Source organism: Chanodichthys erythropterus, chromosome 13 (genome assembly GCF_024489055.1).
Source record: "Chanodichthys erythropterus isolate Z2021 chromosome 13, ASM2448905v1, whole genome shotgun sequence".
Classification (NCBI taxonomy): domain Eukaryota; kingdom Metazoa; phylum Chordata; class Actinopteri; order Cypriniformes; family Xenocyprididae; genus Chanodichthys; species Chanodichthys erythropterus.
The window spans coordinates 50949676-51017386 of NC_090233.1; the positions used below are offsets into that span (position 1 = coordinate 50949676).

At 33.3% G+C, this 67711-nt stretch overlaps 5 protein-coding genes across 9 annotated transcripts in view; 3 read left to right on the forward strand and 2 right to left on the reverse strand.

Moving 5' to 3' along the window:
- Positions 1-2390, forward strand: part of LOC137033768 (unconventional myosin-XIX) — a 27615-nt gene extending 25225 nt beyond the window's left edge. For both annotated transcript variants that reach the window (XM_067406040.1, XM_067406041.1), the window contains 3 exons: positions 650-735; positions 1062-1394; positions 2251-2390. In XM_067406040.1, coding sequence (XP_067262141.1) covers positions 650-735; positions 1062-1394; positions 2251-2364 — 533 coding nt within the window. In that variant the 3' untranslated portion in view covers positions 2365-2390. The remainder of the gene's footprint in view (positions 1-649; positions 736-1061; positions 1395-2250) is intronic.
- Positions 2391-6005: 3615 nt separating this feature from the next.
- Positions 6006-9702, reverse strand: znhit3 (zinc finger, HIT-type containing 3). Its single transcript, XM_067406043.1, has 5 exons — positions 9536-9702; positions 9364-9401; positions 6463-6531; positions 6291-6374; positions 6006-6219 (listed from the first exon to the last, which is right to left on the reverse strand). Exons 1-5 carry the CDS (start codon positions 9601-9603, stop codon positions 6023-6025), a joined length of 456 nt encoding a protein of 151 aa, XP_067262144.1. The 5' UTR covers positions 9604-9702; the 3' UTR covers positions 6006-6022.
- Positions 9703-9758: 56 nt separating this feature from the next.
- Positions 9759-15565, forward strand: c1qbp (complement component 1, q subcomponent binding protein). Of its 2 annotated transcripts, none has more exons than XM_067407485.1 (6): positions 9759-10085; positions 11982-12132; positions 12295-12382; positions 12584-12679; positions 12812-12955; positions 14763-15565. In XM_067407485.1, exons 1-6 carry the CDS (start codon positions 9854-9856, stop codon positions 14910-14912), a joined length of 861 nt encoding a protein of 286 aa, XP_067263586.1. In that variant the 5' UTR covers positions 9759-9853; the 3' UTR covers positions 14913-15565. The 2 variants fall into 2 exon arrangements, with proteins under 2 accessions (XP_067263586.1, XP_067263587.1); XM_067407486.1 differs by having other exon boundaries at positions 9760-10085; positions 12830-12955; positions 14763-15562.
- Positions 15566-16641: 1076 nt separating this feature from the next.
- rpain (RPA interacting protein) lies at positions 16642-23291 on the reverse strand. The gene is made up of 7 exons (XM_067407488.1): positions 23137-23291; positions 19050-19235; positions 18893-18965; positions 18677-18791; positions 18526-18589; positions 16998-17138; positions 16642-16877 (listed from the first exon to the last, which is right to left on the reverse strand). Exons 1-7 carry the CDS (start codon positions 23206-23208, stop codon positions 16848-16850), a joined length of 681 nt encoding a protein of 226 aa, XP_067263589.1. The 5' UTR covers positions 23209-23291; the 3' UTR covers positions 16642-16847.
- Positions 23292-24879: 1588 nt separating this feature from the next.
- On the forward strand, positions 24880-59812 carry LOC137034313 (carbohydrate-responsive element-binding protein-like). 3 transcript variants are annotated; one of them, XR_010896921.1, is made up of 17 exons: positions 24880-25493; positions 30279-30385; positions 31461-31543; positions 31644-31733; positions 32589-32627; positions 39080-39254; positions 40098-40178; positions 43661-43812; positions 47502-48180; positions 49669-49739; positions 50172-50394; positions 51084-51181; positions 51268-51387; positions 52609-52736; positions 52838-52961; positions 57040-57164; positions 58936-59076. XR_010896921.1 is itself a non-coding variant. In XM_067407119.1 (17 exons), exons 1-17 carry the CDS (start codon positions 25108-25110, stop codon positions 59058-59060), a joined length of 2799 nt encoding a protein of 932 aa, XP_067263220.1. In that variant the 5' UTR covers positions 24881-25107; the 3' UTR covers positions 59061-59812. The 3 variants fall into 3 exon arrangements, 2 of the variants coding, with proteins under 2 accessions (XP_067263220.1, XP_067263219.1); XM_067407119.1 differs by having other exon boundaries at positions 24881-25493; positions 51096-51181; positions 57035-57164; positions 58936-59812; XM_067407118.1 differs by having other exon boundaries at positions 24882-25493; positions 57035-57164; positions 58936-59809.
- Positions 59813-67711: the final 7899 nt, after the last annotated feature.

Sequence of the window (67711 nt, forward strand, 5' to 3'; positions counted from 1 at the left end):
CCTGCTTCACTGAGATCAGTAAAGCCAAAAGATAACTGTGTCACAGTATGATCTCGGGAAATAAGTGTGTCATGTGGTCAGACATCACCACACTAATGAATTATTAACTATTTAATTGAACTATTTAATTTATCTTTAAAACGTAATCAAAAAAGAGCAGCTCTGCGGATGAAGTTCACGTCCTCGTATCGTGAGACGGCAGACGCTAAAAACAGAGCATCACACATTCTTGAGTGTCTTAATAGACAAAACTGCCTATCAGTCACAAAGAGACAGATGCAGACTTCATATTTAAATAGCAGTCTTTTTATGGTTTAATATTTACAGACATTAGTTCATATCAGAAGTTGATTCATTCTACAGACCTACTTTTGATTTATTCATCCACAATTTGCCAAATTCTGTGACATTCCATGTTATGCAGTAAATTCCTTTTTTATGACTGGATTGCAAATTTTCCACATTGTGTCAGTCATATTGGGCCCTACAGTGAGTTTATAAATGTCATGCTTCGTTACAGTTAATCATTCAGCAGATGCTTTTACCTGAAGTGAGACAGAATGAATATTCTAGGATAAGTGGCTCTATCCAGTATTCATATAGTATTATTTAGTGTTTTAATCTTTCTTTACGTGTATCTTTATCACAGGTGTGAGATCCTGGCGGGTCCGAAGAAAAATTAAGAAATGGCACAAAGCTGCATCGGTCATACAAACCAAATGGAGGCGCTGGAGAGTAAGCATTGTGCTGATTTTTAATTTTATTAATAACAGTGTTTGGCAGGACACAACATACACACACAACAAGAAGTATATTATCAAAAATGGTGGTAATCAAATGATTGCATAAACATTTAACAATTTAATTAATCTTTTAAAATGTAATCAAATGAAGATTTAACAATTCTTTTTATTTTTTTGCAAATAAAGAATGCAAACTAAATGTCACATTACAGAAATAAAACACTGTTTCAGGCTGACTTCAAATGTAGATTGATTTAGCCAAAAATCCTTGGTTTGTGCCCTTTTTAATATATATATTTTTGCATTCCTTCTCGAAAGGCATGGATGGATGCATTAGCTGAGGCAGAACTGGATGATGCTGAGGATTTTATGGAGGAAGAATCATCTGTGTTGCCGAAGCTGGATCCTCTGCTGAGGGAAAGAGGCTCCGTGCAGCTCTCCAGCATCCAGGAGCCGGTCATGGTCAGATCGTGGCCCATCGGGCTGGCGATAGCCTCTGCTCCCTCCATCACTGTGTCTCTGACTGCCTCTGGTTTCCAGAGGATCATGTCCATGATGGCCTGTCTGAAGATCCCATTCAGACACGGTGAATACAAAGTAGAGACCAACCAGTTTGACCAGGGTGTGGCGTCTATCAGAGCTCAGCCACGGGTAAGAGACATTTACAATATACTAGTTAACTGAGATTACCGAAAACAATTTAATAATAGTTCTAGTTAACAGATATAGCTACAACAGCCATAAAGGGGCCAGGCACAAAGAAGCAAGCAAGAAGTAAAATCATCAGTAAAATATAACATTTTAATTCATATACTTTATTGTAGTTAGTGGCAATTACATTTTTTTTTTTTTCAGTTATAGCGCCATCAACAGGGACAATCCCACCACTTTTAGTTTTTTTTTTATGTGTCCTCAGAGTGTGCCCATAAATGTCAAATTTGGTGAAAATATCTAATTTTTGTTTAGGAGTTATAGACACACATATATGTATGAGTACATAAAAAAAAAATTACCCATGCTTGAATTTGATTGCTTTTTTTTTGCCACTTAATATCAAAATTTTGGCATTTAGGCTTTAACGTGCAGCCAACGTCCTATGTTTACGAATTTCCTACATTGGTTTTGTCGTTTTGAATATATTCGGGAATGTTGTTTTAACACTAAATCACAACTTGCACAAACCATAAAGTGAAACCTAGCACTCTGAACTCTGCAAGGATTCAGGAATCTAAGGAGATGTCTTCCATGAAAATAAGTCAACCGCATCAAAACTTATGAGCATATGAACATTTGATTTCACCATTAGGTGGCACTGTCTCGAAACTTCTCAGGCTCCTTCAGAGCATCCTGCTGATGACCCATACCGAGTTTCATAATTCGTTTAATGTGAGATTACAAAAACAAACATTTTCTATGGTATTTTGATTTTTATGCATGAATCTTAAAATGACCTGAAATATTGCTTTAATTGCTTTGTCTGATTAAGCAACCCTGTTTGTTTCGACAGGGGTCCATTAAGATGCATCTGCAGAGATCTCCACTGCTCTATGCTGACAGACACCCAGTGCACAACACAGATGTGGTGACAGGATTCAACCAGATCTTGCTGGAGAGAACCTGACATCACTGTTAAAAGCTTTCATGCAATCAATGCACCTTTGAAATACACTACATTAAGTGGTATTAAACATTTAGCTGCCTTATTGTTAGTGCAATTCAGTGTTTAGTTGTATTTACTCTCAGCATGAAGCACAAGTGCCTTTTAATTCTCCTGTAGAGTGTTTTATAACTATTTATACAACAGAGCTTCCATTTTATACTAGTATTTTGTGTTATGATTTAAATAATGTTTCTTGCACAGATTGAAAGTGATATTTATAGATAAGAATGTGCTGCTAATATATATCCCAAATTTGGGTATTTAATTTGATTTATATAAATATCAGTGTACAAACTGATAAAATAACAGGCTTTAAAGGGGCTATATGTAAGAATTTATGCATTAATCATTTTTCTTTTGATTGCCAATGTGTGAACAGCTTGTAATGAAACTAAAAAAATGAGACCTTCCCAGACTTCCTAGGTTGTCTGTGAAAGCCTGTAGACTGATTTTTATGTGAAGGATGTTTTTGCCGTTGACATGAAACGAATGCTTATACAATGTTCAGGATAAAATGCTGAAAGAGCCGTTCTGTACTGTAATGACAATGTGTCATACAAAGGACAGGTATTCATTCAAACTATAGTCTCACATAATCAGATCTATATAGTCTATAGCAGTGTTTCCCAACCTAAAATCCCCAGGCACACCACTATATGAAAAATTGCACAAAAATGCATTGCTTCAAATGGCATATAAAAACTAGATTACTTTAAAAGTAGTGATTGCATGTGAAACTTAAGTCAGGTAGGAAGTTAGGAACACAAGTCATAGATATAAGTCATATGATGTTGGTGATAAAACAAATTCAAACAAATGATCTTAGCACATTCTAAATGGAGGCGGGGTTGATTTGTGAGGTTTGACTGACAGTTTGAGGAGCCAATTGTGTTACGAGGTTTAGTCACTCAAACTTCTTTTAAATGCTTTTATTGGTTAAATATTTGTAAAACCCACATGCAGACATAAAGGATCACCAGTAGTAGCATTCATTTTATAAAACAATGACGAAATATAGAGATACAAGGTTTCAGCCTGACAGCGCGATGATATCTTGTTTGTAGCATTGATTTTTAGTTATTTTTGGTATGCACAAGCAGTAAGTCACTGGCTGCAGTTCACTTAACGGCCACAGGTGTCGCTAATGAGTTCTTTCTATAGCCCCTTGAAAGCAAGTTACAATTATATTAACAATTTAAAATAGAATATAATAACAGAGATAATTGAGAATATAGTATTGATAAACACTAATATTATTACAGGTTTTGTACACTTTGCTTGGTATCTTTTTCTATTTAACTTTATTCATTGCACAATGTAAGACATGAAACACTACATGATAAAATACTGGGAAAAGTTATAGTTTTGGCATTGCTGTTGATACTCTTACCAAAGCAATCTGAATTATTGTATTATTTGCACATGTTCTGTACTTCTCAGTTTTGTCAATTACTTTTTACCGCTTTAGACTGAAATGTATTTTCAGACACCGACTGTTCATGCACAACATTCCTCCTTAAATCAGGGCTACAAGGTGTTTTTGATTATGCAACATTTAATTGCATGTGCAAAAAGTGTATTTATGACCAAACATAATATTTCTGTAATTTCTAATCTCAGGGCATTACTCAACATATCGTTTTTGTTTGTGCTCAGGTACAACATGTGGTTCTACAAACTTTAAAATTGAAATAAAAATCATTAAAAAGATGTTCTGTTTTTGGTTTCTTTTTACACATTCTGTAGTTTTAAAAGGCATGATGGTGTGTAATTAATTACTGGCTGTAATATTGACAACACAAAGGCTCAGTAAGAAAACATTTTGCATTTTCAACAAGCATTTCTAAATACTAAATGCTACAAAGGCTGAGAACTGTTTTAGTTTATTTGCCAGACATGAGTCTAAATTATTCAGTTTCTGTTTAAGCCTCTGAAGAATGCCGTCATTACTCTAACGATAGATTGTATTCAAAAGAAGTTTGTTTAGTACATTATTACATCAACATTTGTGCACAAAACCCAAGCGCAGTCAGTGCTGGACTGAATCAATGTATGTGTTTCAGTCTGATAAAGGTCGTTTTTATGGTAATTGTGTAGATGCTGACTAAAAAGTATCATGGTAAAGGTACTTTTATTATACTAATTGGTCAGAGGGAGGAGAAACAAGAACAGTATAGTACCAGGGTTATTATAGTTGACTAAAACCACAAAAACAATTTCGTTACTTAAAAAAAATAAAATTAGCCACTAGCTAAAATAAGTTTTAATTTATTTAGTTTAATTTGATGTACTAAATAAACACACTGGAAGCCTGTTTCCACCACTGAATAATAATAATAATTAAAAAAAAAGGTAGTTGACTTTCTTGCAATTCTGATTTTTTTTCCCCTCAGAACTACGAAATATAAACTTAGAATTGCGAGAAAAGTCAGAATTACTAGATATAAACTCGTAATTGCGAGAAACAAAGTCAGAATTGCAAGATATAAACTTGTAATTGTGAAAAAAGTCAGAATTGAAAGAAAGTCTTAATTGTGAGAAAAAAAAGTCAGAATTGTGAGATATAAACTTGTATTTGTGAAAAAAAGTCAGAATTTAAAGTACATCGTAATTGCGAGAAAAAAATCTGAATTGCGAGAGAAACTCGTAATTGCGAGAAAAAGTCAGAATTTGCGAGAGATAAACGCGTAATTGCGAGAAAAGTCAGAATTGCAAGATAAAAAAAACTTGTAATTGCGAAAAAGTCATTATTGAAAGATAAACTATTATTGTGAGAAGAGTCAGAATTGCGAGAGATAAACTTGTAATTGCGAAAAGTTAGAATTGTGAGATATAAACTTGTATTTGTGAAAAAAAGTCAGAATTTAAAGTAAATCGCAATTGTGAGAAAGTCAGAATTGAAAAACTTGTAATTGCGAGAAAAAAAATCTGAATTACGAGAGAAACTCGTAATTGCGAGAAGAGTCAGAATTGCGAGAGATAAACTTGTAATTGCGAAAAAGTCATTATTGAAAGATAAACTCGTTATTGTGAGAAGAGTCAGAATTGTGAGATATAAACTTGTATTTGTGAAAAAAAGTCAGAATTTAAAGTAAATCGCAATTGTGAGAAAGTCAGAATTGAAAAACTTGTAATTGCGAGAAAAAAAATCTGAATTACGAGAGAAACTCGTAATTGCGAGAAGAGTCAGAATTGCAAGATAAAAAAACTTGTAATTGCGAAAAAGTCATTATTGAAAGATAAACTCGTTATTGTGAGAAGAGTCAGAATTGCGAGAGATAAACTTGTAATTGCGAAAAAGTCATACTTGAAAGATAAACTCGTAATTGCGAGGAAAAAAAGTCAGAATTGCGAGATGTAAACGAGAGCTATTTTAGTTTATTTGCCAGACATGAGTCTAAATTACTCAGTTGTTTCTGTTTAAACCTCTGAAGAACAGAGTTTTGTGAATGCCGTCATTACTCAAACGATAGATTGTTTGTATTCAAAAGATGCTTGTTTACTACATTATTACATCAACATTTGTGCACAAAACCCAAGCGCAGTCAGTGCTGGACTGATGCATGTGTTTCAGTCTGTGTTCATTAGGAATCTGTCCATATGTGGCAGTTCAATAAAATCAGTATTCGTCATCGTCGTCATTCTCTGTTTCTGTAGGTTCAATGATTTTTAAGCACTGATCAGCGAGCTCCACGAACAGCGGCTCCTGCATGGCGTCTTTCATGGCTTTGGCTTTATTTTCAGCCGAGTCCACCGACATCATTAACTGCCGGAGATGAGGATTCCTCAACAGACCCTTCAGCGCCTCCGAGTCTCCTGCGTGAATGAGAAACATCTGAAAAGCTGCTCTCACAGAAACACAATAGAAGATTGGCATCATTTCATACCGAGCTGCTGAAGTTTCTGTAATGGCACTTTGTCAGTGTGACTGTCTTCATCAAGCAGATCCTCAACAATCCACGGCTGTTCAGCTGAAATCAAATGAAATATGGCTGATATGCAACTAAGTTTGAAGGTGATGCTGGTATCCAATCTATAACATGCCAATCGTTTACTCACCGCTGCTCACTGTCACTGGTGTTTGACTGCTGGAGACCGGATCTGATTCTTTAGTTGGGTGACATGAATCTATGAGAGCGAGGAGAAATAAAGACTTACATAAGAGTTGTTGATGTTTTTTGACATTCAGTGTGTATAAGTAACTAATAATAACTGATGACAAACTTTGCTGTTGGCTTGACAAAGCCAGGTCTGAAAGTTTAAAATAACTTTGAAAAGCTTGAAGTTTAAAGGTTTTACTCTGAGAAAGTCAGAACATTTTTATTGTTATGCTGCCTTCACGTGCTCTGAATTATTGTAAATGAAAGTTTCCTAGGTAATTGCACATGAACACATGTGCAATTACCTCAAAACTTGAATGCAACGAGCTCATAATCACGATTTCAGAAGTGTGAATTTTCAAATTTCTGATCACGTGAATTAGTAGCTGCGTCTCATTTCGAGGGCTGCGTCCTCCGGAGGTCGCATTTGAAGGCTGCATAAGTCATCGAGGCGGTCTCATTTGAGAAAAAGTAACCATTAGATTGTAAAGTACGAAAGAAATCACAGTAGGGGAGAGTGGGGTAAGTTGACCCACCCCCTGTATCTTGGCAACTAAATTGAGCCAGTGTTTTATCTTACCCCACCATAAGGCAAAGAATTTAAGTTAAATCTGAAGTATAAACTGGTAATATTATATAAATGTAAGATTTATTTTTGAGTTTATTTGATAGGAACAGTGTACAAATCCTTCTTTGATACCAACCAGAGGATGTTTAATCATATATATCTTTCCACCTGTAGTCTCTAATGGCCGAACATGGTCGACATTGCAGAAAAACTACCAAGAACCTTTTGACTAAAATGTTTATTAGTTTCAGTGACATTTATTCATTCTTATGTAGTTTTATTTAATTTTACTCAACAAACTCTCTGTTTAGTCTGCTTATGGGAAGGTTTGATGTTCAACATATTGTTTTAGAAATGCAAACAATTAAATGGTATTGAAATTTCAACTTCATTTGGTTGGTTTTATGTTGTTTAAGTTAACTTTAAAAAAAGAAATAATATTTGAAGAAATATGAATATTTGTAAAAGGAAATTTGATTATTAAATTAGTTTTTCAAATAGGTACATTATCTTTAAAATTTCACATGGGTTTGATTCAGATTCAGTGAGATGGTCAGTTTACACCCACCTACTGACTCGGCTCAACTTACCCCTAACCTGGGGCAAATTGAGCCACAGGAACACTTTTTTTATAAGCCACATTTTTCGAAACCTCTGTCATAGATGTATTCTGACCAATTCAAATGATAGGAAACATTCTGAAATTACTTTAAATGCTTTCATTGTACTTCTGCCTCATTTTCCCTTATCTTGAGGACCACATAAGTAAAAAAAAAAAAAAAAAAAAAAGGCTCATCTTACCCCACTCTCCCCTCTTTTACAGTTCACAATGAAAAGCAATCAATTTTTTTAATGGTTAATTTTCTTAAATAAGACATGATGTATGCAGCCTTCAAATGTGACCTCCAGAGGACGCAGCCTTCGAAATGAGACACAGCAAGTGTTTTATCATGTTGTTATCATTAGCATGTTTGCTAAGATGATTTAACACATTGCTATCATTTTTAACATGTTGGTAACAAACATGTTGTTAACATGATCAGCATGTTGTTAGTATGTTGCTTGCATGATTAGCATGTTGCTAGCATGATAACGGTTGCTAATGACTTAACACATTGCTAGCATGAGTAGCATTTTGCTAACATGATTTAGCATGTTTTTAGCATTGTTTAGTATTAGCATTTTGTTAACATGTTTTAACATTTTGCTACATGATTTAAAACATTGCTAGCATTATTAGCATTACTCGCAATTACGAGAAATGTCAAAATTGCAAGATGTAAACTAGCAATTGCGAGAAAAACATCAAAATCGTGAGATATAAACTCACAATTACGAGAAAAATAGTCAAAATTGCGAGATGTAAACTAGCAATTACGAGAAAAACATCAAAATCACGAGATATAAACTCGCAATTATGAGAAAAAAGTCAAAATTGCGAGATGTAAACTAGCAATTGCGAGAAAAACATCAAAATCGCGAGATATAAACTCACAATTACGAGAAAAAAAGTCAAAATTGCGAGATGTAAACTAGCAATTGCGAGAAAAACATCAAAATCACGAGATATAAACTCGCAATTATGAGAAAAAAGTAAAAATTGCGAGATGTAAACTAGCAATTGCGAGAAAAACATCAAAATCGCGAGATATAAACTCACAATTACGAGAAAAAAAGTCAAAATTGCGAGATGTAAACTAGCAATTGCGAGAAAAACATCAAAATCACGAGATATAAACTCGCAATTATGAGAAAAAAGTAAAAATTGCGAGATGTAAACTAGCAATTGCGGGAAAAACATCAAAATCACGAGATATAAACTCGCAATTACGAGAAAAAGGTAAAAATTGCGAGATGTAAACTAGCAATTGCGAGAAAAACATCAAAATCACGAGATATAAACTCGCAATTACGAGAAAAAAAATCAAAATTGCGAGATGTAAACTAGCAATTGCAGGAAAAACATCAAAATCACGAGATGCATGTTGCTAGCATTGCATGTTGCTAGCATGAATAAGCATGTTGTTAAAGAAGAAATAGTAGATCAGTATGTCGACTTTGTCAAGCCAACATAATTTCTAACAAAAATTGCATATCTAGTAGTAGTAGTATTATGTTATTATCATTAATAATAATAATAATAATAATAATAATAATAATAATAAATTATCTAGTTTAATATATTTAAAATATATGAAATTAAAAATATTTAAAATAATGATAATCAAATTTGGATAAAGCATCTGCTATATATGTAAATGTAAATATTTATCAATAGAAAACTGGACTTACCATCATCTTTGTGTCTTTTAAAGCAACTCACTGAACAACTAGACGAGAAAGAAATTTGTTATTTATCAATTATTGTAGTATCCGAAAGCAAAAGTGAGCTGATAAAGTTATTGATGATATAAACTGGCATTTATTTACTGAATTTAAAGTCGAACATGAATAAACAACTTACTATCTGATTCTGCAGGCTGGACATCTGTATTTAGGAACATGCTCGCTGCAAACTCCACACAGCTGCATAACTGATATAGAAAATCGACAAGCTGTGAAATAAAACAAATTAGATGTCAAATATCTTGTAGTTTCTGCTGGAAACACGTGCTTCTGTTGTTGACAGCGTGAGAGCTTGGGACTTTTAATTCATTTCCGCGTCGCTGTAGCGAACACTTCCGGTGTAGAGTGCTGAGGTCACAGTGTCCTTCCCCACGTGTGTGTGTGTCAGTGTGATCAGGGATCAGCAGCGCGAGCACCTCCGAACCGAACCGCCGTCATGCTGAAGTCTGTGAGTCGCGCAGTTCAGCTCGCAGCCCGCCTGTCCAGCAGGAGCTCCGCGCCGTCCGCTCCCGCCATCAGACCCGCGCTACACCTCAGCAGAACCTTCACCAGATCCATCTGGAGCCTGAGCAACAGCGGACCGGCGTCAGGCTCCAGGCCGAGGCTGCTCACAGCGACACGGGCTCTGCCGACAGTGTCCTGCGGCTGCGGGAGTCTGCATACTGAGGGTAAACGCTCCTTCACAGACACACGAACTAAAAAGTACCACGGTAAAGGTAGTTTTTATGGTAACTGTATAGACGCTTACTGAAAAGTACCATGGTAAAGGTACTTTTACTATACTAAGTGGTCAGAGGGAGGAGAAACAAGAACATTATAGTGACAGGCTTATTATAGTTAACTAAAACCACCAAAATATATATTTATTTAAAAAACTTATTTGAAAGATTTGCCTTATTTTAATTTATTTAGTTTAATTTGATGTACTTAAATAAGCGATGGAAGCTTGTTTCCACAACTGAATAAAAATAAAAAATGTAATTGATTTTTATCTAAAAATTCTGACTTTTATTCTCAGAACTGTGAAATATAAACTCGCAATTGCAAGAAGAAAAAGACAGAATTGTGAGAAAAATGTCAGAATTTCGAGATGTAAACTCATAATTGCGAGAAAAGTCAAAACTGCAAGATGTAAATTAGCAATTGTGAGAAAAACGTTAGAATTTCGAGAGATAAACTCGCAATTATGAGAAAAAAGCCAGAATTTCGAGATATAAACTCGCAATTACAAGAAAAACGTCAGAATTTCAAGATATAAACTCGCAATTATGAGAAAAAAGCCAGAATTTCGAGATATAAACTCGCAATTACAAGAAAAACGTCAGAATTTCAAGATATAAACTCGCAATTACGAGAAAAAAGTCAAAATTGCGCGATATAAACTCGCAATTACGAGAAAAAAGTCAAAATTGCGCGATATAAACTCGCAATTACAAGAAAAACGTCAGAATTTCAAGATATAAACTCGCAATTACGAGAAAAAAGTCAAAATTGCGCGATATAAACTCGTAATTACAAGAAAAACGTCAGAATTTCAAGATATAAATTCGCAATTACGAGAAAAAAGCCAGAATTTCGAGATATAAACTCGCAATTACGAGAAAAAAGCCAGAATTTCGAGATATAAACTCGCAATTTCGAGAAAAACGTCAGAATTTCGAGATATAAATTCACAATTGTGAGAAAAACGTCAGAATTTCAAGATATAAATTCACAATTGTGAGAAAAACGTCAGAATTTCGAGATATAAATTCACAATTGTGAGAAAAACGTCAGAATTTCAAGATATAAATTCACAATTGTGAGAAAAACGTCAGAATTTCAAGATATAAATTCACAATTGTGAGAAAAACGTCAGAATTTCAAGATATAAATTCACAATTGTGAGAAAAACGTCAGAATTTCAAGATATAAATTCACAATTGTGAGAAAAACGTCAGAATTTCGAGATATAAATTCACAATTGTGAGAAAAACAAAAATTGCGAGATATAAACTCGCAATTACGAGAAAAAAGTCAGAATTTTGAGATATAAACTAGCAATTATGAGAAAAAAACTTTAGAATTTTGTGATATAAACTTGCAATTATTAGAAAAAAGTCAAAATTGTAAACTGACAATTGCAAGAAAAGTCAAATTTTTGTTAAAAAACTCGCAGAGGGGGAAAAAAGAAGTCAAAATTGCGAAATAAAGTCACAAAAAAAGTTTAATTTCTTTTATTTCGTGGCGGAAACAAGCTTACATAATAAACGCTATAAAAAACGCTTACAAAAACGAATAAAAATGTCAAAAAACAACTAAATTACTAACTAAAATTAAAATGCAAACAGAAAATAACACCTAATTCAAAACTTTCAATAAAAAGTTACCAGGTTAATTCCATGATATTAAACATGATGATGTCATATCCTGCAATATTTGCATGTGCGTCATCAGAGCATCACAACAGGTGAACTTGAGATTGAATAACGGATGAACAGCACGTCATCTTAACCAACCAAAGAGATCTCCTTCATTAGTAGTGGTGTTAGTAAAACAGTCATGCGTGTGTCTTCATTCTTCAGGCGATAAAGCGTTTGCAGAGTTTCTCACAGATGAAATCAAAGAAGAAAAGAAGATCCAGAAGAACACGAATCTTCCTAAAATGTCCGGCGGATGGGAGCTTGAACTGAACGGCACAGAAGCTAAACTCGTCCGCTCAGTGTCTGGAGAAAAGTAAGAACGTGTTTCATTCAGTCTCATTTAAATAATTCCTGCCCAAAATAAAGGGGCGGGGCCTGGTTAGTAGTGTGTTGAAACTGGTGGTTACGGTAAGGGGCGGGACATTTCCCAAACACACTTGAAGCGCTTAACCAATCACAACACACTGCTCCACAGAGTCACCATCACTTTCAATGTGAACAACAGCATCCCGCCACAGCTGGAGGAAGAGCCGGAGCAAACGCAGAAGAGTCAGGAGGAAGAGGTATCGTCGATTCACATTCATGCTGTAAAACACGCCAGGTTATGATGTAACATCATATGAAACTAGCTTAAACTGTGGAAGTTGTTTAGTGATGTCTTATTTTAGGCCCCCTTGTAAAAGAAGCACTGCTTTAAAGATGCTATATAATTGACTAGCTTTTACCTTGTCATGTGTTTAATACGTTTTTCCTGTGTTTTTTAGCCTGACATTGTCTCGACGCCCAACTTTGTGGTTGAGGTGATCAAACAGGGCACAAAGAATTCACTAGTGTTTGACTGTCATTTCCCCGAGGATGAGGTGGGTTTCATTCCTCTCGTTTTTGTGTTTTCTGCAGTTTGAGTTTATGTTAGTGTGACTGTGAAGGTCCATCTGTCACATGGAGCGTGCACAATGTTTTCTCATTCATCTCACTGGATTTCATATCCAAAGCTTTTTGTCCCTGAGCAGACCGGCCATGGTGAGGGTGAGGAGGAGAGCGACATCTTCGCCATCCGTGAGGTCAGTTTCCAGCCGGAGGGAGACGCGGACTGGAAGGAAACCAGTTACACGCTCAACACAGACTCCCTGGACTGGGTTAGTCGAGTCACCTTCATTTCTACAGCGCTTCATACACTACAGAATGTTTCAATGCAGCTTCACAGTGATAAACAGGAAAAGAAGAGTTAATGCTGCAAAGTTCGTCACAAATACAGTTTCAGCTGTATATCAGCTCTAGATTGTCCTTATTCAGCTCAATAACAGTTACAAAAGTTCATCCATTATGAAACACTTCTGTCATTTTCTTTCACACCGCTAGAGGGCGCATGATGTATTTGTGTTGTCTAGCAGTCGACACAGAGTTGTGTGTGAAGAAGGCCAAACAAACTCTTTTGACAGTGATGAAATAGTGCGTTGGTGTTCATTCCACTTTTCAAGCAGCACTGGTTCCGGAAATATTTTTTTTCCCATTAATTTTTCCTTTAGGGATTTAAAAAAGTCTTTGTTAAAGAGTTATAAGCCATGAACCAAACCAATCAGCCTCAAGGAGAATCACAACACTACAAACTTTGATTTGAAGCAAAACAGTTTTTGAAAATACAAAGGTAAAAGACTGTGTTCTTAATGTCTTTAACGAGGTAAAGAACTACAGTCCCGTGAAGCATTGTGAACGGAATACATGTCAAAATTTTATGAATAAATAAAAGTACACTTAAATCAGATCGCAATATAGACTAGTGTCTGTGAATATGAAACCGCAAAAACACTATTGAAATATGAATCCTGCATGTTCTGTGTGAATTAATCACATTTTTTCTTCCATGTTTTAATTTTAACAGTAAAGCTCAGTTGTGCAACACTGTTTGACAAAAAAGTTTAATGTCATATGATTAAAAGATAAAATAAATTAATGTTTTATGCCTTTATTTGATTGCCAGAAAAATTTAAATACACAACACAGATTTCTGAAAAAAACTAAACATTTAATTGAAATTAATAAAAAAAAAAAAAAAAAAATTAAATTAAAAAAGTAAATGTAGCTGTTTAAAAAAAAAAAAAACAATTAATTAGACATGTTTTTTGTTTTTTTGGCGCGGTTTGGTTTTTTTGGTTAAAATGTAATCCAGAAAACTTAAAACAGAATTTTGTAAAAATAAAATGGAATTTGAGGAAGAAAAAAAATAAATAAAAATTTCATAGGGCCCAAAAAAATAACATTTTTGATAAACTTTTAACAAATTGTTGTTAATTTGAAATGAAAGTTTATTTCATAGGGTCATATATATATATATTAGTTTATTGCAAAATATGCATACAAACATTTAATTGAAAGTATTTTAAGAGCTTGGAGAGATCGACTCAATTACATTGGAGACAATTACATCAAGGACAATTGGAGTAATTATATACAGCATCCTGGGTAATGTAGTTTTTCACCAGGAATTCACTATTATTTTGAAAATAAGCTGAAATAATGTGGGCTGACAGCTTCAACAGAAGCAAATATTATCGATTAACAACCTCGGAGCTCACAATAGGTCTATAAACCTTTTTAAGGGTTTATAAGTTGTCATTTAACATTTCCCTATGGAGAAAATATTTTTTTTCCGGAACACGACTGTTGTGATCTATTGAATGGTTTTTGAAGTGCATAAAATACAACACATGGCATTTTATTTTTAATCTGTTCAAAAAACAATCTAAAAACAGGATAAATTCATAGCTACATGCAGTGTCATTATTCAGTTAGTCTTTGTTTATAAGTGCACAAAACCATGTGTGTTTGAAATGATAGAAACAGATGAGAATGTTTGTCCAATGCACTGAACAAGCTCTTGCCTTGCTGTGGCAGTAACAAACTCCATTGAAAATATAAACACAGCTGTGACCTCTGACCCTTTAGGCCCTGTATGACCATCTGATGGACTTCCTGGCTGACCGCGGCGTCGACAACGCGTTTGCGGACGAGCTGATCGAATTGAGCACGGCTCTGGAGCATCAGGAGTACATCAAGTTCCTAGAGGAGCTCAGCACTTTCGTCAAATGCAAATAATCTGTGCGCTGTTTGTACGGTCGAGATTTATCCCAAACTTTGAGATACTTCTGGTTCTGATGTGATGACAGAATGAAGATGAAGGCAGAACAGTTTTGTATTTAATTTTATATCATTTTTTCAAGTTATGTGCACACCGGTTCAAATGTCAGATGGCTTTACAGGTCAAGAATGTGAAGTAAACATTGATGAGAAATAAAACTGAGGAAATATTGAGCCGTTTGTCCTGATTTACCATCAGTATAATAGAGTTGCTAAAAGGCAAAAATGGTATTCTCCATAATGTAATTGTATATCTCAAATTAATGACTTCCTGAAGAGTGACATTTACATTTAGCAGATGCTTTTATCCAAAGTAACTTACAAAAGAAAATGAGTAATTCATCAAAAAAAGCCAATATTTGTTTATTTACAATGCCAGGTTTATTAGACAAGAAGATTAGGAGAAATTGTCATGAAACAGGTGTAACTTCCTCTTTGATTAAACTCTGAAAGATGCGAGATGGTTTTGTGAATGGTTTGGAAACAGTCATTATTTTTCATGCTTTATGGTGCAGAAATAATAGACTTCACCTTTGACACGCCAGTAATGGTAGAAATGTTTTATAAACTTGTTCTATTTGCATGTGTAACAGGATTAATCTCACAAAAACCTGTTCTTATTTCACCCACAAAATAAAAAAAAATTGTTTTACATGAAGAACATTAAGATTATTAGGACATTTTGCATTATGAAACTCCCTTTTGTAATGCAAAATAAGTAAAAATGTAAAGTAGCTGAATAGATTAATATTATTCTCAATGAAGATTCGCATTACTTTGATTGTATTTTTTAATCTTAATCAGCATAAAAGCAAAAAACAACTATAAAATACTACATCAAATACCATCATTAGATACGTGTCATTTATTAAAAGCAATTTTAACAAAAATTGAAGTGCTTAACTGAATAAATAAATTTAAATATTTATCTAAAATACGCTTTATTGCATGCATAATGATCATTTATTTCTTCTGATTTATGGGGTGAAATGACATGGAAATGCTCGTAACCAGCTATGTAAGATATAGGGTACGTTTACACGACAACGTACTAAAAACGGAAAACTTTTTCCTTTGCGGTTACAGACGACAATGTCAAAATGACCCATGGAAACAACAAGTCTCTGTATTCTGCTGCCAGGCCAGTAGATGGCAATGTCACTTTGTAAAGAAACACTGTATGTGTATAGACTGAACATCACCGCTTTCACAAATTCGTGTTTTTGTGGTTTACATGGAGATGATAACGCTATCATTCTCAAAAACTTGCACTCTGAATGCCGTTTTCAAAAGTTGGCGTTTTCAGGCCCCCAAAATGCTGTTCTGTAAATGAATGGCCAAAATGCATATAAAAAGTTTTCCAATTTTAGTTGAAAATGGTGTCATGTAAATGCAACCAACTTATGGCTAAATATACAGCTGTAGTGCATTTAAGGGGCTGTTCACACTGCTTTCAGCTAAAACATATACATTATAAAGGCATGAAAACAGGTTTCAAAGTCCACATTTTTGAAAACAATACCATTATCATCTCTGTGATTTCTGTACATGTGTTATGTGTTCAGTCTACATAGTATTTTTTTACAAAATGACATCGCCATCTACTGGCCTGGCAGCAGAATACAGCGATTTTAGTTGCTTTTCAGGATCCAAGAGAACAGGGATTGTTTCGACAATGTTGTGGTCTGTACGTGAACAACACAAAGGAAAAACTTTTCCATTTTTACCCTAAAACACACTCAATAACCAGTAATAACTCAGTTTAACCAGCAGTTCTGTGTTTTAACATTATGAATAAAAGAAGTGAATGATAAGTTAAAAATAATTCTTTATTTCACAGAAATAAAATATTCACAACATTTAAAAACATCCATCAGACTGTGGATGAACCGCTCACAGGACGACAGACAGATAGTCACACACCTGAGAAGAACGAAAGCAGATCACATGAACAACATCTTTCAGGTGTTAAATGAATATTTAATTATCAAGATGCAGAAACTAACTCTGATCACAGGAGATGATTGTAAGCCATATAAATACCTTGCAGCTGATCATGAGGTTTGGGGATCCGTCAGTGTTAAAGGCCATAGAGAAGGTGGGGTTGTGAAGACAATCCTCCATGTGCTCCGTCACGCATCTTTCTAGAAGATTCTGTAAAACCTCTGATGTAACGTTCCTACCCTGTGGAGACATGAGAGCAGACGCTCAAAATAAACCGCTTTAGTGCAATGGACAGGTTACAAGATTATCAGTCCATTCCTCTAACTTAAGTTGATTAATATTCAAATATTCACTATATTCTACTCCATCCAGACCAATCGAATAATGGATTTATGGTAACACTTTATAATAAAGTTTTATGTTAATTAGTGCTGAACATGAACAAACAATGAACAATACGTCAACAGTATTTATTAAATTTTAGTTAATTTAGTAATACACTTTTAATATTAAGAGTTGTATGTGTTAATGCACAGTGAGCTAACACTGATAAAGATTATCTGTAACACTTTATTAACATTATTTAACTACATAAGTTAAAATGAACAATACTTCTACAGCATTTATTAATCTTAGTTCATGATAATATCAACATTTACTGATACATTATTAAAACAAATGATTGCATTTAACATTAGTTAATGCACTGTGATCTAACATGAACTAATGTTAACAATGATGAATAAATACTGTAACAAATGCTCTGCTCATTGTTAGTTAATGTTAGTCAATATATTAACTGATGTTAACAAATGAACCTTATTGGAAAGTGTTACTGGATTTATTATACCAAGTGTCCATATTTCTACAGTCAGGAAAAAGCTGATGTAAGATTTACATTGAAACAATTTTCACTCAGAAACTGCTAGTAAATTTCAAAAATTTTCAAAACACTGCTTCATGAAGCTTCGAAGCTTTACAAATCTGTTGTTTCGAATCAGTGGTTCGAAGCGTGAATCAACCTACCAAAATCACGCCCCCCAGTGGTAAACTATTGAAATTTCGAAACACTTATGATGTAACTAAGCCTCATTTACTGAAATCACGTGACTTTGGAATTACGGATCCCTGATTTGTAACAAAAGATTCGTAAAAATGATTCATGAAGATTTGAAATCACTTATCACTAGATATTGTCAAAGACGTTATTTTGTTCTTTTGGCACACAAAAAGTATTCTCATCGCTTCATAACATTAAGTTTGAACCACTGTAGTCACATGAACAGATTTAAATATGTCCTTAGTAGCTTTCTGGACATTGATAGTGTTAATTGTCTTGCTGGAAACGCAGGCCTCACTGAGCCATCGGATTTCAACAAAAATATCTTAATTTTTGTTCCGAAGATGAACGAAGGTCTTACGGGTGTGGAACGACATGAGGGTGAGTAATAAATGACAGATTTTTTTGGGTGAACTAACCCTTTAACCTAAAAATCCATCAACAGACTTTCATTGACAACCTAGGACTAATTTTTTAGTTTCATTACAAACTGTTCACACATTGACAATAAAAAAAGTGAATAATGCATGAAAATTCTTTCATATAGCCCCTTAAAAGTGTACTTACAATCGTGTTGACGTAAAGGCCACATGGACATGATGTAAAATGGCTGTTCACTGTCAAATTATTCCTGCATAGAGAGAGAGAGAAACACCATTACATGTATTTTTAAGAAAGAAGGGTTTCACAGGAAAGATGGTTAGTGGCAAACACTTACGCATGACATATAGGGCATATGATCTGTCCACCCTGCTCCATTCCCTCCAACACTGAATTTAAATACTGTTCTTCATAGCGCACGCTGCTGTTATATTCCTCTAGAATCGAGAGCTCTGTAGGAGGAGACACATTGAAACAATCTTAAATGTTATAACACAATCCCCACACCTTTTAACCAATGCATTTCCATCACACGATGAAAGAAAAAGATAACCTTGCGCAATGAGCTCCTGCTGAATTTCCTCAAACGCTGAAAGTTCATCAAACTCTTGCTGCGCAGTGTAAACCTGAATAAAAGCACGTCTCAATCACAATCTGAATCTGAATGAATCACATATTCATCAAATGATGCAACGGTCCACAATACACACATCTCTGATCCCGTTCCCGTTCCACAGCGATGGGAGACCGTGATTGGATGTCTGTAAGGCGCTCCACTCCTCCTCCATCACCTCCTGAACGAGCAGCGAGCGTTTGGATCCACCCGAATCGTCTCCCATCTGTCTGAACTTCTCCAGTAACCGCGACCTGCTGTTCTTCAGCCGCTCCACACAGCGCTGGGGATACAGGGAACATCATCATATGATCATTTTAATAGTTTCTAAGCATGTCTCTAGAGAACAGTGGTGACCGCTCATGGGCATAAATTAAAAATGGATTATAATATTTGTGATTAAATTTGATTGCTGGTTTTCCCCTGTACTTTGCATGGAAAATATATTATTTTAATATAAATGTAGAAATTTAAATACATTCAGATCAACTAATCTTGACATTCTAATTCTATATAATATTTCTTAGTTTCAGTGTTTACTTTATTTTACCTTTTGTGATACAAATGTATCCATAGCCAGGGTTGGGCAAGAATACATCAAAATGTATTTTAAAATAAAATATCAAATACTTTAATTTTAAGCGTATCAAAATAAACTACAAAATACAGCAGCCACACCATGTATCAAAATAAATAACTGTATTTTTGTATTTTAAAAATACTAAAAAAATACTTTTACAAGGGAGCGTGAAATTTCTTTGCAAACCTTCTATCAATTTGCTTATCTGATCTACACCTTCACCATTACACTGACTCAGTTGATTAAGTAAACAATGTCTGATAGCAACAGCATTTCTCATGCAATAAATCTGACGTATGAAACCAGAACCCTGAGGATTTTTGGGGTCTTGGAGAAGTTTTGAAATGCCCTGACATTTGTGCTTTTTTTAATTGTTCATAAACATATTAATGACACAAGTGTCATTACACTGTATTCAGCACAAACTAGGCTACAATAATATGTGAGGAACATGTATGTACATGTTTGTGTTTTTGAAGGAATACATTTTATGCGTGGTTATTGAAAAAACAAAAAACTTAAGTCACTGAAATAAAGCCAAAAAATATATATTAAATCTTTGTTCCGAAGACTTCTGGGTATTTGAGGTTGTAGACTAGAGTTTTTGCTTCAAAATTATGTACAAATTATCCTGCCTACTCGTTCATTTACAACAATAGTTTTTGTAAGACACTTTTTGTCAAGAAACACAGTATGCATGGAGGCGTGCCATCATGAATAATGGGTCATTTACACCTGAGAAGACAAAATAATTGCATAATGAGGTGTAATGACTTGCATAATAATGAGGCCTTTCAGTCAGGTAGGCTGTGAAAAAACCATCTGTGATCATGTCTCAAGCTCATCATGGTGTATATGAAACATACAGAAAAAACAGCAATACTGTGAAATATTACTACACTTTAAAATAATGGCCTTCTATTATATACTTTAAAATGTAATGCATTTCTGTGATGCAAAGTGTCTGAATATTTGTGCTACATCTATGGCATTTCATATAGGCTTTTAGCTTAAAAGCATGCACATTTGGAGAAATATTGATGGATTCTCATATGTTTATATCAATTTTCTATATAGAGGAGTAATATTTATTCAATATTTATTGTCATCACTGTGAGCGCTGGAAACTGTGTTTTCAATTTATACTTGCAGCCGGAGGGCACTCCGTGCACCTTTAGTCCACAAATGCCTCCTAAAGAAGAATAAGCCATGTGACATTATAGGAACTAACAGAGGCTACCAGAGATCGCTATAATATGCAGATAAACACTTTTCAAGACAATAAATACACGATTAAGACGATGAATGCATGTATTGCCTCAGAATTTGCGTCTGAATAGCGCTCCCTCCGTGGGCGTGACCACATTAGCAGATAATGAGCTGAATCACGCACTTGACATGGCTCTATTTGCATACAGATTACATAAAAACAGAATGTTTGTTTTCAATTTGACTTACATGATTTAAAACCTGACATTTCAACGTTTTTTTAGACATAAGTCTAATTTTTTTTTTATTAGTATTCATTAAGTTACAGTTCATTTTCTGAGAATTATCAGATTGGACTTCGTTCAGAGGGAGAGGAGAAATCACGCATCATGCTAGTTTTCTTTATTTTACAAAAAGCACAACATTTTGTTTTTACTCTGAGTGTACACAAATAAAAGAAGATATTCAACAGATTAAAATGGTGTATAACTCTTAATTGTATGTGCAACATTGACAGTATTTTGAGTCTCTTTCACACTGGTAAGAAAAAAACCGAGGTGGTATCGCTGGCATGACCGCCGACCCGAGGGAGGCACAATATGTACAGTAGGATTTCTAGATTAAAATATCGAAAAACCACTAGAACAATGTTATTTATTTTGTTGACTTGTGTACTTGCATTATCTCAAATGTTTCAAAGAATGTTAAAATACAGAAAATATAATAACATAAGCAATTTTAACCAGGACACGGGCTGTGTCAGTGCGTCGCCTATCAATGACATCATACCTGTGTTTACCATCGGTTTTTGGTTTTATTTTGTAGAGACCATGAAAACACCAAAGACGCTTTAATATATTATATGTTTTATTAGACAGACGAGGAACTGTTTGGATTCATTCATCATTCTTTTCCACCGGCTGTAGACGTGAAGACAACATCCCATGATTCCACAAAATCAAGGATAAGCGACTGATTAAGCGACTGAATAAACAACCTTGTTGTAAATTGGCCTATTTTTTTTCCTTTTTTTTTAGTCTTTTTGTACTACATTTCCCATAAATCCCAGTAACTTGCATAACCATATTTGGTGTACTACATTACCCATAATTCTTTGGTTAAGGTCTATAAATAGACCTCATTTCCTTCCTTTGTTCTTTTGCATTGGTGAGGAGTGGGTGTTTGAATGGGCACCCAACCATGTCCTTTGAGTTGTCTAGGATGCGCTACTGATTAAAAGACCATCCTGATCATCCTATCCATCCTGTTAATCCTGTCCTACAAACATCTGTCATGTTTATTTGCTCCCTGTATCTTTGTGCTTGGGTCAGCCAAAGAATCCAAGACTCAAGCATCCTGAATTAAATAAAGACTGTAAGGACTAGAACTTTTCCAGTGTTTTAATCAGACACACCACCAAGTCTCTACAATTCTGAGGAACTTTGGATTTTAACATCTGATATCCAACAAACCTCTCGAGGCAAAAATTTACATATTGTGGAATTAACAGATCAAATATTCACATATCCCTGTGATCTCCCAGATGAAGGTTAGTTTTAAAGTAACCAACAGTTTAATGTTTACGAAAAACTCAATTGTCTCCTTATTTATTATAAACTTGGTGTTTGTTAACAAAGGGCCTACTTTGCCTCAGCAACACGGACTCAATGACAAACAAGTCATTTATAAGAAGACAACTGATGACTCCTTTATTCATAGCTACTAGTTTCTAACTAATTAATCATTTGATTGTTAATCGTAAATATAGGGGACTGCTGCTAATAGTTTTCAAGAACATTATGTAAATTTATAAACTATTTAGCCTAGGCTACTAAAATAAACACCAAAACTTAACATCTGTTCTGAACTCAACAAGTCTGGGCAAACTACTGAGTAAGCACCAATCAGAGGCCACATTTTTGTGATGTCATCTTCTTAAAAAGTATTTTAAAGTAAAATACAAAACACTTAAGTATTTTGATACAAAATACAAAACCATTTTCATCAACCCTATCAAACACAAATTACAAAATACTATTTTGTATTTGAATAGGTGTACATGTATCATAAATACTACCCATCCCTGTCCATAGGAAGCATCTCGAGAAGTGTTTTGGTTCAGTTAGTCAAGATTTAGAGAGTTTTGCCATGTTTTGGCAAATATATTCATAGTTTATTGCCATGAAGAAGAAATCACCACTAATTCTCATTTCTGTGAATGAATAATAGAGGAACATGGTGATTTTCATTACTGTATGTCGCACTGTCACAATGGAAACATTACAACATTCATTATTTTCTGGACACTTCTTTCTACTATAATATGACCTATATATTGTTGTTGACAGCTTTCATGAGATTCTCGACCGCAGAAGCGAGCAAACATGATATTTACCTTCCTGTACGTTTCTTTCCATGGTGGAGTCGTGCCTTTGTACATGGATCTGTGTCTCTGTACCGCGTCCATGGGTCAACTGAACTCAAAACACTTTCAGCAGAACTCAAAGACAGAAAATACACAAACAAACCAAGCGGATGGTCGCCAATCAGCGGCTTATAACCTTCCGCTGACGTCACACATACCCGGATGTTGTATCAGCGCACATGGGATTTGTAGTCCGTAATATCTCCTTAAAGTTATTTAGTCACAGTCAGTTATTTTGCATTTAATAAAAGTTATTTTTGTGATAAAATATCAAATATATTAATTTTATAAGAATTATTATTGATTCATATTAAAATAATAATATAATAAATAGATTTCACATGTGTCTGTTTCATTGTATTTATTTTTGTTTTGTGAAATTTATTAATTATTTATGATTTTATAATTATTTTACCATTTTGTGATAATGCATAAAACGGTACCTTTTGTTTGCATACAAATTATTATAAAAATAATAATAAAATAAATAGATAATATGCTAATAATAAAATAAAGTGACGAAACATGTAAGATAATATTTATATTTCTTTTATATTTTATATTTATATACTGTTTTATTGTATTTATTTTTATTTTGTGAAATGTATTAATTATTTAAGATTTTATAATTATTTTACCTCTTGTGATAATGCAATAGTAATAAAACGTTACATTTTGTTTGCATACAAATGATTTTATTTACAAAAAAATAAATAATAAATAGATAATATAATAATAATAATAATAAAATAAACAGACCAATCATGTAAGATAATATTTATATTTCACATAACGTGTCTGTTTCATTGTATTTATTTTTATTTTGTGAAATGTATTAATTATTTATGATTTTATAATTATTTTACCATTTTGTAACAATGCATTAGTAATAAAATGGTACCTTTTGTTTGCATATAAATTATTTTATTTATACAAATAATAATAAAATAAATAGATAATATAATAATAATAAAATAAATAGAGCAATCATGTAAGATTATATTTATATTTCACATAACGTGTCTGTTTTATTTTTATTTTGGGAATTTATTAATTATTTATATTATAATTATTAATTTATAATTATTATACCTTTTGTGATAATGCATTAGTAATGAAACGTTACCTTTTGTTTGCATTAAAATAATTTTATTTATAATCTATCTATCTATCTATCTATCTATCTATCTATCTATCTATCTATCTATCTATATATATATATATATATATATATATATATATATATACACACACACACACACACACACACACACACACACACACTATTTATATACACTAAAGTATAATTTAAGTATAATTAATTTTTTTTAACTTTGATTAATATTTCCTAAAATAAATATAATACGCAGATCTGTTTACTACATATGCTGTGTATAAAAAAGGCGCACAAAGTGCAAATACTAAAAATAAATAAATAAATAAATAAATAACGCCAAGATGACAACACGTGACGTTCTATCAACCAACTATCAACGGCTATGCAGCGATCACGTGGTACAACTAGGAGCTCGCAGAAGATTCCCAGTTTACAAGTTGCAATTACGAGCTCTACAAGGACGTGAATGCTTTTTTATAAGTTGAGGTCTCGTCGTAATTATGGTAATTACGACACGGCGTGAACACACACCTCTACTAGGACATATTTACTGATCAAATAGACTCTTACTAATAATAGCAGCTAACATGATGCCACAGTACATAGCTGGGGCAGAGATCAACTCTTACATAATTGTGCTCGAGTCTAAACTGCCTCAGAGTGTTTAGAGGTGAAGTCTGAAACAGCTCAATGCAGCGTTTTAATCAGTGAGATTTGATCATTCTATCACGCTTGATCTTTGACCTGCAGTGTTGCGTACTAAGTATGCAGTGGGAGAGAGCGTGCGCGCGCCTCCTCACTCAGATGGCGTTTTTCTCAGTGAAATGATTTTGAGCGGCGTGACAGGACAGAACAACACTAGATCCGCTGCGATGGCAAAGGCAGAGTACTCAGAAACCGCTGAGCCCAATCAGATCGGACCGGATTCGGAGTCTGATTCGGATCCGGATGATCACATCCCCAGTGTGGACGCCGGAGCGGGATTCGGGTCAGTCCGGCGGACTCAGGTGATCCACAGCGGGCATTTCATGGTGTCCTCGCCGCACAGCGACTCGGTCAGGAGGAGAAGCGCAGCTCTTTATTATGATAATTCTGACACTGTTACTAAACCGGGCTGCCAGACCTACAGTTTCGGTCCGTTGAGATCCAGACGGCTGAGCATCGACCCCACTCTCACGCGCCTGTTTGAGTGTATGACACTGGCGTACAGGTAAAACAAAGCCATACTTTAATATAATTTAACTCGTATTCACCTTACTGCAATGTCTGCTTAAATATAAACAGTTAAAGTACAAAATTCACCTCATGTTAATGTTTACATTACTATAAACGAGTACAGATAAATTACTAGTTGACCTTACAATTCACTGCAGTGTTTACATAACAGCGCATAACTGATATCTTAAGTGAAATTCACCTGATGGCAGTGTTTATTGTTACAAAACAAGTTCAATTACTTAAATTTTTACCTCAGTGCAGTATATTAGGCGACTGTAAAACCGTTACAGATAAAGTAACGTTACTAACGTTACAGTTGAACCTATATGTTACCTCAATGCAATTTTTATATAACTGTAAAACAGCGCATATAACTAATATTTTAACTCATATTCAGCTTATGGCAGTGTTTATATTGTTATAAAACATCTAAACTGCAATTAAATTACAATTTAACTTTAATTTTACCTCACATAATGCATATAAAACCGTTACATAAATGACTACAGTTTACCCTACACCTCACTGCAATGTTTATATAACTGTAAAACAGCGCATATAACTAATATTTTAAGTCAAATTCAGATGATGTCAGTGTTTATATTATTATGAAACATCTAAACTACAGATTAATCACAATGTAACTTACATTTTACCTCACTGTAATGCATATAAAACCGTTACAGATAAATGACTACAGTTTAACTTACACCTCACTGCAATGTTTACATAACTGTAAAACAGCGTATATAACTAATATTTTAACTCAAGTTCAGCTTATGGCAGTGTTTATATTGTTATAAAACATCTAAACTACAGATAAATTACATTTTAACTTAAATTTTACCTCACTGTAATGCATATAAAACCGTTACAGATAAATTGCTACAGTTGAACTTACAACTCACTGCAATGTTTACTGGTTTGTAACTTATTTTAAGTCAAATTCAGCTTATGGCAGTGTTTATATTGTTATAAAACATCTAAACTGCAGTTAAATTACAATTTAACTTAAATTTTACCTCACTGTAATGCATATAAAACTGTTACAGATAAATTACTACAGTTAAACTTACTCCGCACTGCAATGTTTACAAAACTGGCTTGTAACTTATTTTAAGTCAAATTCAGCTTATGGCAGTGTTTATATTGTTATAAAACATCTAAACTGCAGTTAAATTACAATTTAACTTAAATTTTACCTCACTGTAATGCATATAAAACTGTTACAGATAAATTACTACAGTTAAACTTACTCCGCACTGCAATGTTTACTGGTTTGTAACTTATTTTAAGTCAAATTCAGCTTATGGCAGTGTTTATATTGTTATAAAACATCTAAACTGCAGATAAATGACAATTTAACTTAAATTTTTACATCACTGTAATGCATATATTACTATAAAACCATTACAGATAAATTACTACAGTTGAACCATACCTCGCTGCAATGTTTACATAACTGTATAACCATTAAAGTACATATTTTTTACATTTAAGTGAAATTCATCTCACTGTAATGTACATGTTAAACTATTTGTTAATGAAAACATAATTCTGTTTAGGTAATCCAGTTCCAGTGATGTTTATTCCAAGCCTGCACTATAATAACTGTAATTGTCATTAATAAGAATTATGTAATGCTAATATGAAAATGAGTGAATGAATAAGGTTTAAATGTACTACTAATGGTCTTTATAGTATAGTGTTGTCACGATTCCTCAATTAAATTCGAGTACTCGATTTTAAAAAATACTCCATTGCAGTTTAAATGTGTCGGTTAACCGACAAAATCCCGGAAGTGGCTCATTTCACGGATGAGTATCCATAAACCGCATTATTAGACAGTTTTCAAAGGCTGCACAATAGATAAAAACCATTTAAAAATCATATTGCATAGTGCTATTGTGAAATCACAAAGGCTGTGATTCAGTTAAATAAATATATGCGCTACAGTTTTCAGGGTGAAGCGCAAAGCTTTAATAATTTACATGCATGTAGATTACGTGTTTCTTCTAAACATCTCAGTAAATGAACTCAGACTCTGCATGTGCTGTGTATTTGGGTTTCAAATAAAGTGCATTTGGGAATGATTAATTAATCAGTTAATCGATTAATCAGTTGATAATTTTTGACGATTAATTACTCGATTGATCATCAAAATAATCAAAGTTTTAAGAGAGACCGAACTCTTCTAAATTCAGTCTTGCTTTCGAAACCGATGTGAAATCTTTGACTTTGGCTGAAAAAAAAAACCTCATCTGGACTTTGATAGGAGTTGGAAGACAAATGAGGTGAGAGTTACAGAATAACAAGGGTAGAGAAAACCCACACCACTTTCTCCAAAACATACGCAGATTTTCTTTCTTAACCCAAAATGATGCAACACACAGACAGCACTGTATTTTTGAGCTGTCTCACCTCTGAACAGAATCTTGAATGTCTTATTTATTTAGGCAATCCTGCTTTAAACCTTTTCTAGGTTTGCATGTAGGCCATTAAAAACTTTCAGCCTATTTTTAAAGTGTTTTTGTTTGTATGCTGCTGTTACACAGCCTATAATGAAGTAATTTGTTAATTTTAAAGACTTATCTTTAAGGTTTTGTATTGTTGCATTTACTTAAAACATTCATTATTCGTGACACAATTTGCCAAAAGACCTGGAGAAACCTCTACACACTATCTGTTAGAAATATATGGTGATGCAATGACAGTATCACCTTGGCCGTGAGACAGCAGTAGCAGTTTATGACATGGCATTGACCTGACGTCAAATGAAATGAGAAATCATGCCAGCTTAGAAAAGCAATCAAAGACATCTACTCATATCACCACATATGCCAATAGCATTATGACTGTTGTTATTGGACAATGATATAAAGATATTGCGCCATAAAAAACACTATTTGAATATTCTCTGGAATCATTTGTGCTACAGTAGTTAAGGCAAGCTTTACTATATTGATCAAATTTAGGGTTAAGGTTTTGCACAAACCTTCAACCCGATATATTAAACAATGCCACCATTAGGTTTTGCATGCACACATTTACATTTTTCTTCAGAAAATCTAACAAAAATAGTGTTTTCTTTTTTTTTTTTTTTTTTTTTTTTTTATAGAGCAGGGTTTCTTATGGAAGCTTGTTTCTGCCACTAAAAAAAAAAGAAAGGTAATTGGGACTTTTTATCTCGCAATTCTGACTTTGTCTTGCAATTCTGGATTTGTTATATGCAATTCTGGCTTTATATCTCACAATTCGGACTATTTTATGCAATTCTGACTTTATAACTCGCAATTCTGACTTTATATCACACAATTCTGACTTTATAGCTCTCATTTCTGACTTTATTTTTCACTATTCTGACTTTATAACTCGCAATTCTACCTTTAAATCTTACAATTCTGACTTTACAGCTCGCAATTCTGAATTTAAAACTCGGAATTCTAACTTTATAACTCACAATTCTGACTTAATGTCTCACAATTCTAACTGTCTCACCATTCTGACTTTATATCACGCAATTCTGGCTTTATCTCTCGCAATTCTGACTTTATTTTTCGCAATTCTGACTTTATAACTCACAATTCTGACTATATCGCACAATTTTGATTTTTTTTCTAAGTCAGAACCTTGGATTTAAACTCGCAATTGCGTCTTACAAAGTCAGAATTAAGTGATATAAACTGACTTTATATCACACAATTCTGATTTTATATCTCGTAATTCTGACTTTATAACTCATAATTCTGACTTTATATCATGCAATTCTGATTTTATAACTGGCAATTGTGGGTGTATATTTTGCAATTCTGAAAACAAAAAACAAAAAAAGAGTCATAATTGTGAGATTTAAAAAGTCACAATTACATTTTTCATTTTTTATTTCCTGGCAGAAACAAGCTTCCATAGTTTCCCAAAGTGATTTAGGGGTTTGAGCAGGAACTGCAGGGGGTTTAATTAGATGAATTAAATTATTAAAATGTACAGTTAAAATTTAAGAAATGTAAAATAAAACATCTGAGTAAAAAAAAATATTTTATTTGTTTACCAACATTTCATGAAACTATTAACTGGCATCAAAGAACCGTGAACGTGTGAAAGCATTGTTCAATTATTGAAGTATTAACTTATAATTTCAGGGGGGATTCAAATGAATATTTTAGGTCAAAGGTGTTCAGCTGACAATAAAGTTTTGGAAGTAAATATTTTACCGCTGTTGTTGTTTTACCACACAGCTACACTCAGGTGTATCCTAGAAATCACATAAACAGGAAGAAGGAACATGTATTATATTTTATTTCTTTCTGCTCAATGACGTTGTATCTGTGTTGTTTGTCTGGCAGCCTTCAAGCCAGATCCCACATTTTAGCAATCTTTCTCACTGGACTCTTAGCAACAGAGTGAACACAACACTCTTAGTTCACTTGCCTCTTGTTTGTAGAGATTAAGTGCACAAGAGCCTTCAGTAAATGGTGTAAGTGTCGTCAGATAATGGGAAGCTGTGTCGCCACCGCATTAGACTGATGAAATTATTCCGACCGCAAACACGGTTTGTGCCTGTTAGATGGAAAAAGCATGTTTATACAAAGCCAGCAGGGTGAAAAGGGACGATTTCACCATTGTTCTGCAGAATCATCAAGACCCTTATGTCTTATTCTCAAACAAAGTTTTAGTTCATTTATGTTGTTTACATTTACTAGGCTTGCATTATGGTGCAGCATAAAAATAAAATAGCATCTGATGTGTTGATTTCACTGATGTTTATGTTTCCTCTCAGTGGGAAGATTGTGTCTCCAAAGTGGAAGTCATTCAAAGGTTTGAGGTTGTTGTGGAGGGATAAAATCCGGCTGAATAACGGCATTTGGAGGGCCTGGTTCATTCAGTGTGAGTCTCTTGATCTCATTTCTAGTCTTGATTTACTTTTGTTACTCTTACTCACAGTTTACATAATTTCTCATGTAAAAGTGTTTTTCTAACCTGTTGATTTTGGAAAACGTCCTTCAGTATGTGTTCGTTATATTAAATCTCGGCTGTGTGATTGTTTATGTTATAAAATGTAAACTGTATTATTGAACAGCTTCCAATATATGTTATATATAACTTTATCTGCATATTACATACAGTAAACTCACATAAAGCAATATGAATTGCAGAACAAATCTCAACTGCCTGAATTTTTTTTTTTTTTTTTTTTTTTTGGCACTTAATGTAACTGTTATCATCCAGCTCTTAATATAAATTTGGATATATAAGAACGTCCAGCTTTATCCTCATGTACAGTAAACCCGTCTATAAATTTGCCCCTATTTGGGTGTGAGCAAAAACACGCTGTTTTTGTGTGTCCCTTTAAATGCAAATGAGCTGCCCCTTTCCAGAAGAGGGCGGAGCTTTAACAGCTCAACAACAACAAAGCTGGAGAATCTCACGCAGCCAAAATGAGGATTGTCAGTAACGGTGTTCAGCCTTACATTGTTCAAACTGGAGTCGACACTGATGGAGAGACTCAGGAAGAAGTTACAACTTTTAGACGTTTCTGAATGATTAGTGGATAAATTGATGTAGTTGCTGTGGAGTTGATTCAACTCATCCACTAGCATGTGCCGTCATGTTCATCTTTTGTTCATTTGTGAAGCAGTCCAGCGTAAAATGACGGCATGACAACAACACTCTACTACAACAACTCTTCCTCTTCTCTAAAGCAGCCCAACATGGCCTCACCCCGGGGTTTATGTAAATGTTGGGGTTTTTGATGTCACCAACCCGGGAAGAAGCTCATTGTAGTCCCTACCTGCCATTTGTTGTAATCCTTAAAAAGCTGTAAAAGAAAATATCTCTCTTTGCATTGAACTTTGAGTGTCGTAACTTTGCAGATGTTGTTTATGCTCAAACAGCAACATGACACACTAACTAAAGTTTAAAAAATGAAATCATAATCAAGGAGCCCTTCAAATTTCTTTAGATGTGGAGAAAAGGAAGAACCCTGTGTGTGGGTTTGTCACGCCGCTGGAGGGTTCGGAGGCGGATGCCCACGGCAAACCTGAGGTGAGTCCAATCTCAAGGACAGACCTGAATACTTAAATACATTTGTGTGTAGAAGAAAAGATTTTAATGTTTGGCACATGTTTATTTGTGGAATTTTCAGGCGATTGTTCTGGAGGGAAGCTACTGGAAGAGACGGATAGAGGTGGTGATAAAAGAATATCATAAATGGAGGATTTACTATAAGAAAAGAGTGAGTAACTGACCGAATATAAAGGCTCAGTTGTGTATGATGGGCAGTACATCGGTTAATCTTATAATCAAAGTTCCAGTCATGAAAATAAAAAAATACAGTCATATACTGTGAAACCACCAGAATCTTAAAAAATACTGTGATACAGATTTTTGGTCATACTGCCCAGCACTAGGTCAACTAATATGATTATTTTCAGTGGAAGATTGATAAATGACCAATATAATGGCAAAATATATAATGCATCATGTCAGATGTACATACAGTTGCTGAAAGTGTCTTTTTGCACACAATATTTACTTAATATTCACTAAAGTGTTTTACAACAGCAAGCTCTTGGTAAAAACAAATTTGGTACAAACATTTGTCAATTGTTGTATATGGTTTGATTTTTCAACCTGGATTATATATCAATTTATCACCCCAATAATCCCACCATAGAATGACTGACATTGATTGTAGACATCTTCACTAAAAGTTATATGTGATTTCTAAAATGTGCCCATTACTTCCTGAAATGAGCTTTTAATACAAAATATGTAATGCAATTGTGTTTCTGAAGGTACCAGACCAGAGCTAGTAATATAACACTACATTTTTCCCACTCTGTTGGGATTACTGTTGCAAAACTCTAGGAGTAACTTTGGGTCAAGAACCCAAAGCTCAATATTCACAGGAAGGGCCTTTAAAATCCCTGACCCCAGTCACCCTCACAAAGTGAAAAAAAAACAGATCCTAAAAATTCCCAGGTATTGACTCATCACTATAATAAGATAAGATTCAGTATTTTAAGGCCAGTTACTATCTGAATTGTAAGAAATGGCTATTTCTGATTTATTATATTTTATTTTTTAGCTTCAGAAGAACAAAGATCTGCTGTCCATGCTAAAGAAGGTAAGATCACATTATATTAATGCAGTAAATGACAGGAAGTAGTTTGGTTTTGCAGTTGCATCTGGTGTCTCTAGTCAAGCAAAAATCACAGAGATTTGAAACAAGATTTTCATTGCTGGGTGAACTATCCCTTTAAAATTAGTCCAAATACAGTAAAGTCAAGTAACTTTGATTAAACTAATTACCGAATGGTGTTTTAATATAATTAACAGGGTACCCATGGTCATGGAAAACATGGAAATATCAGAATTAGAAATCATAGTTTTAAAATTCCCTAAGTCATGAAAATTTCCATTTTTTTTTTTTTTTTTAATGAAAGTTTAGTGTTTGTGACGAGTAAAACCTGTAAGCATGGAATATTATGAGAGAGAGACATTATTAGAAATATTATTAGAGACATTTGTTCAGTAATAATTGTAATCGCTTAAATGTATTCACTCAAAATACTTTTCAAATAATTTCCAAATATTCTTATCCAGTAATCATTTGTAAGGATGTTTGAGTGACCTATAAGCATGAATTGAAAGCTCAAAGTGTGGAAATCCTGTATTAAGAGATATGATGGTTAATTTTGACTGTTTTGGAGGGTTTAACCAAAATTAAGCAGCATGTTCTTATCATATTTTAAAGGGGTCATGACATGAAAAATAAAATTGTCCTTGATCTTTTGACATATAAGAGGTCTTTGTACCATTAAAACATCCAGCAAGTTTTATAGCTTAAAACGTCCTCCTTATTATAAACAAAGCATTCCACAAGCTCCAAAAACTGCTCGTTTGGATATTGTTGGATTTGTGACGGCACACGGGCAAATACATTTGCATATGCCCATCTCCAGAGCAAGACATTGACAAGTAGTAATGCATCATTGCACCATAGGCCCCGCCCACTGGCCTTCAGTTGCTTAAAGGCTGACATTTGCCTACGGTGAACGCCGTCTATGGTGATACAGTATACAGATGTGCGTTCAGTTTCTGAAGTCATTATCACTGATGCTGTCTACACTTATACAGTATACAGACATGTGTTCAGTTTCTGTCATGCTCCACACGCTTGAGTCTGTCGACAACAGGACAACTGTAAGAGTGAAAGAACGTTTTCTTTGACTCGTCCAGTTTAAGCCACTTGTTTGGGTTTCTGTACAGACCTCAGAATGATCCCAGTGTCCGAAACAAGTGGATGGTTTATTTTAATGGCGTCCTGGATTGCATCAGAGGATTATATGTTTGTTCGGAGCATTTTATTTCGTAAAGAGGCATAATGGAGAGTTCGCAAAGTTGAAAGAGGAAGGTATTCGGTCTGTCATGACCACTTTGAAGCTCATAACACTTCTGGATTCTGCAGGTGCGCACATTGTTTCACAACCCAATCGCAGCTGTTATTTCTTCTGTTATTAGGGACATTTTTGAAGGTTTCTTCCATGACTATGGGCCATAATGCAGCTGTGATGGTGGTCTAGTGAAAATCATTGATCTGGTAGAGTAGTGTAGTGTTTAGGTTAGTGGTGCAGGTCATGTTTGCACATTGCACATCTATTAATAGTCGCCCCTTAGTTTTTGCTTCCCTCAGCCGGCCGAGAAATTTAAAAGAACATCCTTGTGAGTAAACGCAAATGCGTATGTTTATTTGCGTCACAGCCCCTCATATGGGTGAGAAATGAGTCATTTGATTGCTTTTACTGACTAAAGTGCTAATCTTCCCTTCTGTTCGATGAGGCCGTCAAAGAAATGCACATCCAGGCTTTAATCAAATCTGACCCACATATTGCACAGCACTTCTTTTAAATGCATTTTTATTCATGTGCTGCTTTGTGGATACGAATTTGATTGATTGATGTGAGTCCTCGCTTACAAATAAAAGTGTTGACGCTTCCAGATAATACTGTACCATGGTACTTTTATATATATATATGCCATGGTGCTGAACTGTACTAAGGTGTTTGCAAAGTACACTATTGTTAAAAATCTGGGGTCAGTCTTTTTTTTTTTTTTTTTTTTTTTTTTTTAAGAAATTAATAGTTTTATTCAGCTAAGATGCATTAAAAAGTGACAGCAAAGACATTTGTAGCATTTCAACATATTTATATTATAAATAAATGTTCTTTTGAACTCTCTATTCATCACAGATCCTGAAAACTTTTAAACATTGATAATAATCAGAATGTTTCTTGAGCAGCAGATCATCATATTAGAATGATTTCTAAAGGATCATGTGACACTGAAGACTGGAGTAATGATGCTGAAAATTCAGCTTTTTAAAAAAACGGTTATTTGAAATTTTGTGTGTGTGTGTGTGTATATATATATATATATATATATATATATATATATATATATATATATATATATATATATATATATATATATATATATATATATATATATATATATATATATAATATAAATAACAGTACAGTCCAAAAGTTTGGAACCACTAAGATTTTTAATGTTTTTAAAATAAGTTTCGTCTGCTCACCAAGGCTACATTTATTTAATTAAAAATACAGTAAAAACAGTAATATTGTGAAATATTATTACAATTTAAAATAACTGTGTACTATTTAAATATATTTGACAAAGTAATTTATTCCTGTGATCAAAGCTGAATTTTCAGCATCATTACTCCAGTCTTCAGTGTCACATGATCCTTCAGAAATCATTCTAATATGATGATTTGCTGCTCAAGAAACATTTATGATTATTTTCAATGTTGAAAACAGTTGTGTACTTTTTTTTTTTTCAGGATTCCTTGATGAATAGAAAGTTCAGAACAACAGCATTTATCTGAAATACAAAGCTTCTGTAGCATTATACACTACCGTTCAAAAGTTTGGGGTCAGTAAGAATTTTTATTTTTATTTTTTTGAAAAGAAATTAAAGAAATGAATACTTTTATTCAGCAAGGATGCATTAAATCAATCAAAAGTGGCAGTAAAGACATTTATAATGTTACAAAAGATTAGATTTCAGAAATAAAAAATGTTCTTTTGAACTTTCTATTCATCAAATAATCCTGAAAAAAAATATTGTACACAAATATTTTGTACAGTTGTACATAATAAATGTTTCTTGAGCAGCAAATCATCATATTAAAATGATTTCTGAAGGATCTTGTGACACTGAAGACTGGAGTAATGATGCTGAAAATTCAGCTTTGATCACAGGAATAAATTACTTTGTGAAATATATTCAAATAGAAAACAGTTATTTTAAATTGTAATAATATTTTATGTATTTTTAATTAAATAAATGTAGCCTTGTTGAGCAGACGAAACTTCTTTTAAAAACATTAAAAATTAAAAATTTTAGTGGTTCCAAACTTTTGGACTGTACAGTGTATATATAATAAATATATATATATATATATATATATATAAACTATTATTATATATTATACTAATTACTATTATTATACTATTATTATATATATATATATTATATATATATTACTATTTTTACTTCCAAGCTGACAAGACATTCTAAAAACATTATTTCTTAAACTTCTCTTAACGTTCAAAATGTCCAGTTTTTAAAAATGTCGGTTATATGAATGTTTAGGGAACATTTGATTTTATCATAATGCAAATGCATGTATGGAAAATACATGTTCCTTTTGAATGTTCTCTAACCCTAACCTATAGGGGTGTAACAATGTATCGCAATACAAAAATGCAACAATAGATATTGTGGATAGTGACAATAGGTTATTGTGTATAGTTCACCTAAAAGGAAAAATTCAAGTTTACAGAGTTTTATTGGCAGTACTACATTAAAGGGGACCTATTATGCCCCTTTTAACATATAAAATAAGTCCCCAGAATGTGTCTGTGAAGTTTCAGCTCAAAATCCCCCACAGATCATTTATTATAGCTTGTCAAATTTGCCCCTATTTGGGTGTGAGCAAAAACACGCCGTTTTTGTGTGTGTCCCTTTAAATGCAAATGAGCTGCTGCTTCCCCCCCCCCTTTCCAGAAGAGGGCGGAGCTTTAACAGCTCAACAACAACAAAGCTGGAGAATCTCACGCAGACAAAATGAGGATTGTCAGTAACGCTGTTCAGCCTTACATTGTTCAAACCGGAGTCGACACTGATGGAGAGACTCAGGAAGAAGTTACAACTTTTAGACGTTTCTGAATGTTTAATGGATAAATTGATGTAGTTGCTGTGGAGTTGATTCAACTCATCCACTAGCATGTGCCGTCATGTTCATCTTTTGTGCAAATCCAGTGTTGAATTGATCCTCGTTTGTGAAGCAGTCCGGCGTAAAATGACGGCATGACAACATTTTTGATGCAACTTTTTTTGGTTTTTGATATCACCAATCCAGAAAGGAGCTTGTTGTAGTCCCTACCAGCCATTTGTTGTAGTCCTTAAACCAATTTCTGTAAAAGAAAATCTCTCCCTTTGCATTGAACTTTGAGTGTCGTAACTTTGCAGATGTTGTTTATGCTCAAACAGCAACATTACACACTAACTAAAGTTAAAAAAGTGGAATCATAATCAACCATTGATGGTTTTGTGTCGATATATAACAAGTACAGAATGGCAGCTAACAGTTCACCGGAAATGCCCAAGCTGGCTTATCGAAAACCAGGAAGTAACCTTGCATATGGTCATTTTTTGGGAAATAAAACCATAAAAGTACCTTACCGTTTTTAGAACCGTTCGGCCCGACAGAGGAAAAGCAGCTTTTGAGAGAACCTTGCCAGAATGATAGCCAAAGTTCAGAAAACGTTCCCTTTTTGCTCATTTTAGTTTTTTGCCCATTCATCCTTATGGAGCTGTGTTTGTACGCCTCTTGCTTAGGCAGAAAGTAGTCATGTCCCCGTTTGCCCTGCAGTGTCTGGTGTGCAGTGTGTCAGCGTGCCAGTAGGAGGCAGTGAGTTTGCTCTCGGCCTCCACACGTGAGTTTGACAGCGGGAACTGGGTCAGGAACAAAAGAGCCACTCGCCTTCAATGATACGGAGAAACCTGTGAAAAAAAGACGGAGAAATGAAAACATAATGGAATCAGGCAGGGGTTCCTGTCTTTTACACATTCACGTTAAACTGCTGTCATTAAGACCTCACACGTAAACGCGGAGGCCCACGTACACACACATCATTTCTGCTCACAGACACACTCCAGCACCAATACTATAATTTGCCACTCTTGTGCGTAAGAAAAAAGAAAGTGGAAAACAGAACGTAGGTAGTTTTCAGGAAAGACGTAATCATTGCCGCTGCCTTCTGATTGTGGGTATTCCTATAAATATGCGGCCTGTGCCGAGCCTCAGTCCTTGCAGAGTAGAAAAATCAGCAAGACAGCAGCTCTCCAGGTATAACAGATGCAGATGGGATTTTTCCAATAAAATCTGTGAGTATCTGAGTGTTTATGTGCATGTAACTGCTTTGTAAATTTGTTAGTTTTCGCAATACGTTTTATTTTGAATGATTCATCAGTGCAAGACCTTTCTAAAGGAACATTTTTTATCAAAATGGAAAACTTGCTGCACTTCTGAAATAATTAATATCTGGCATCTTCTAGGCCAGGTGGGCTTTGGATAAAGTTGGCATGAAACGCGAATTGTGGTTGTCTTTTCTCTAATCTGAGTGAAACGCTTCTGGAACTAGAACAAATGTAGGGCGGGGCTTGATTTTTCCCGTGGGGAATTGATTGGATAATTGGATCGTTATCATTTGCCAGGTACAAGTTGCTGGAGGAAAGTTTCATTTCAGTATTATAGTTTTTGTTAATATTTTAATTAGATTTTATTTTATTATTTTCATGTTTAGTAAAAGTTTTAGTCATTTTGTTGTGTTTTTGTCATTTTTATTTTATTTTATTATTTATTTTGCCTGTATAGTTTTTAAGCTTTATTTTATTTATTTTTATTTGTTTTACTAAATGAAAATGATAAATGTTGCTTTGGCAACTAGCCTTTTTTAATATTTTGTTTTTATTTAATTTAATGTTTATGAGAATGTTTTGTTAAGGTTTTATTTTTAGTTAATGATAATAACCCTGCCGGACTGTGTTTAATTAAAGATTATGAGAGCACGTGAATTAACAAAAAAGAAGAGAGATATTTACAGATAAATATGGTACCTTGTACAATTTTAATACACTCATGATGTTATTTCTGTATTTTCTGACTGGGACAGTATGTTTGTTTTGCTACAATCCCTCTGTAAACAACTGTAATTTTTGCATTCTTTATTCATATTTTTTTAATATGAATGTTGTAGGAAACCATCTGAGCTGCAGTTATAAATGAATTTGGTGTTAAACATGTTCAGCCTTATGTAGATGTGGAGACATTTATTAGTGTTTGCTATGTCGAGCATTAATTTACTATTGCTCTAAGTCTTAGTAATACGATCAAACCTCTAGCATTAATTATTCTAACTAACTTCAGCGTTTGCTTCATCCTGCAGCCTTCGTCCTCCTGACCTGAATGTGTCTTCTCCACAGAGTCCTATCAGCAGAACAGGACTGGAGAAATGGACTAGTCAGATCTATCCAGAGCCTGAGACGGCATCAGAGGAAGTGCACATGTTTGACTTGGATTGCTTCCTGTCAGACATCTCGGACACGCTGTTCACCATGACCCAGAAACCCAGTCCCTGGATGGGAGACCGCCAAAACAGTGAGTACATAAAGGGATAGTTCACCCAAAAACCATTTACTCACCTGAACCCATAAAATGATTGTGTATTATCAAACTTGGCCTGTCAAGATGCATTGGGACAGGTTTAACATATCGATGCATGGTTTATAATTAATTAAATTAGCTATGTTTCCATCCAAAGTTGCAAATTTAACTTGCGTGCAAAATTGGAATATCGCATAAAACATTTGTGAATAAAGCAGCGTTCCCATCCCATGTGTTCAAGAGAACAAAATCACTTAAATCAGCTTAAATCAACACAAAATATCTGTAATAAAAATTTCTGCAATCAAGGACGATTTTTTTTTCACATCTTGCTGTTTTTATGCGATATCCCAAAATGCGCATAAAAACAGGTGGATGGAAACATAGCTATTGTGCCAGTTTTGAAATATGTGCAAAAGTAAACCAACTTTTTATTATTGAATGAACTATTCTTTTGAAATTTTAAACAGTTCACTTGACTGAACAAATGCATTTTTTTTGGTCACTGTATCTTGGTGTTCAGCTTTTTTAATAAAAGGATATCTGGCTGATTTAAGAATATCACAACATATGTATCTTTTAGTGTGTAATGTTTGTAATGTGTATAATGTTTGCCCTGACTTAAAGTGTTTTAATTTAGGATCATAAATGAGGGATTTTAGCGATGGAGAATTTAGTCACATGAGTTTATAAAATGCATTCAGGAAGGACACCACACCCTAAAAACAAGGAACTTTAAAAGAATAAATGCACAAACTCCTCCAAACAGAGCAGAGCGCACACACACACACACACACACACACATCCTTACTGTTCGTTTCACTCCTGTCGTCTCAGTGTACACCAGTAATGCAGATATGATCCAGCCTGGTTTGACGCCACTGCAGCCAAGCTTGGATGATCTGATGGACATACCAGGTGAGTTTAATGATCTTTATATATCAGTCTTTATTATACTGACATTGCTCAGCTTTATAACTATAACTTAATTGTTTTATATGCCGTGTGCCGTCTGCACCCTGGTCCTGGTGCCTCAGATGCACAAGAGTAATATGAAAATGGAGTCATGCATTTACACCTAATGTACACTGCCCGGCCGTTTGGATTTAAATTGAATTATTATGTTTCTAGCATGTTATATGTTTGGCAATGGTTCTTTTAACCCTAACAGATGGAGTGTGTCCAGACCTTAAATTCATTGAAAGTCTTTGGGATGTGCTGGAGGAAACTTTACAGAGTGCTCGACTCTTGCATTGTCAATACCTCTTGATGAAAGTAAATGTTGATTTATAATGATCCAGTCATAGACTCTTAAGTATTTGCCTATTTAAATCCAAACATTGCCTTTTTTTTCTTTTTCTTTTTTTGACCAGGCAGTGTAGTTAGAATGCTAATAAGAAACAAAATTGAAATTAAATATAGCAGTTAATATAATTAAATAGTTAAAAGTCAGTCATTTTTTAATATTAATATATTGATTAATATTAACAAACAGTATGTTTTATCTGTAGTCCGAATGTTAAAGAAAAATAGAATTATAAATTAAATTGAATATATAATTAAATAGTTCATATAATTAAATGCTATATATAAAATAGCAGTTATTTTTCAAAATTATTTTTTTATATTAATTTATTGATTAAATAGCTAAATATTATTTAATATTAATATATTTATTAATATTTATGAACAAGTTTTATGTGTATAATACACTTTGTACATTATTTTTAATATTAATTAATTGATATTTATAAACATATATAAATAATATAATTAAATAACTAAAAATCAACCATTGTTCAATATGTTGACTAATGTTTATGAACCAAACGTTTTATCTGTACTTTGAATGTTAATTAGAAATATAATTAAATATATACTGAATATAGGAACTATATTATATATTTTTAATTATTTTTAATATTAATTCAGTTATTTAATGTTTATGAACATATATAATAAATGGAGTACGTAGCCCCTAAAGGGACATGGTGATGGAAAAAATATATCTCAATGCTTTTTTGCGTTTCCCCACCGCAATATTTCCCGGGGAAATGTATAAACCATTTGTAAGAGAAAGCAAAAGCAAATCTAATTTTTTTTCTTTATAATTTCCCTTTAGGGGTTACATAGTAAATTTAATTAAAATAATTTGCTTTACAATACTTAGAAATGCAACAACAGCAAAAAAATCCTTATGGATAAGTGACAAATTTACTGTTTTATGTAGATACTTTGTTTAATGAGTACTATTGGATAACTCTGAGGAGCTGTAGGGAAGTTCAGAAGTTCAGTTGCACAAGCTTTAGTGATGAGGTTCACCATAGTGATGTCTGTGCTTTACTTTCGGGGTGTCTAGGGGACAATGAACGAGTTTAACCCCTGGTGGGGTTGGCAGGATTTTACTCATCTGCAAAAGGGTCATTTAGAGGTGAAAGAGTCAATGACTGAAGAGTGGAAGTCAGACAGGATGTGATCAGCCCTGAATAGGAGGGATGAGTTTACTTCAGGACAACAGCATCATTCACTTATTCAGTTCCTTTCATTCAAGTATGAATTTATCTTGTGTCACTGTAAATAACTATACGAGATAATGTATAGTAGGGCTGAGCAATATGGACATAATAAAATCACAAGTTTTTGAAAGATTTTGACAGATTGCGATTAATTTAATTTAATTTTTAATTTAATTTAATTTGATTTAATTTAATTTAATTTGATTTAATTTAATTTAATTTAATTTAATTTAATTTAATTTAATTTAATTTAATTTAATTTAATTTAATTTAATTTAGCAGATGTATTTACTTTTAATGCAGTGTTTCAGTGTTAAAAAAACATACCAGGAGGCAATTTAAATACATTTTAAATTGACCTTGCATACGCATGCTAAAGAATTAAGAATGCTCTTTAGTTTACTGATCTAGATCTTTTCTAGCATTTTCTATCTTTTCTTTTTTGCTGATTTTTTTTTATGCTGAGATTAATGATTTTAAAGTAAAATGTTGAGTATTGAAACATTAAATTATTATTTTTTAAAAAAAACAATACTTAAAATATGAAACTAAAACCAAGTTTTAGCAAGTCACTGTCTTAATGAGTGATTCGTTGAATCATTCGTTCAACCGATTCATTCAAACAGCTGGTTCATCAAGGAGCAAAGCAAGTGACTCCATATAAATGGATCATTGAATCATTGATTAATAAAAAACACTGATTCATTCAGGAACGTAATACCACTGTGTGTTACTCTGAGATGTACAGCGGTTCTGTTTTTGGAAGTAATTTTGTTGGCGAAAACAGACAATACTGTGTCTTACTCTCAATATACCATCCTTATGTTTACATTACACCTCCACTGTCATTTTGCTTTTTATAGAAATAAAAACCATTTAATTCAATTGGATAATGGTCGCTTCAATTCCATCAAGCTTCAGAGTTGTACGTAGCACAGTAGGAATCAGATTTCACTGATCACGTGACAAGAGTAATACCGTGTCCTAACCAGACGCGACGCGAAGCCGCTACATGTGATTAAATAGTATCTTTTTCAGCCCGCCCACACTCTCTTCTGATTGGCAGTGGTTTTGATTGATTTTATCACTTCTCATTGGTGTGGACAGTCAAATTGCTCATCGCTGGAATCGTATCGCATCGTGTCTGGTTAGTAAGTGGTGAGATGTCTGACAAGATCATGGCGGAGGATTCGTTGCACAACATACTAGCAGATATCTGGATAGTTTCTGGATCAAGGCCTCTCTAATGGGCAGCAGTTGTATGCCTGTCATGTTCCTGGCAGTGTCTGCTGTGGTCAGCTGGCAGGTCTCAGTCACAAGGCCCTGGACATGCTGTCTGCCCGTCTCACTCATTGTGGCACTGCCAGGTTTCTCACAGATGTCAACACAGAATGAGTGAAGGCTGGTTGCAGCAGGCATGTGACCGTGTGAAACACTAAGGTCTGGTACTGAATGGCCGAATGAAGCCCACATCATCCGAGGTGGAAAATACCTTTCCCAGCAGGCATTGTGATTGGTTGCATGTGGGTTTGGCAGGTCTAGGGGAATAGTTTAGATACCGTGAGAGACTGAGCCATGTTGCATGGACACTTGTTTGTAGTGGAGACTTTAGAGTTGTGGATTTCGCTCCTGATGTTTGTTAATGCGTCTTTCCATTGTAAATCATTTTTCAGCCATTTTCAGGTGGATATTTCTGGAGAAACTGTGAGTCATTCTTACCTGCTTGTGATTTGTTTTGTGTTTTAGCTCATTGCTATGCAGTAGTGGTTCAGATCACTAGCCCTAAGTATATGCAGTACTAGTAGTGATGCTTGTTTAAGCAAACTTAAAAAGTTTTAAGATTCCTAAAAAGTCAGAATTAACCTTATGCTCATTGCTTTCTAGATATTTTCATGAGTTTGCGTGGCCAGCCGACGGAGCATGTGGGTTATTCAGACTGCAGCTTCTTTGAGAGTTCGTCCAGTGCGGCGTTTCCTTCAACTCCTTCCTCTGCCGTCACTAGTCAGATGATACACACGGGATCTCTGCTTACACAGGTACCACGCTGATTCATAGTTGAAAAAGTGTGTAATTGTGGAAGGCCAACACCAAAACACACAACAACAATTTTTTTTAAAAATGACTGTTTTCTCAAACACTCACTTATCTTCCATATTTTAAGATTTTAATGTCAAAATGTGAACCACTCTTTTAACCATGCTAATTATTATATTATATTATATTATATTATATTATATTATATTATATTATATTATATTATATTATATTATATTATATTATATTATATTATATTATATTATATTATATTATATTATATACATTTCAACTTTAAAAGGTTTTAAAAAAATAATTAAAATAAACACAATTTTATATTTATTTATTTTTAAGATTTTAATGTCGAACTGTGTACCACTCTTTTAACCATGCTAAATATATATTATATTATATTATATTATATTATATTATATTATATTATATTATATTATATTATATTATATTATATTATATTATATTATATTATATTATATTATATTATATTATATTATATTAAATACAACATTTAAAATGTTTAAAAAATAAAATAAATTCAAAATGATTTTTAAGATTTTAACACCCCTAACCATGCTAATTATTATTATGTTATATTATATTATATTATATTATATTATATTATATTATATTATATTATATTATATTATATTATATTATATTATGTTATATTATATTATATTATATTATATTATATACATTTCAACTTTAAAAGGTTTAAAAAAAATAATTAAAATAAACACAATTTTATATTTATTTATTTTTAAGATTTTAATGTCGAAATGTGTACCACTCTTTTAACCATGCTAAATATATATTATATTATATTATATTATATTATATTATATTATATTATATTATATTATATTATATTATATTATATTATATTATATTAAATACAACATTTAAAATGTTTAAAAAATAAAATAAATTCAAAATGATTTTTAAGATTTTAACACTCCTAACCATGCTAATTATTATTATATTATATTATATTATATTATATTATATTATATTATATTATATTATATTATATTATATTATATTATATTATATTATATTATATTATATACATTTCAACTTTAAAAGGTTTAAAAAAAATAATTAAAATAAACAATTTTATATTTATTTATTTTTAAGATTTTAATGTCGAAATGTGTACCACTCTTTTAACCATGCTAAATATATATTATATTATATTATATTATATTATATTATATTATATTATATTATATTATATTATATTATATTATATTATATTATATTATATTAAATACAACATTTAAAATGTTTAAAAAATAAAATAAATTCAAAATGATTTTTAAGATTTTAACACCCCTAACCATGCTAATTATTATTATGTTATGTTATATTATATTATATTATATTATATTATATTATATTATATTATATTATATTATATTATATTATATTATATTATATTATATTATATTATATTATATACATTTCAACTTTAAAAGGTTTAAAAAAAATAATTAAAATAAACACAATTTTATATTTATTTATTTTTAAGATTTTAATGTCGAAATGTGTACCACTCTTTTAACCATGCTAAATATATATTATATTATATTATATTATATTATATTATATTATATTATATTATATTATATTATATTATATTATATTATATTATATTATATTATATTATATTATATTATATTATATTATATTATATTAAATACAACATTTAAAATGTTTAAAAAATAAAATAAATTCAAAATTATTTTTAAGATTTTAACACTCCTAACCATGCTAATTATTATTATGTTATATTATATTATATTATATTATATTATATTATATTATATTATATTATATTATATTATATTATATTATATTATATTATATTATATTATATACATTTCAACTTTAAAAGGTTTAAAAAAAATAATTAAAATAAACAATTTTATATTTATTTATTTTTAAGATTTTAATGTCGAACTGTGTACCACTCTTTTAACCATGCTAAATATATATTATATTATATTATATTATATTATATTATATTATATTATATTATATTATATTATATTATATTATATTATATTATATTATATTATATTATATTATATTATATTAAATACAACATTTAAAATGTTTAAAAAATAAAATAAATTCAAAATGATTTTTAAGATTTTAACACCCCTAACCATGCTAATTATTATTATGTTATATTATATTATATTATATTATATTATATTATATTATATTATATTATATTATATTATATTATATTATATTATATTATATACATTTCAACTTTAAAAGGTTTAAAAAAAATAATTAAAATAAACACAATTTTATATTTATTTATTTTTAAGATTTTAATGTCGAAATGTGTACCACTCTTTTAACCATGCTAAATATATATTATATTATATTATATTATATTATATTATATTATATTATATTATATTATATTATATTATATTATATTATATTATATTATATTATATTATATTATATTATATTATATTAAATACAACATTTAAAATGTTTAAAAAATAAAATAAATTCAAAATGATTTTTAAGATTTTAACACTCCTAACCATGCTAATTATTATTATGTTATATTATATTATATTATATTATATTATATTATATTATATTATATTATATTATATTATATTATATTATATTATATTATATTATATTATATACATTTCAACTTTAAAAGGTTTAAAAAAAATAATTAAAATAAACAATTTTATATTTATTTATTTTTAAGATTTTAATGTCGAAATGTGTACCACTCTTTTAACCATGCTAAATATATATTATATTATATTATATTATATTATATTATATTATATTATATTATATTATATTATATTATATTATATTAAATACAACATTTAAAATGTTTAAAAAATAAAATAAATTAAAAATGATTTTAAGATTTTAACACTCCTAACCATGATAATTATTATTATATTATATTATATTATATTATATTATATTATATTATATTATATTATATTATATTATATTATATTATATTATATTAAATACAACATTTAAAATGTTTAAAAAATAAAATAAATTAAAAATGATTTTAAGATTTTAACACTCCTAACCATGATAATTATTATTATATTATATTATATTATATTATATTATATTATATTATATTATATTATATTATATTATATTATATTATATTATATTATATTAATTATATTATATTATATTATATTGTATTGTATTGTATTGTATTGTATTGTATTGTATTATATTATATACAACATTTAAAATGTTTAAAAAATAAAATAAATTCAAAATGATTTTTAAGATTTTAACACTCCTAACCATGCTATTATATTATATTATATTATATTATATTATATTATATTATATTATATTATATTATATTATATTATATTATATTATATTATATTATATTATATTATATTATATTATATTATATACATTTCAACATTTAAAATGTTTAAAATAAATGCATAAAAAAATGAAATAATGATATTATATTTAATATGTATGTATGTATTTATTTTAACGTTTTAATGTTAAATGCGTACTATGCTTTGGACTATTAATCTCCTATGATTTCACCTAAAATTCAAAACATTTCCCCAAATTTATAAGACAGACTTTGTCAAATAATTTCTCTTTTGTTTGTTTTCATGTTTAGCCTCCTCTCTCAGCTGAAAATTTATCCCAGCCTTCCTCATCTGTAAACCTGCCTGGACCCAGTTATCCTCGCCAGACCATAAACCCCGACATGACCTTCAACCCCAATGCTGAAACCTCAGACCCCAAGTTCAAAAGTCACACTGAATACATTGGTGACTTCCATCAGTCTATGAACCTCTCGTCTGGCATGACCCAATACAGTCAGCAGGCGTCGTTCAGCGGCCACGCCACAGGCATGACAACTGAGATGCCAGGTGCGATTGCTCAGGAAAATCTTTACCCAACAACCTGCCTTAGACACAGATTCTCATCCAGCCAATCACGGACCTGTACAGCAGCCACATCCACAGTTATCACCCACACCGGCTCTGCCATGACCACCCTTCCATCAGAACCCCAGCATGGGCACGGATACTCCAGCGTTGCTGAGATGTTTCCACCTGCCACTTGCATGTCTTTGAGCTACCAGCCCATGACGGCAACTCCGTCTCTGCCCTCGGCCGCCCTCTCTCACTGCTTCTCTGTGCCACAGCAGGTGGGCGTGGCTACTGGCAGGGGGAAGCACAAACAGAAGACAACTGTAGCTCAATTGGTTCCAAGGGTTATGACTTCATCTACAACTCCGCCCACTCAGACGAGCTGCCTGGCTAATTTGCTTTCTTCCAGATCTCAAGAGCGTATGTAGATGTTTGATTCGTCATTTTTCCTACTTAGCTTCTTTGTTGCTAATGAGCATCCCAACGTTTAAAAGAATTTCCCAGGTATATATGAAAACCCTCTTTTGTGCAGAACTACTTCCTACGGCCACGGATACAAATCTCAAGATGATAGTTTAACAGTTGAGCACAAGCCTCTGTTACTAATTATAAAATGTCACTTTAGAACTAGTAACAAAGGACTGTTGAGTCACTTCATTGAAGCTTAATGTATTATGTAGAGTCGAGTATTATGGGAGAGAGATCGAATAAACGAGTACCTGCATCTGATATAGCATTCATTCTTCAAGTCGATGTCCATAATATTATATCCACTATAAAACATTTGTTTGAATGTCCACAGGGAAAAGCGATATCTTTGGCTTTATTCTTTTAAAAGTTAAGGGGATTTCCCATAACAGCTCTAAACTTCCTTGTTCTGACTCACTCATAAAGAGAGTCTTTGTTGCCATCTAACGGCGTAATAATGTAACTTTCACAGTACCAAATACGGTATATTATTTATATAAAATGATATTTATTGAAAACAATATTTAAATTAACAACAATAGACATTATAAAAGACAAACACAAGCAAACAATAAACACAATCAAATAAATAAAAAACACAAGCAAACTATTCAGTCAAACGTTCAAAAGCAGTGCTCTAGTACAGGATTAAAGTTAAAGTCTCCTTAACCCAAATCATTTTGCTCTGGAATTATTAGTATAGATTAATAAGACCAAAGATTGCCCATTTGATATACCCCAAATGAATTATATCTCATGTTTAACCACTATAAGAGATCCCCCAAATCCCCGAAGCACTGGCCGAGATGAAGCTGCTCTCAGCGGGTACACGAGCTCTGAATGGCTGCTGACGGCCTGGAGCTCACATCTCCGAAAACTTCTAAACAAATTGTAAAATAGGAGCTATGTTTATATATGAATCACATATTTGAGGTCTAAATAACTATATTCTCATCTAAAAAAACTCTTAAAACTACATTTCATGACATAACAACAGTAGTATTTATAAAAAATATGGTGGATTTGCTCAACCACCATGACAGTCACCGAAAGCGGAGTGATACAGATAGTGAAATGGTTCCATTGCTGATACTTGGGCTCTCAGCCAATCAGATTCGAGAACCAGAAATATATACAGATTTGCCTTGGTGTTTTGAAATTAGTTTGTTAAGGTAATATAATTACTAAAGCTAAAACTGAAAATAAAAAAAATAAATTAAAGCTTAATAGAATTATAAAAAATAATTAATTATTCATAAATACTGTAATCGTATATGCAAATAATACTAAAATAACACTGATGTTAACATCTATAGTTTTGTAACTTCAATTGAAAGTGTATTGTTTGTTTTTATAAACGGAGACATGCGTCTAAATTATTTTTTGTAATCAACAGCATGTCACAGATGCTGTAGATATAATTAAACTTTATATCTCTAGGAAAAACATTGAGTTTTGATGCTCCTTCAGCGGGATTAAAAGGCCACAGACCAACATCACCCATCTCTCCGGTAAGATCTTCTGATAAATAACTCAAACAAGTGAAAATAACACAACCACACTGACAGGCATTTAGACAAGACAGACTGGAGTAAAGATGCAGATAATTTAGCTTTGCATCACAGGAATATAATTACAATTTAAAATATATATTTACATATGAAAGTTAATCTAAAATTGTGATAATATTTTACAGTTTGTTTTTTTTTTATCACAAATAATGCAGCCTTGCTGAGCAGAAAAGACTTCTTTCAAAATCTTAATCTTTTGACTGCATTTTTGAACTTTTTCTTGTAGCTAATACTGAAAACTCAAGTACACAAAAAATGACTTTCTTTTGAATATTGAACATGCAAAGTATATAACATAAATTGTGAATAACCAAAAGTACAATGTCATCCAGATTACTCTTCAAATCGCATTTTTTCCCCCTTCCATAACAGCCAAAAAGCATCAGTCGTGGAGGATCACAGATTTCCCACAATCCCCCCTGGGCCTCTACTGCGATCGCACCACTGTCACCGTTACACATGTCAGGTCACAGCGGCACCTTGCCGGGAAACACCATTTCCTCTCTGCTCACACAACAAGCCCCACTTCTCATCCCCAAAACAGAAAAACTCTCCCCGGTTCAAATGCACGCGAGTGACAGGAACAGTTTGACAGGTGCGTTGATTTGTAATAGTTTTAATGTGATCGCATCACACAGTTATTTACATTTAAAACCATTCAGTATCACAGATAATAACTCAAGCATTGTGCTTCATTTCAAAAGTAATGAAATGTATGGAAGCTTGTGTCCGCTATGGAATAAAAAAGTTAAAGGAGTCATGACATGAGAAATCAAATTTGCCTTGATCTTTTGACATTGTAAGAGGTGTTTGTACCATTAAAACATCCTGCAAGTTTCATTATCATTACCGAAGTACTTTTGACAACCCTATTCAAAACACTTATTCTCTTGCAATAACAGTGGCATTTACTGAGAAGCCTTAAAGGAGCCGCACCTTAAAAAAATGATAATTTTAGACAGAGTGTCAGAATGAAGGTTGAAAATAATCATTTTTTTTGTGCAAGAAACTTTATTAGCATTATGAGTGAACCTCAAGGAACATATTAAAAGAATAAAAAATCCATGTTATGACTTTTTATCTCACAATTCTGACATTTTTTCCTTGCAATTGTGAGTTTGTATCTTAGATATAAAAAAAGCCCTAATTGTGATAAAAGGGGGAAAAGTCAGAATTTTAAGATGACAAGTAGCGATTACCTTTTTTAAAAAAAAATATTCTGTAGCAGAAATAAGCTTCCATTGAAATTTTTGAATTTTTTATTTCTTTCCATTGTATTTTTAGTTACTTTTTCAGGAAACATGGGGCAGATGTCACCTACGAATCCACCGGAGAAAAACCCAGAGGAGTTACCTGGACAAGCCAAGTTGGAGTCCACAAGAGTAAAAACACAAATCCACCCATCGCACATGTTTGTTTTATAACCACACGGTTTATGTTGTGTTTCTCATGTCGTGTTGTTTTACAGACAGACACGCGACGGATCACACACATTTCTGCCGAGCAGAAGAGACGGTTCAACATCAAGCTCGGCTTTGACACGCTACACAGTCTGGTGACCACTCTCAGTTCACAGCCAAGTATAAAGGTAACACTCATTTCACTGACTACATCAGTCACTCTCTTGTCACCTCTTGTGAAAAAGAAGTGTGCTTATTTGTTTTGAATGTGCATTTGTTGTGTACTTCAAGTCACAAAGCTTTAAAAAAAGACACATATGCATCACAGAATGATCCCATGTGACATGTGTCATATATTCCAAGTGATATAAATATATGGTAGGGGGCAAGAGTAGAAGTGTCTTAAAGGGGACCTATACTGCCCCTTTTACAAGATGTAATATCAGTCTCTGGTGTCCACAGAATGTGTCTGTGAGGTTTCAGCTCAAAATATCCCACAGATCATTTATTATAGCTTGTCAAATTTACCCCTATTTGGGTGTGAGCAAAAACACTGCATTTTTTTGCGTGTCCCTTTAAATGCAAATGAGCTGCTGCTCCCCGCCTCCTTTCCAGAAGAGGGCGGAGCTTTAACAGCTCAACAACAACAAAACTGGAGAATCTCACGCAGCCAAAATGAGGAAAGTGTTCAGCCTTACATTGTTCAAACCGGAGTCGACACTGATGGAGAGACTCAGGAAGAAGTTACAACTTTTAGACGTTTCTGAATGTTTAGTGGATAAATTGATGTAGTTGCTGTGGAGTTGATTCAACTCATCCACTAGCATGTGTCGTCATGTTCATCTTTTGTGTTGAATTGACACTCGTTTGTGAAGCAGTCCGGCGTAAAATGACGGCATGACACCAAAACTCTACTACAACAACTCTTCCTCTTCTCTAAAGCAGCCCAACATGGCCCCGCCCCCCTTGTTGTGTGTTCTCGGGGGCGGGTTTATGTACATTTTGGGGTTAGTGATGTCACCATTCGTTTGTTGTCCTTAAAAAGTGATTTCTGTAAAAGAAAATAGCGTCGTTATAGCGTCGTTACTTTGCAGATGTTGTTTATACTCAAACAGCAACATCACACACTAACTAAAGATAAAGTGAAATCATAATCAACCACCCCTTCACATGTATGCAGAGGTGTGCTTCTTTTTCACAAGGTACTAAAAGAATAGCCATGCATTTTAGCTTGTAAGTTACTTCAGATAGAAGAGACTTAATATGAGACTTCAGATGCAGATTGATGCTGTTTGTAACCCTCAGCTTCCAGCATACAGACACTACATCAGTCTCATAGGGTTTATTATCTTCAGCCGTTTCCTCCGACTCACCCTAACACTCCGAACCCTCATTCCCATCGGTCACAGATCAGTAAGGCCACCACACTGCAGAAGACAGCGGAGTACATCAGTAAAATGCAGCAGGAGAGAGCTCAGCTCCACGAGGAGGCCCAGAGACTGAGAGACGAGATCCTGGTGCTCAACTCTGCAATCAAGTGAGTGTGCTTGAGCTGCTTTACCATGTGGTGGACATAATGTGTGTTTATGAGAAACCTTACCATTAATGTGTGATTGTATTTGATCTGTTTGTATGTAGTGTGTGTCAGCAGCAGCTTCCTGCTACAGGTGTCCCAATAACACGACAGCGATTCGACCACATGAGAGAGAAGTTCAGAGAGTATGTGAGAGCCCAAACGCTGCAGAACTGGAAGTTCTGGATTGTATCCTACAAAGCTTTGTGTCTGTTCCTAATCTGGAACAATTGATTGAGGAAGGCATGATGAGAGAATTTTAATTTTTGAGTGAACTATCCCTTAAAGGTAATGGGGTAAAATAATTAACTTCTAGATATTGCTTTACTTCCCCAGTTGATTGGTTTACATTAAGAATTCCTAACATTGTGTGTATTACAGGTTTTCTGAAATGTTATGTTTAATAATGAAAATTCCTTCTAAATTAAATATGCCAATTTGCTTACATTTCCAGGACAGAACTCTGAACATTGGATATAGCCAGGTTCAAAATTTGTTGTATATTAGAGTTAAAGGTTTTTACAGAGGGGATTTTGAATATTTTTTTATCACTCCATCAATCATAAAATACTAGGGGTTTGATAAGATCTCATGCCATGAGATCTCGCAATATTAAAGAGAGTTAAATTAGCATATAATATGCCACCACTATGTTTACTACACTTTCATTTTGCTTTTTATTTATAGAAATATATTATGGAATTTTTATTCATAGAAATAGAATAATTTAAATTGCAAAACATTGTAAACTATTGTAAATATCTGCTCTGCTCATCCTACACCTCAGTGCAGCAGGAATCACAGTTCACTGATTACATGACGAGAGTATGGCGGAGGATTCGTTGTGCAACAGAGCCTAAAGGGGGTCGCACACCGGACGCGAAGCTCGGCGCCGCGCCACGCCGCGTCTCGGTATCTCACACCGGACGCGCACATTCTATACGCGCGAGCTCAATTTTGAATCGGCTTCTGACAGAAGAGCTGCACGATGAAAGCTTACTTTATTTTTTATTTTTTTATTTGTATTGAATAATAGCTGACTTTTGAAGGTTCGTTAATGAAAATCACATTATGTCTGTTATTGTTTTGTTGTATCGGTTGTCTAGGCAACTATGTTACATTGTAGCAATATTATTTAACTAACGTTAACTAGCTAGTCAGAGTAAAAACGTTAGCCAAACAAGTTATTTCGGTAACACTTTACAATAAAGTTTCATTTGTTATCATAGTTAATGTATTAGGTTAACTAACATGAACTATGAGCATTTGTTACAGTATTTATTAAGCTTTGTTAACTTAATGTTAGTTAAAAAACAGTTGTTCTTTGTTAATGTTAGTTCAGTGTAACTAATGTTAAATACAACTTTGATTTTAATAATGTATTAGTAAATGTTGTAGTTAACTTAAACAAAGATTAATAAAGGCTGTATAAGTGCAGTTCATTATTAGTTAATGATAACTAATGTATAATATATAATATATTTAATATTTCGTATTTTGTGGGGATTTCACAGTACTAAAGAATATTAACTTCTAAATTATGCAGTATTCAACAGACATAATTACATTATATTATATATTTATCCAATGTAGACTATGAAGGTTTTTGAATGCCCTGTTTTTTATGTCCTCCTCAAACAGATCAAATATTGACGGACAACAAAAAAAACTGCTGCACTGCTACTTTTACGTCGAAGACTGAAAAATAGAGGCAATCGAATTTGCCTGTGCTTTGTTTTCGCATCACTGAGGTTAGTGTATGGAAAAATGGCACAAAAGAGCAAAATAATATATTGGAAAGGGCTACGTTTATTATACATTTTCCCCAAATATGTTTAGACCTTACTCAAGCTGTTGAACTCAGAATGTAAAACAAGCGTATCTTGTAGCACAGGGTGAAATCAGTATGTACATTGACGATTTGAGGGAAATATAATATAAATTTAATATAAAACCTTGAAATGGCGCTCTGTGGCGCGGCAGGATTTTGAACAACTTCCTGAGTCTTAGCTGGGTGCTAAGACTCACCCAGCTAAGACTCTCATAGAAAACAATGTGTTCGAATTTTAAAGACGTGGTGCGGCGCCGAGCTACGTGTCCGGTGTGCGACCCCCTTAAGCCTCTGATAAATGTCTTGTCTTGTAGAATGTGTGCTCAGCACCGCCGCTCCCTATACACAGAGTATGTGTGATCGCAAATTAGAAAGCGAAAGTAAAACGCGAGCTCCCTGATGCAAATTAGGCTACATACAATAGCCTGTCTCCCAATGTCAAACCTGTCAGACTACAGTTGTGTCCCAAATGATGCACTATGCAATATGCACTTTTACACTTTATGTACTCACCCGTGTAGTGTATGAACTTTATAATTATGCTGTCATTCAACATCGGAGTCTGATGCCCCTCCTCCTCTGCTACGTAATTAAAGCTGTGACAGTCGATTGCATGAAGTAACCAACATTCCACACTTCGCTTTTTCAGTTAAATAAGTGCATCATCCGGGTATTTAAAGGAGGGGTATAATGCTATTTCATGTATTCTGACTTATTTACACTGTTAAAGAGTTGGATTCTCATACCAAACATGGCCAAAGTTTCAAAACACGAGTTGGACGTATGATGGATTATTTCTGTGCCAAAAATACTCTTCCAAATCCTCATAAACTTCATGGTCTTTTTTTCGAGGATGGGGCTATGTGACGTTACATAGGTCGGGCACTTGTCCCGGCGTGCACACGTTGACCAGAGCGAGAGAGCAAGAGCTCGCCCATCAACTTGCGTTTGGCTTTACGGAAGTCGGTGGCGGCGCTGCACAGGTCACAGGACTTCACAAAGTCAACAATGTCACCAAAGAAGTGTGTTTTTGGTTGTGAGGGAAAGATAACCTTGCTTCCCAAAGAACCCTGCATTAAGAGGAGTTTTGTGCTCACGTATTACATTGATGCGCTCTCGATATTTGTTATTAAAATAACCATAGAAACTGATAGTTGCAATCACTTTTTATTGGTTAAAATGAATGGAGCATATCTCGTGTTTTTCCGGGGCTGCTCGAGCCCTCAGGATCGGTGCTTATAGTTTCATAAACTAGACCCAGTTCTATGCTGGATTTACAGATCATTTGAAACTGAAAGATGGAGCGGTCACAGCGGTAATGATCCCGGTCATGAGTCGGAACCGCAGGTGGTGAGTAAAACTGTTTCAAATGTCTGTTTTGTTGGCAATAGGCACCTAAGTGCATATAATGTAAACAACACAAACGTAGTGAATTCATAAATTCATTATTCATCATTCACTATACGCTATATTCATTATAGTGATTCAAAAGTTATCCATGGATAATGTGATGGTGTATTAAATACATTTGTTTAGCTGACCATTGATAGCCTGCAGAAGATCGCTACAAAAGCTGCAGGAGCTCGTCACTCTTTAGCTCCGCTCACACGGCACGTCTCCAGGCGCTCGGCTGTTTTCAGAAAGACTCTGTGTATCTTTAGTTTTATAAATATGATAAAACTGAAGACTTTTATGGAGATATGAAGGATGCACTACTACTCTATATGTACTCAAGATTAACATGAGATTGGCAGAAATTGTGTGATACCACCCATTTAAAGTGCACTTTTTCTTTTTGGAATTTTTTGTGTTAACACACTACTTGCATTATTTACACTACAAAACAGCATAGAATAGTGCACAAGTATGCAAATTAGGATGCACCTTATTCTTCCAGTCATGAATTTTGTCATTGGGTTCACGAGAACGAGACTTTTGCACAGTGTTTTAAGAAATCCTCAATCTCGTATCTCGTCAAAACCCTAGAAAATACTGTCAACATCTAAAAAAAATTAAATTCACCATGTTTTTAGGATTGTTATATAAATCAGGTGATGTATGAACGAACCTCTCTGTAAAGCCCTTCAGAATATGGATAGGAATAAACTGTAAAGTTTGGTGTTTGTAAAGCTGCTGAAGTGGAGATTTTTGACTCAAACTCATCGCCTTTAAAGTTATGAATTGAAATTGAAATCTACAGATGCAAAAAGATAAAGTGTAATAAAATGAACACTTAAATGTGTGTTTTCACTAGTCTAAAACAACAGAGCCCAAAATCTCAAAATTGAGCAGTACATGAAAAAACAATGATTTTGCCTGTAGTCTCTCGTTTTAAGCATCCAAAACATCTGTTCGGGTCCTGTTAGCAGGATTAATTCTGTAAAAATGCATGTCCTCTTCATATTTTCCTGATCTGAAGCCATTCTCATAGTTCAGCATCATCATCGAGCCGCTGTTCGAGTCCTTTAACGGTATGGTGTCCACAGCCAGTGTTGATGATCTGTGTCGCAGCACTCTCTCCTGGCTGGACCAGCACTGCTCTCTGCCTGCGCTCAGACCCAGTGAGTGACCAGCATCTCTATATAACACTACTTCCTGTTTCACTTTCACATCAGACCTCACCATGATTTCAGTGGGAGCGTTTCACTCGCATTTGCAACTAAAATTAATAAAGCTCTTTCTGAATTAGATGTGAGCGCAATATTTAGGGCTACATTTGTATTAAATTCTGCTTCAGATATATGGCTGAGTTAAACCAGTATTTCCACTTGCCATTTGTGTAGAATTTACTACAGTTGAGCGACTGGATCAGGTCATTCGAGCTGGAGTGAGTGAGTGGAGGCAGGGCTAATTTGCATATTCATTAATCCACGTATACTAAATGAAGCAAAGGTGTAGAGTTACAGTCAAGCTATTTTAAGACAGGAAGAGATTATTTTCTCAGGGAAAAAAAACATTTAAATATGTCATTTTGATTATCAAAGATTTTAGATGGTTCTAAGAGTGCATATTTTAAAATCCTTATTTTGAAATGTCTTTTCTACTTCCAGCTGGAAGTAGAAAAGACATTTCAAAATAAGAGTCACTGTGTATTTCAGGCTTGTTTAGAATTAAAATTCTCACATTATGCAGAACCAAAACTTACTGTAAAATCTTAGTTTTAAACCTACTCTAACACATGACCACAAATGTTAATTAATGGATAAATGTGTCATATTATTGCATTAATTAAGAAGCTATACATACACTACTATTCAAAAGTCTTTTATGTTCACTAAGGCTTAGTTTATTTGATCAAAAATACAGAAAAAACAGTGAAATATTATTACAATTTAAAATAACTCTTTTCTATGTGAATATATAGTAAAATGTAACTTATTTCTGTGATCAAAGCTGAATTTTCAGCATCATTACTCCAGTCTTCAGTGTCACATGATCCTTCAGAAATCTTTGTAATATGATGATTTGCTGCTCAAGAAACATTTCTTCTGATTATCAATGTTGAAAACAGTTGTACTGCTTCATTTTTTTGTGGAAACTGATATATTTTTATTTTTCAGGATTTTTTTAAAAAATAGAAAGTTTCAATAAAGTTTTTGTAAAATTATAAATTGTATAATTACAAATGTCACTTTTGATCAATTTAATGCATTTTTGCTAATAAAAGTATTAATTTCTTAAAAATAAATAATTCTCCCACCAGGTAAACTCGTTAATTAGTTGTCAAGCAACTTAGTGGTAATTAGTTACTCTAAAAAAATACTAGCTACTAGTCAACAGTGTAATTAGATTACTGCACTAATACTCTCTCTTAAAAAAGTATTGCATTACTTACTTATATTGGATTACTTACTTATATTGCATTACTTATTACTTATTTACTTTCTAAATCTCGTATCAGTCAACCAGTTACAAAGAGAGACATGAAATGGCTCTTTTAAACTTTCTTTCAAACGAATCATATAAAATTGAATGAATTATTCTTGAACTGACCAAAATATTTAAAGGGACAAGGTTGCATTTTAACTTCAGATGTAACATTTTGCTATAAAATCCACTGTTTTATATAGAATTGCTCTACAAAATTGATACAGTATTTAAATGCAATTACATCAGAAACAATTACAAAAAAATTAAGAGTAATCTATTATGTTTTCAAGGGAAAAGTAATTAAATAATAGTTATTTCTCCATATGTCTCCAGTGTATTTATCTACATTTTACAACAGCTTTGAATCTGCTTATCCAATAAGAAATCGAGTCAGATCTAGCTGGTAATGTCAGTTTTACAGTAATACTTCTACCTTCTCTCTGTCTCTCTCTCTCTCTCCAGCTGTTTTGAGTTCACTCCGTCTGCTCAGCACCTCCACATCAATCCTCACAGATCCCAGTCTGATTCCTGAACAGGCCATCCAGGCTGTCAATCACGGACATTCATCCCACAGCTACAACCAATGATGGCACACTCTCTCAGAACTGCAGCCAATCACACGCATCCAATCATAACAGCAACAAACAATGACAATGTACTTTTTCACAAATGCAGCCAATGATGCTCTTTCCCACAAATATACAAGTGCTTATCGATGGTAAATGTTTCGCAGGAACGTTAGTTTTTTGTCCCTTTCATTATTTATAGGAAAACAGAGAAGCTGATCAGAGTTGATGAAAGAGGGAATTGACGTAAGCCAGATTCAAACTCAGTGTATCAGATCTCAGTATAACTGATTCAGTTTAGTTGAGTCAGTAACATGTGCCGTGTAATGCCTTACTGTTGAAGAGACCGCATACGTTTCTTCTGCTGACGCTGTAATTCTCAGAATATCAATGAATGTGAATGTTTTACAGTACAATGAGACACACTATCTATAACGCTCTGTGCCTTGTTTACACCACAACATGTAATTTCAGCAATTTCCCTCGAGGAATAAATGTAAGATTTGACTGTTTTTCTCAGAGTGTGTTTGTGTCACAGTGATGGCATTAGTGTTTGATGGCACATTGCACACATACGGTATCCCATGACTTTATGTAAAGCATTAGAGGCACAAATCCCATGAGACCTATTAGATAAACTATTATCTAGCATTAGAAGTAACTGGATTTGATATCTATTCCCAGACCTTACAATGAAATGTAATTGCATTTGGAAAATTGTAAAACATAAGAAATAACAGTTTGGACCCTTTTAAAAGTATTGGGACACTCCTCCAAATCAATGAATTCAGGTGTTCAATCACTTCCATTTCCACAGGTGTATAAAATCAAGCACCTAGGCATGCAGACTGCTTCTACAAACATTTGTGAAGGAATGGGACGCAGTGAATTCAAGCGTGGTACCGTGATAGATTGCCACCTGTGCAATGAGTCCATTCATGAAATTCTCTCACTACTAAATATTCCACGGTCAACTGTTAGTGGTGTCATAACAAAGTAGAAGCAGTTGGGAACAACAGCAACTCAGCCACGAAGTGGTAGGCCACGTAAAATCACAGAGCGGGTCAGCACATGCTGAGGAGCACAGTGTGTCAATAGCTACAGACCTCCAAACTTCGTGTGGCCTTCAGATTAGCTGAAGATCTTCGAGAGCTTCATGGAGTGGGTTTCCATGGCCGAGCAGCTGATCCAACCCTTACATCACCAAGTGCAATGCAAAGTGTGGGATGCAGTGGTGTAAAGCACGCCGTCACTGGACTCTAGAGCAGAGGAGACGTGTTCTCTGGAGCGACCAATCACGCTTCTCTGTCTGGCAATCTGATGGGCGAGTCTGGGTTTGGCGAAGGAGAACGGTACTTTCCTGACTGCATTGTGCCGAGTGTAAAGTTTGGTGGAGGGGGATTATGGTGTGGGGTTGTTTTTCAGGGGTTGGGCTTGAACCCTTAGTTCCAGTGAAAGGAACTCTTAATGATTCAGCATACCAAGACATTTTATTCTCCCAACTTTGTGGGAACAGTTTGGGGATGGCCCCTTCCAGTTCCAACATGACTGTGCACCAGTGCACAAAGCAAGGTCCATAAAGACATGGATGAGGGAGTTTGGTGTGGAGGAACTTGACTGTCCTGCACATGGTCCTGACCTCAACCCGACAGAACAGCTTTGGGATGAATTAGAGCGGAGACTGTGAGCCAGACCTTCTCGCCAACATCACTGCCTGACCTCACAAATGCGCTTCTAGAAATTCCCATAAACACACTCCTAAACCTTGTGGAAAGCCTTCCCAGAAGAGTTGAAGCTGTTATAGCTGCAAAGGGTGGGCCAACTCCATATTAAACCCTACGGATTAAGAATAGGATGTCATTAAAGTTCATGTGCACGTAAAGGCAGGCGTCCCAAAACTTTTGGCAATGTAGTGTGTGTGTGTGTGTGTGTGTGTGTGTGTATATGTATATACAGTGTGTGTGTATATGTACACTCTAAAAAATGCTGGGTTAAAAACAACCCAAGTTGGCTTGAAAATGGACAAACCCAGCAATTGGGTTGTTTTAACCCAGTGGTTGGGTTAAATGTTTGCCCAACCTGCTGGGTAGTTTTATTTAACTCAACTATTGTTTAAAAATTGCTATATGTCTAGCTTAAAATGAACCCAAAATAGTTGGGAAATTAAAAACCAGATGCAATTAGAGACAACAATAATAGACAAAAGGTGAATGTTTATTAATAAGCTTTAATATTTTATTTATATAAATGTATTAATAAGCAATTTAATAAATGTTTATTGTTTAATAATTATTCATTGAACATTAATAATGTTCATTTCCAACATACTTTGGGTTAATTTTAATTAAGCAATACAGTCATTTTTAAACAATAGTTGAGTTAAATAAAACTACTCAGCAGGTTGGGCAAACATTTAACCCAACCGCTGGGTTAAAACAACCCAATTGCTGGGTTTGTCCATTTTCAACCCAACTTGGGTTGTTTTTAACCCAGCATTTTTTAGAGTGTAGGTTTGTACAGTGTCGGTCTGTGTGTGTATGTGTATGTAAATACAGTGTGTCTTTGTATGTATATGTATATACAGTGTGTGTGTGTCAGAGTGTGTATATGTAGGTTTTTACAATGTGTTTGTGTGCGTATATATGTATATACAGTGTGTGTGTGTGTGTGTGTGTGTGTGTGTGTGTGTGTGTGTGTGTGTGTATATGTATATACAGTGTGTGTGTATATGTATATACAGTGTGTGTTTGTCAGAGTGTGTATATGTAGGTTTTTACAATGTGTTTGTGTGCGTATATATGTATATACAGTGTGTGTGTGTGTGTGTGTGTGTGTGTGTGTGTGTGTATATGTATATACAGTGTGTGTAGATGTAGGTTTGTACAGTGTCGGTCTGTGTGTGTATGTGTATGTAAATACAGTGTGTCTTTGTATGTATATGTATATACAGTGTGTGTGTGTGTCAGAGTGTGTATATGTAGGTTTTTACAATGTGTTTGTGTGCGTATATATGTATATACAGTGTGTGTCTTTGTATGTATATGTATATTCAGTGTGTGTGTGTGTGTATATATATATGTAGGTTTTTACTGTGTGTATATATATATATATATATATATATATATATATATATATATATATATATATATATATATATATATATATATATATATATATATATAACAGTACAGTCCAAAAGTTTGGAACCACTAAGATTTTTAATGTTTTTAAAAGAAGTTTCGTCTGCTCACCAAGGCTACATTTATTTAATTAAAAATACAGTAAAAAACAGTAATATTGTGAAAAAAATTAAAATTACTGTTTTCTATTTGAATATATTTGACAAAGTAATTTATTCCTGTGATCAAAGCTGAATTTTCAGCATCATTACTCCAGTCTTCAGTGTCACATGATCCTTCAGAAATCATTCTAATATGATGATCTGCTGCTCAAGAAACATTTATGATTATTTTCAATGTTGAAAACAGTTGTGTACTTCTTTTTTTTTTTTTCTCAGGATTCCTTGATGAATAGAAAGTTCAAAAGAACAGCATTTATCTGAAATACAAAGCTTCTGTAGCATTATACACTACCGTTCAAAAGTTTGGGGTCAGTAAGAATTTTTATTTTTGAAAAGAAATTAAAGAAATGAATACTTTTATTCAGCAAGGATGCATTAAATCAATCAAAAGTGGCAGTAAAGACATTTATAATGTTACAAAAGATTAGATTTCAGAAATAAAAAATGTTCTTTTGAACTTTCTATTCATCAAATAATCCTGAAAAAAAAAATATTGTACACAAATATTTTGTACAATTGTACACATTAAATGTTTCTTGAGCAGCAAATCAGCATATTAGAATGATTTCTGAAGGATCATGTGACACTGAAGACTGGAGTAATGATGCTGAAAATTCAGCTTTGATCACAGAAATAAATTACTTTGTGAAATATATTCAAATAGAAAACAGTTATTTTAAATTGTAATAATATTTCACAATATTACTGTTTTTTTTACTGTATTTTTAATTAAATAAATGCAAAAAAAGCAGACGAAACTTATTTTAAAAACATTAAAAATCTTAGTGGTTCCAAACTTTTGGACTGTACTGTTTCTGTGTTAATAGTACCTCTCACCGGGTGTCGCTAGTGAGTTCACACTTTTATACTTGTCTTCACATTTCATGTCTTTATCGTTTGAGATGTTGTTTTATGAAGTATTATTGTTATTATTATTATTATTATTATTATTATTACTTCGTTTGGCTGTTTTTAGGTTCCCTCTGATTTTTTTCTCTCTCTAATGTGATCGAGTTATTAGAATGAGTCAGTATTGCAGTACGCCACAGTTGCACCTCCCGAGCTGTGGAGGGCGCTGCGTCTGAAGCTCTTCGGCTCGAATCGTCCCGTTCTCGGCTCTTGCGCTGTTGTCGCTGTCCAGCACTGAGCGTTCAGCACCGCGAGCGGAGGACAGCTCCCGACCCTCAGAGGAAAACACAGCAGACTACCGCAGAACCGCTTCATCCAGCCACATCTACATCCACACGACCGACCGGTAAGATTATTCACCGCTCCTCATCAGAAACACAGAATAAGAGCGCAGGAATAACGCGTGAACATCTCACGCGCACCACAGCAGCAGCGCGACAAGCTCTTAATGTGATTAAACGCGATTACTATCAACGCCGATTCTTTTGTCCTTTACTCTGAGTTTATGTGTCTGTGTGAATAAAACACAAACACATGATATTCAATCTGAATATTTCCTTCTTTAATGCGCTTTAATGCGTTCTCATGCTAATCTTTAATAATAAGATGAACGATGTGCAACTGAATCTCGAAAAGAACGGATAGTTGTTTACGTTTTTCCTAAAACGTATTGATTTTCAAATGACGTTATCTCGAGATTTTAATCAAATAATAGGCTAAACGTTTATTAGAAATCTGATCCGAGGCATAGAGAAGCATCACAAGACATTATGACATTTAATTTATGTTTATAGCAAAAGGGTGAATCTCATTAAATCTATCTAGAACATCATATTTGTATATTATTATTATGTACCAGTTCAAGTAGGTTCTACTACTTTTGCTGATGCACGTTTACTAATTTTGCAGTGTCTTGCCATACTTTGCAGTATTTATAGTGTGCATGGTGTAAACCATGTGTGTCATTTTAAATGCAAAATGATCTTCTAGAGCTTCTTATATTTATGCATCATTGTTCTTATGTCTGTTGCTAAATGAATGATGTTTCTGTGAGGGTCTCTGCTCACCTGAAGAGCCGCACACCCTCTTTACTGCCTCATAAAAGACATAAATGCGCTCACTTAATGTAGGGGAGTTAGATATCTGCAGCTGGTTGTCAGTAATTCCCAGGGTGGCGTTTTATTCTGCATATGCTCCGATTTATTTCTGCATGCATAAGGCTGCTTTGAGCTGGTTTACTGAAGAGACTGTGTAGGAAGTGTCGAGACGTCTTCACCTGAAGAGGCTGTAGCGATGACATGCATGATGCAGAGCTGGTGTTTGAGGGGTTTAGCTCTTCAAACCTCGCAAAAGCTTAGCTAGCACCAGATACAGATCCCGTAAACACTGTCAATATGCTTAATCTTTCATATATGATTTCTGGAATTGGATTTGATGGGTTTGGATCATGAAATATTGTTGCATGGATTCAGTGGTGGATAAAGTACTCTAAAGCCATACTTGAGTAAAAGTATAGATATCGTACCAGAAAATGACTTTGGTAGACATTAAAGTCACGGTTTAGAATATTACTTGAGTTAAAGTTTTAAAATATGTTATATTTTTTGTACTTAAGTATGAAAAGTGTATATATGTGTGTATATATATATATATATATATATATATATATATATATATATATATATATATATATATATATATATTATATATAACTTTATTAGTTTCTATTGTAATAACAATAAATTATGCATAATTACATGCAACTAACCCTAAACCAAACCAAAACCTAATCCTAACCCTATAGTAAGTACATGTAGTTATTTAATATCACTCAGTACTTAAATGTATAATCACAGTGTAACAAAGACACCTTAAAACAAAGTGTAACCAAACATACTTAAGTATTGAAAGTAATAGTACAATTAAATGTAAAATATAAAGCAAAAAAGTATTATTAAAAATTGTTCTATACACAGTTTGAGCAGCAAGATTGTGTTCAGTTTTAACTCTTTCTTACATTTTGTTTTTCTTTGAATTAAAAAAATGGCAAAATGTTTATTGTAATTTTTAAATATAAAAAATACTAATATATTAATTATGCATTGATCGTTCATGTTAATTCATAGTGCATTATGATTAATGTAAGAGACAACTTTAAAATGTTAAAATGTAAATGTTGAAATTAAAAATGAACAATACTTTTATTAACCTTATTTAATGTTACTAATGGACTCTTATTGTAAAGTGTTACCATTTCATATAAATCCAAGCAGTCATGCTTAAAAATTACCATCTTTACACACAGGCATAGCATGGGTCTATTATATGTATACTTTCACACATTATTTTCCTCTATTTTAGAAAACTTGATTATCTAATCAAAATATGTGTTACAGTGCAGATAAAAAACGAACTGAAATCGAATACATTTCTGATTTATGTTTCTGTCGCTACATGATGAGGATACAGATTAAATATGCAACTTCACTGGATAATGAATGCATAACAGCGAAAAAATGGATATATACTAATGCAAATGAATGGTAACAATCGTGACATTAATGTTTTAACCGCTTGAGGTACTACTATCTCTCAGCCTTGACGGCAAACGTACTGCTGTTCTCCACTAATGCAGCATCTACTCAACAAACGAATTACTTTATAATGATATGAAAACATGTACTGCAGTGTACACTGTATAACATACCGTTTTGTTGTGTCCCGCTCTGTACAGCGCGCAGCCTCACATCACATGTCAAAACAAACTCTACGAGCATCAGTGATAGTTTTATTTTGCCTCTAGAGGCCGCTCTCGTACTGTAAAATGATGGCGCACTCTTCTTAGCCGCTCCAGCAATGGACACAAACCGGAAAAATAAATCAACCACGCACTTGTTTGCACATGCATGCTTGCAGTCGGTGTTCTTCTGACTTTATTTTGTAGTAAGTAACGAAAATGCTTTGGGGAAATTTATGGGAGTAAAAGTGTATATTTTATTTAGCAAATGTAGTGGAGTGAAAGTAAAAGTTGACAGAAATATAATAACTCAAGTAATGTACAGTTTCTCCCAAAAAATACTCAAATACAGTAACAAAGTATTATTACTTTGTTACATCACTGCATAGCTTAAAAAGTGTTGATTTTGGTTTGTCAAATCATGTTATTTTCTGGTTTAAACACTATTTAAGTGGAAGAACTGAAGGTAAACTGTTGGAGATTGTTAAAGTTGTTCCCCAAGAATCTGTGTTGGGACCCCTTTTATTTACTATCTACATAAATAGTCTTGATTGTGATATTCAGGATGCAACGGATGCTGATAGTAATTCCAGTAAAATGTGGCTGGTGCTTACTTGTGCAAAACTCATCAGCGTTTTAAATGGTTGTTACATTATTGCTAGAGTGTTCTGATTGGTTGACAGGTGGTTCGGTAATACTTTATTTAGCTGGTTTTACTAACTATAAGTATCTTTGCACATGTCAACTAACTCTCATTAAAGTATTTGTAGACTGTTTGCTTAATATCTGCTAACTTTATTTTGATGCTCCCAACATACGTATCTTTTCAACTACATCAACTTATACTTACCCGAACCCTAACCCAGTGCTTCCCAAACTGGGCTGTGGGAGGTGACAGAGGGGGTACGCTGACAAAATGCTGAGTTTTGTTGTTCACTTAACTCTTCCTCGCCTTAAAATAACATTAAAACCAATTATGGATTTCTAACAGGCAAAATACTGCCTCTTGTGTAAACACAGGAAAATGGGTAGCACATTATTTTATACATTCTGGGATAAAAAAACAACTAAGTTGGGTTGAAAATGGACAAACTTGGGTTGTTTTGACCCAGCAGTTGGGTTAAATATTTGCACAACCTGCTGGATAGTTTTATTTAACTCAACCATTGTTTAAAAATGACAGTATTGCTCACTTAAAATGAACCCAAAGTATGTTGGAAATTAGTATTTATTAATATATTTAGTTAATTAATATTTATTAATAAGTTTATTAAACAATTAACATTTATTACATTTCTTATTAATAAATATTTCACCTTTTGATTATTATTGTTGCCTCTAGTAATTATGCATCTGATTTTTAATTTCCAACCTATTTGGGGTTCATTTTAAGCCAGACATACAGTCATTTTTAAACAATAGTTGAGTTAAATAAACCTGCCCAGCACATTGGACAAACATTTAACCCAACCGCTGGGTTTGTTCATTATTTAACCCAACTTGGGTTGTTTTTAACCAAGCATTTTTTTAAAGTGTAAAAATCAGACACATAATAACTAGAGGCAACAATAATAATCAAAAGGTGAACATTTATAAATAAGCAATTTAATGCATGTATATTATTCAATTATTATTTATTAAACTTATTAATAAATGTTTAATTTATTAAACATTAATAAATGTTAAACATTTTGGGTTCATTTTAAGCAAGCAGTAATTTTTAAA

What these genes read in the sequence shown, in the direction of transcription:
- znhit3 (XM_067406043.1), bottom strand. Translation starts at nt 9,603, where the DNA reads ATGCAGCTGTGTGGAGTTTGCAGCGAGCATGTTCCTAAATACAGATGT. An exon ending in CCAGCCTGCAGAATCAGATA is followed by an intron (nt 9,402 to 9,535) that starts GTAAGTTGTTTA and finishes TTTCTCGTCTAG; the next exon opens with TTGTTCAGTGAGTTGCTTTA. An exon ending in ACAGAAACTTCAGCAGCTCG is followed by an intron (nt 6,220 to 6,290) that starts GTATGAAATGAT and finishes TCATTCACGCAG; the next exon opens with GAGACTCGGAGGCGCTGAAG.
- c1qbp (XM_067407485.1), top strand. Translation starts at nt 9,854, where the DNA reads ATGCTGAAGTCTGTGAGTCGCGCAGTTCAGCTCGCAGCCCGCCTGTCC. An exon ending in AGAAGAGTCAGGAGGAAGAG is followed by an intron (nt 12,383 to 12,583) that starts GTATCGTCGATT and finishes TGTGTTTTTTAG; the next exon opens with CCTGACATTGTCTCGACGCC. An exon ending in GTCATTTCCCCGAGGATGAG is followed by an intron (nt 12,680 to 12,811) that starts GTGGGTTTCATT and finishes TCATATCCAAAG; the next exon opens with CTTTTTGTCCCTGAGCAGAC.
- rpain (XM_067407488.1), bottom strand. Translation starts at nt 23,208, where the DNA reads ATGGACGCGGTACAGAGACACAGATCCATGTACAAAGGCACGACTCCA. An exon ending in ATATGCCCTATATGTCATGC is followed by an intron (nt 18,590 to 18,676) that starts GTAAGTGTTTGC and finishes CTCTCTATGCAG; the next exon opens with GAATAATTTGACAGTGAACA. An exon ending in GCCTTTACGTCAACACGATT is followed by an intron (nt 17,139 to 18,525) that starts GTAAGTACACTT and finishes ATGTCTCCACAG; the next exon opens with GGTAGGAACGTTACATCAGA.
- LOC137034313 (XM_067407118.1), top strand. Translation starts at nt 25,108, where the DNA reads ATGATTTTGAGCGGCGTGACAGGACAGAACAACACTAGATCCGCTGCG. An exon ending in ATGCCCACGGCAAACCTGAG is followed by an intron (nt 31,544 to 31,643) that starts GTGAGTCCAATC and finishes TGGAATTTTCAG; the next exon opens with GCGATTGTTCTGGAGGGAAG. An exon ending in GATGGGAGACCGCCAAAACA is followed by an intron (nt 39,255 to 40,097) that starts GTGAGTACATAA and finishes CTGTCGTCTCAG; the next exon opens with TGTACACCAGTAATGCAGAT.